Source organism: Nipponia nippon, unplaced genomic scaffold (genome assembly GCF_047370975.1).
Source record: "Nipponia nippon isolate SJK-2023a ecotype South Korea unplaced genomic scaffold, ASM4737097v1 scaffold_6, whole genome shotgun sequence".
NCBI lineage: Eukaryota > Metazoa > Chordata > Aves > Pelecaniformes > Threskiornithidae > Nipponia > Nipponia nippon.
In genome coordinates this window covers 31,098,129-31,153,878 of record NW_028262380.1, presented here as the reverse complement: position 1 = coordinate 31,153,878, position 55,750 = coordinate 31,098,129, and the positions used below count along the sequence as shown (strand labels likewise).

Below are 55,750 nucleotides of genomic sequence, written 5' to 3'. Positions count from 1 at the left end.
CTCGCACAGCCCAGCAACCACAAACCAGGTGTGAATTGTTACTTCTGGATTCCTGTTGTACCAGTCTACATATCTTCATATGTATATGAGCCTTTGAGGCTCCTTTTTCCTCCTCTGCACTGTGGATAACTAACTGCTCATCCAATTAATGTGGGAAGAGAAATTAGGAACCATTCTACTTCAAAACAACACTTCGTTTCCACTCCATCTAGCATTAGCTTAGCCTACCTCTGTAGAGAGCCGTAATGCCTTTCTAACCACGCTTACTTAAAGTACCTTGCAGTGCTGGTTTAACATCTCAGGCGTTCCACGTGCAGTTTGAGATTCCTGTAATGACGTGTATTGGATTGTTACTTGGCAGGTGAAAATTATTTTGCAATTGTAACCTGTTTACTATGTTATATTGTCAGAAGTAAAATATCATTTAAGTGTATTGTAGCCATCTGTCTTCACTGACTCTGGCATCCTCAGACTGTATCCTTAGGTTCAGACTCTGTATGTTATGATTTATTTCAAAGCAGTACTGTGGGAGTCCGCTTCAGGCAGTCGCTGGGCTATCCTGCCAGAGCAAATTGTCACTGTAATTGGGGGTCAATCTGACTTGCTGAGGTCAGCAACATTTGAGGTGGATCAGCATTTGACTAGAAGTAGTTTGCTGAAGTTACTGTAAATGAATCTATGGAAGCATAGAAGTTGTAAACTGGGATGTGTATGTATGAACTAGGGGTTAAAGAGTGGAGTTTTGTCCCAGAATAGCTGTGCTATGTGAAAATGCTCTTAAAATATCAGTAACTGAAAACAGAAGCAATTTCTTTCAATGTAAGAAGTGAGTATTTCTGAAAAAAAGACTTGTGTGGCTTTCTGGGAGAACACAAAGAAAACTGAAGAGGCTTGGAGAAGAGTCTGATGTTACTAATACTAGCAGTCCCAATAATAACACAATGAAAATAGGAACCATAACAAAATGCATGTAAAGGTGCCATTTGTAAGGAAACATTTTCAAAGCTGGCAAGCTCTGCCAAGCCATCCTGCATCTTGCAGGTCAGGCAGGAGACCCTTGCAATAGATGATCCGAAATCCTTCTGCACCTGAGCCTGGGAACAAAGGCAGAACAAGAACATACCCACTAGTGTTTGCACACTGGACTGGACTGTCGTGGAGCGACCAAGTGGGACTTGTTAAGATCTTATAATAAATGGATGCCAGACTGAGTGGAGAGTTGGCCTTTGAGGCACGTGCTTTAGCCATCATTTTTCCTAGAGTGTATGTACAGACATTGACTTTTCTTTTTCTAGGTGGAAAAATGCCTTGATTCATTTTGTTTGTGCACCTTGGCTGTATTAAGCACCAGAAATTTCACATTGAAAGATATGAGAGCTAACCAAGGGGTTTATGCACCACTCTGCAGAGATGTTGCTTTTCTGCCCTTTTCCTTCTCATCTTGAGCCTACAGTCAGCCCACTCTAGCTCTCATCTGTATTAATTCAATGGATTAGCCTTTAACAATTATCAGGAGCAAAGAAAAAAGGATTTAATAAACATAATAAAAGGATTTTCAAAATCTTTAGTACAAGGATGGGAATGCTTGTTCTCCACAGCTGTGGCAATTGGACGGAATATTCACTTGTCTTCTGTGTAAGCCAAGAACTGACAAAAGGAAAGTCTGTGAAGCAGGTCCTTGCTCCTACAGGCTGCTTTCCCTCGGACTGCTCCATGGGATTGATCACTGTAGAGACAACTAATACGTAATTCAAGAAGAGGTCAGAGGTGATTTAAAAAAACAAAACACACCAAAACACCAACAGCTCCCACATGTCATGTAACTGTCATGTATCCCAAGAGCTGGCCGGTATAATTGGCTTGAAGAATGACAGAACAAGACAATGAAAAACCATCTTCTGATGGCTACAGCACCGGGCTTCTGGCATACTGCCCTGAAACCCAACAGAGCCTAGAGCTCCTTCTAGGTAATCCTGGAAATGAAATGCAATTGAGTGGTGTTGGCTCATTTGTGAGCAAAGCCCGGTCCTGCTTTCCCTTTTGTTTGCTGAAATGTGTAACGTGCACATGGGACTTGTTCTGTATGTTCAAGCAAATGCATCTTTCCATGGTTTGGTGGCTTCTTGCACTTCTTGTCGTTCGGCCACAGTCTGTAGGTTAAAGTTGTGTTTGCAAGCTTGGCTTTAAGTAAGGACAATGTATCTTCAAGCTCAGGGTGGGAGAGGTTTCTGGTCCATCACCGTGAATGTGAGCACTTGCCTTAGACCAGCCATGGAGGGGGGCTGAATCCATCATGCAGCTGTCCAAACTCTGCCCCAAGCCATGGTTGATAGAACTACTGATTTGCTAAGGAATTATATAGCAATATATAGCTTTCAAAATTGTATTTGCCTTCTAAAAGAGTCTTGGAAAAGATATCTATCCATTTAATTTGCTGCAAAATATTTTTTGTCTCTGTCAGGATACAGTAAGGCAGATGCAAAAAATTAAGGTACTGGATAAATGAAATTGATTGTCTTCCTGCTCATGTACTGCTAGTCACAGTTTGAACTAAGTTTTGATTTTGGAGGAAATTTCTATCCTTATTTACATCACAGTTTCTGCTAAGGCCAGAGGTGTGTATTTTTAAACACATTATACCTGGGAAGGATGTAATGAAACAGGTTAAATTTGCAGGAGAAGAAAAGAACAAAAGTCAAATACGTGCTCTAGTTGTAAATTGGAAGGACTTGGTAGAGTGCTATTTAGTCTCAGGTAGAGATTTCCAGGATATTATTTTTATTTTAACTATGTTTCAAAGAACAAAAAAAATTCTGGCTTTTTTAGATTTGAAGTACATGGGGAACGCAGAAACGCACTGAATCAAAGGTATCCCCTCTTTTTCCAAAGGAGGAAATCAGAGCTTTGTATTAAAATCTGTTGTCATAGAAATGAAGTAGTACTGTAATTAGAATTTGTTGTGCAATCTAGATACACTAGAAGTTTGTGCATAGTCCTTTTGTATTGTCTATGTATGCTATTTTCATGGACCATGTATGTTGGGGGGCAGTTTTTTGCTTTACTGTCTTTTTTCAGCAAACCATCTGCAGCTGTTTTTTCCTATTATCAGCAGCTTGAATTGGACTATAAAAATTCCCACAGTTGGCAGTTGTCTATACATACATATTCAATGCAATACATAGATTATGTTTATAGTAAGGTGAAAGTATATCCTCATATATCATCAGTAAAGAAGCTGTGTGGGGTTCTTCTAACATGTTTGCATAAGCTGTTATTTTATAAAATTTGTATGGATGTTCTCTATACTATATAGACAGTATATATACAGTGTATATATATACAGTGCCCAAATACCATATGCATGCCTTTTTGAAAATAATCTTAATTTTTCAGATCTAGTGAACTCCTGTGGATGCATGTGTATAAAATACAATTTATGCTAAACCAAGATATAGTTAATAGACCATCATATATAACTTGAAGCATGGCATGCTTAAACCTGAATAGCCTCTTTTCAGAGCTAAAGACAATAGATTTTTTTTCAGTTATTAATTTTAAGCCAACACATGGTTTGGAAGCATGTGCTGGTATAATGTTTGCAGGTTGTCTGCACAATTACACCCTTTCTAAAACACACTCTTAAAAAAAATGGCCTCAAGTGCTATGGCTTGAGTCTCAAAGGCGTGTACATAAAGATCCTTCCTGGGCTAGGAAGGTACATGCGACTTCCAGTTTCCTAATATCCTCAGAAAGAGTGAGATAAACTGCTACCCCAGAGACAGGAATCATGTGAAACCAAGGCTTTTTTATGAGAGGCAGGACAGACCCTGGAAGAGAAAAATTCCGTTTTCTTCACTGTGAATCAGTCTCTAAAGGCTATTACCCCTTGAGGAAGGTGAGTGAACCTCTTAACACTGTGTTGCCATTAACAGGTACTTTATTGTCATCTCTTATGTCATGAAATGAGGACTACAGAGGCTGGAAATGCAGATTCCTTTCTCTCGTAATTCCTACTCAAAGAATATGAGCTGCAGTTTCAGGTTTTTTAGGCAAATCCACTATAAGAGCCAGAGCAAGAGAAAAGTTACATTCAGGATCCATTAATGTGCCCCCAAAGATAACAGTGCCACTGAAAAAGAGAAAACTAAAGAAAGCCAAATAATTTTTTTCCGATGAGGCCTTTAAAGAGGCACTTGAAGAAATAGACTTAAGGAGTCTAATTCTTTTACAATGTGCCTCTAGAAGTAGAAGGTGCCTCTTGAGACTTGTATAATTTAGAAAATTAGTCTTGCCATTAAAATATCCTACAGGATCATGCCTGGAATAACAATCAGGAGAGACTGATTGATTAGTGCTATAGCTACTATACTTGCTATGTATATGTAAAGTCCACAGGTGTCTTTAGATAAGACAACCCTAGAGAAAACTATATTAATAGATCCAGCCCACCTGATGGTTTTGTGGTGTATTTGTGTCTTGTGTGCATGTGTGTTTTGGGAAGACATGAGCTGTCTCTTTTGTTAGTGTTGCTGTTGTTTCACTGCCTGCTTCTGTCACACTATATCCTCCTGTAGTCACCCTCCTGTAGTCGTCACCCTCCTGTGGTCCTCCCCAAGGTATGTCAGAAGTTCGACCACAACGTGCACCAGTGACTTGTCCTCCTGCTCAGCTGGGGACTAGCACTGCCAAACCTAGGGAGATGCAACAGCTGTGATCACGCTTGCTGCACCATGGCATGCAACAGGAGGAGAACCTGTGTGGGTGCCTCCCCACTCCTACAGCTTTCCATCTTTTGCATGCTCGGCTGCACTGAAAAGGATGATGACAGTAAGGGTTTCTGTAACATGTATGGTTTTCAGGGACATCATACCCAGTTGCCTACAACATGTCCTCAGATTGTCCTGTTTGTGCTTTTAATGCAGACCTTTCAGCTAACTGCCTTCAGTAAGGGAATATTAATAGATGATCGTTAAACCAGATGCAGTGCAAGGTACTGCACAAGAGAAGCTTGTGTATTACATATAGTACTTGTTATTGTGCTGCAGTTACTGTTCAAGCTTACGACTTTAGTCCCGCCCATCTCCCCAAGTTAGATATGTATCTCAGCTGTGTCCTGAACCCACACTGGAGGGAAAGCTAAACCTGCACCAGTCCTTCATTTCTGCTGCCTGAGGGCTGTAACCTGAGTGAGGCCTGGGCAGGGAGACTCAACCAGGCTCAGGGTCCCACAGCCAGGACCAGGAATCCAGTGCTCAGTGGGCTAAAGACAGCCTTGCACAGTTCACATGTCAAAATCCCAAGATCTACCTGGGGAAACTCTCCCAACAGCTAGCTGCACCTTTTTACTCAGCCAATGCTAATAAGAGCTCTAGGATTTGACCTTAGGATAGTGATTACATAGCAGTTAATTTTAAAAAAGTATTAAAAAACCCCGCTGAAGTAAAGCTAACAGTTCCATGGACGTGCTTGAGTGTGTTCATTACGCAAAACCAATTTTACCCAGGGCCAGAAGGACACTGAGCAGGCTGTGCTACAGTGAGCTGTGATGATGAGGCTTTCTGAGCTCCAGGGCAAGGCTGGAGAAGTGAGGAAGCATTACAGGAACTTCAATTATTTTGCATGTAATGCTGTAATTAGTATTCATGTAATTAGTAAAAGCTTACACTGCAGAGCTATTGAAGCATGGCGTGTGATGAGGGGTGAGCAGTGACAGGAGTGACAAAGGTCCCCATGTGAAGGCTGTGCACTGCTGGGGCAGCTGGTCCTGCTTCTGGGCTCCTGCCACGAAGGGCACCGTGGGCTGCTCTTCTGGCATCCCACAGTGGTGCCCCCACCCTGCAAAATGCTCCTGGTGCAGGCATAGCATAAGGGAAAGCACAGAAGCAGCTCTGCCAGGCTGGGCAACTGGAAAGCCAGAAGTAAAACAGGTCCCCCCTGGGACATCTGAACAGGCAGGCAGCTGGGTAGAACAGAAACACAGGCTTTGGGAGAAAGCTTTCTGAACTTGAACACTTTACTGCTGGTGTGACGGAGTGTAGATCTTTTATGTTTTACTTGTTTGCTGGAGGTAAGTTTATTAGAAGTGACACAGTGTGAACATGGGAGTGCAACAACAACAGAGAAGGAAAAGCTGCAAGGCAAACAGTTCAGGGCAACATTCATACTCTGGTATGATCCGAACTCTGTTTTCTCCCTTGTCATCTTTCTGATTTTTGTTATTCAGCAGGCTGAGGGACATGTTCTGCCCTTAGCTGTAGCAGGGGGAAAAAAAGTCACCAAACCAAGCGTGGGCTGAGCTGAAGATGGGGGATTTGCTCGGGAGTCTCCCTGCTGTGGTTAGGGTCAGGGTTTGGGTGTAATTCAGCAGAAACTGGCTCTTTGTGTTCTGTCGTTCAAGGCACTTCATTTCACACACGAGGCACTCTTTCACTCTTTGCTTTGCTAAAAATGAAAGGAGCACCATTTGTGTCATGTTAACTATACAGGCACATGTGTGTGGGGACACTCCCAGGAGGATAATTCTACGACACTCCAGGATTATCCTCCAACCTGCAGCCCTGGTCAGGCCTTCATATCACCGACTTTTATCCTAATTGTACTACAGCCTTTGCTAAATTCTCCAAATCCAGTTGCTTTTCCAGGGAGCCTGGCCCGGGATCTCTGGGCCCTGAGCCAAAAGCTTGCTAAGAGACATCAGCCCTTCAGCGGTCTTTAGCAGTGCAGCATGAATGGCGATCTCCCCGGTTAACAGGGCTCTCGTGCCCCTGACAGCACATCAGCTGTACGCTGTTTCCAACTGCTCTGCCCCAGGAAAGCCCTCTGCTCTCTGCCTCCGGGGTCCCAGCAGCTCCTCTCCCTCTCACAAATGTCTTTTTGTCAGGCTGTCTGGTAAGGTATAGGGGCAGTTTTAGGATTTACCACTGCAGTTTTATAATTACTTTGGCAGTGTGACAGTGACCTCGCACCAAAGCCTGCAATTTTAGTGGGAATTAATATCTATTGCAGACTGCCATTGATGAAGTTTTAAGTATAGAATTCATGAGGCCTTATAAAGCATCTCAGGATGTTCAATGGAGAGTTTGCCTCTGAAACACCCTCACACATAGCACATCAAATCTTCCCTGGGCCTGTAGGGGAATGAGACTTTATTACACTTTCCTCTCTGGGTAAATCTGGAGTTCATTTCATCATCTACAATTTAGAAGATTCTTATAATCATTAAAAACATGCCTGAATATGGCATAATTTATTTACAAGTTTCAGTGTGGGTTTATATTTGTAGGATGGAAAATTCCTTATGTTCCTCTCATAAATTAAGTAGTGCCCCATTTCTATTCCTTTTTAACTGCTTGCCATCTCCAGGGCAAAGGGGGAGAGGTGTGAAAGAGAAGCCCATCAGAATCAGTTGAGGAGCAGGTATGCCTGAGCCCTTTGTCGCCTTAGGATCAAACAGCCTGTTGCTGTACGCAGCTGCATAACACTGTGTATGATTTGTGGGTGCATGCATTTAATTTGCTCTCTTACTTGGAAAGAGGAGTGCGAGGTCAAGTGATACATGCTAGATGGTGAGCTACACCAGAGCTGGTCCAAAAAGACTACAGTTTCTAAAAGGATCTGGGGGATACTTAAGGTATTAGGCATCACTTGCAGTGTCAACGCTTCTTATATATCATAGTTAGACTGCTTGAAGTAATTTATTAGTAAACTCGATCACTTGCACCAGTCATTTTAGGAGGAGCAGCATTTAAGTATTGGCTAATCTTAAAAACCTGGGTGTGAGATGCTTGTGGCACAGCGAACTGCAGGAAGATGGTTTATAGTAGTCTAGTTATCTTCAAAGCCAAATTGTACTTAACTAGCTAGAAAACAACCTACCACAAAGAAAATTTAGAAAATAACAGTTCTTAAGCCAACCTGGCATCTGTTGTCCTCCATTGAGAAAACTGTCTGAAAGAAACTTGGCCATATGAGAACCAGCTATTGGAATTAATGTGCAGATGAAATTGTTAGCTGCTGTTCTTGTTAATGATACACAACTGCTACCACCACATACACAGGATAACAAAAAAGCCATCTTAGCCAAGTGAAGAGAGATTAAATTGACCCATTCTATACTCCTAGTCATTATACTGTTAAATATTTAGCAGTTTGGTTAGGTGTCATAAAAGGGGAGAATATTAGCCTGGGGAATGATAACCTTAGTTTTGAGCTGTTCTTTAGTGTCCTGCAGGTCCAGCTCCAACAACTTAAATCATTAAAAATGTAAACGGATTATTGTTAAAATTTAAATGTATTGTTGATATTATGAAATAAAGGAATTCAAAGCAGGATTAAAACGGTTATTACTTCTATTTAGATCCATTATTAGTACTACTAAATCCTACAAACAGCCATATTGACAGTCACTTCAGTGTTTGTGCTACCACACCTGCTTTGTAAATCTTCTCCTAACTAAGCAAGGTAAAGCACGTGTACCTTTCCTTTCCTTGGAAGTTAACCAAAACCCAGCATGAAGCCTTGCAAGGGCTAATTCTTGCTTGCAGCATATCATTTTGTGACATTCGGTTAGAAAAGAGAGGGAAAGCAAGGTTTGCTGGAGAACAAGGAAAGCTGTCCTAGCAACATGGAGTTACTCACCTTTAAGTGTCTTTTGTCAGCACAATGTAAGTGGTGTAGGTTGATGCTCTTCAGTGTCCCCATTTACATGCTCATCAACATGAAGTAACTACTGCAGTACCAAAGTACCAGAAAATACCTCTGCTGCATAGTCAGAGCTGACGCATGTCGGTCTTGTACTGGTGACCAGTAGAAGCATTTCATTTCTTAGCAGAGAGAGGGAGAGGGCCTCACCTTGCAACGTCATCTGCCTCTGCTTTGTTATTCCGACAGCAGTTCCCAAATGCGTGTTTTCGAACTCAAATGGCTATTTAACAGCAAAGTTACTCCTCTAACCACAGAGATGCTGCATCTTTATGCCTAATTTCTACTGCCAGTGTAAAACCCAGATTGCATGTACCTTTGCTGTTCACTTCCAGTTTGTTTTAATTGACCCTCTGCAGTTCAGAGCATTGGCCCCTATTGCTGGCATGACACCAGCTGGTGTCCTTGGAAATGATCTGGTCTAAAAGTGCAAGATTACAGGGCGGTATTAATAAAAAAAGCTTTTGCTTTGACAATGAACTGCATTTGGATCTGGTATAAAGGTGTAAAAACAAATATTGGAGTATCCACACTTACTCCATGCATAAATTTAGAGCAATGGGTCAAGTTTTTTTTATTATAATCTTTTTCTTTTCAATAGTATTTTTTCTTTTCAATAATAATGCAGCCTCCTTGAAGTCAGAGACTTTCACACCCTGCTGTTGTAAACATTGTTACCTAAAAACTGGTTTGACTCAAAGCCACAGTTTTCTCAATGTCTTAAACATTTATCAGTTATTTCAACATATGTAACTCAGTAAGGACGGACAAAGTGCTGAGGTTTTCCAACATGCACCTGATTTTGGAGGGAACAGCAGGGAAACCTGTAAAATTAATTCAAGTTCCCAAACTTTTGCAAAAGACAAGAATGTTCTCCCTCATTTTCTTCCTTCCCAAAAATGATCCATATTTCTTAAAATTCATTTGCTTTTTAGCAAAAAGAAATCTTGGTTTTAATGTTTTAGCAATAAAAAAACTCAACAGGCACATTATTTTTTGAAAGCTCACTGAACTGTTTCCTTATGACTATATTAAGAATATGAAAGAAAACAGCTTTTTGTTTGTAATAAGTTTGTGGGGTGATTCTCCAGACTCAAATAAAGAGATCATACTTCTATAACAAGAAGTATCAGCACACATCATCCTACCCCCAGTTTTCAACTTTTTCTCCCCAAAGGTATTACTCACGTATCTGAAAATACTACTGAAGTCGAAAAGCTCAATTTAAAAAAGCTCCATTTAGAGCCCTAGTGCACATCACAAGCCTACGGACTTCACTTTTTAAATGTCTTGAACACAACATTATATTCCAGATCCTTGGGTTTGGACTGTTAATGTCCCACTGTCTCCCTGTGCACACGAGGAATGTTCAGCAGCGTCCTGCATTCAGGAAGGAGAGCCACAGTGGCAGAGGTTGCAGCCCTTATAAAAGGCATTTCAAAGATTTAGATCTGCCCAGAGAAGCGATGTCAACTCATGCTTGACTTTTAGGATCAGCTGAGTTCATGGGCATTATTTCTTAAACTTTTCTTTTTTTTTTTTTTGTGGGATGGAGATGATGTATAAGTAACCTGACCTCGCGGAGAGAGTGGTTAGGCATTGGAACAGACTGCCGAGGGAAGTGGTGCAATCACAGTCCCTGGAAGTATTCAAAAACCGTGTGGATGTGGTGCTTAGGGACATGGTTTAGAGGTGCACCAGGCAGTTAGGTTAACGGTTGGACTTGATGATCTCAGAGGTCCTTTCCAACCTTAAAAATTCTATGATTCTATGATTCTGTAATCACCCCACATGTCTGCAGTAGCAAAAGAAGAAAGATGTGCTTTTACATTGTTACTATAAGATCAAGAAATGCTCATGAGTAATTAGAGATGGTGAGAAAGTGATAGACTTGTTAGAAAACCTAACCTAATTTTTCAGATTCCTGGGTACACTTATTTCTAAGACTGTTCTTTTTCTAAACAAAGTTGTCTTTAGACAGTGAAAATGCCTATGTAGGATGTGTTATAATTCAGGATAATTATGTAATGCCTACAGTAGGATGTATTATAATTCAGGATGAATCAGGACCTGTAAACTGAAACAGATAAAGAGGCTGCACAAATCTCTTAAAGCTACTATCTACAATGTATGGGAAATGCTTTGCAGCTACAGAAGACTGTAGCTGGGGACATATCAAGGGATCATACATAGCTGGGGACGTATCAAGGAATCCCAAAGAGAACGTTTATATGTTTGGGACTGCAGAAAGGGATGCTGCCAAAGTAGGGGAAAAAGTGGGAATAAAAAAAAAAAATCTAAGTAAGGAAACTTTATTCTCAAAGAATGAATGTATCATAAAAAAGTATTCCTAGTGTTAGGTATGCTGCCCATTGCACAGATATAACATACATATTGCAGTTGCTTTATGACAGTTATCAATACATAGATTTTAAAAAAGGAAAAAAGAATAAGAGTTTGAGTCATCCACAGTATATGGAATTAAGCCCATTTGAGCAGTAAGACTTTCTACGTGTCCTTCAGCTAGGAAAGGTTGTAAGTCTGTCTAAAGTGCAGAAGCACTTACAGTTTTTCAGAACTTTAATCTGGAAACGTGCAATGTGATATGAATCAATTAAAGATGTCTGGAGTGTGTAATTTTTTGTGGAAGATAATATCCCAACTGCCACTTCTGAATCAAACTTAAAAAATATAGAAAAAGTAGCACTTCAATCCCAAAATAGGCCAAAAGATTAAGATTGACAGTCATTAAATCATGCCTTCTTAAAGGGGAAAATTGCAAATGACAGTGATCAGTTGTTCTGCAGAGGCAGCCAGGGCACATTAATCACTTGATGTTACTTTGAGTTTCTCATAAGTGCCACCTGCCCTTCAAACCCTCTTGGAAGCAGCAAAGAGAAGGGTCCACTCCACTTTCCCGCATAGGAGCCTCCTGACTGTGTACAGAGCCTTGTACCAGTGGAAGGAAGGAGCTTCTCATCCCTTGTCTCTTTTTTGCCTGCCTGTTAGCTATAGCTACCTAACGTAGAGTGTGTGTCATGGTTTGTGTCTTCTCTTTTTGTCGGCTTGGAGAAGGGTATGTGCTTGCACATTTTGAAAGAAGAGCCAAGGAATGCAAACCTGACATGGCTGTCCTTGTTGGCCTTTGATGGGTAATTTCTAGCTTCATTTTCCGTATTTGAGAAGAGTAAGTAATGCGTACTCTGTTTACCTTCCTTCTTGGGGGAGACCAGGAGTAATTAACCTTTTAAAGTATCTGTTGCTGTAAAAGTACTATCCTGTACAAACGTGTTTGTGCATGGGACTGGAAAACTCACACAAAATTTCAGAAGAACGTAGTCCAGAAAAGGAAGCAGGGCATGGCAGTGTGTCCTTACTCTTTCTTTGAGTGTGTTTGGGTTAAAACAGCACTGCTACTTAAGTAACATATTGTTAATAAAGCTTATAAAACTGATGAATGTGTAACCATGATTCCTTTATAAAGGGCTGCTCTTAGTCTTCCCTCAAATACGCACCATCATCATTACCCAAAGCCTGTTCCCCATGCTTGGCCGCTCTTTGTAAGCTGATCCCAACTTTCTTCTGCTTCAGATGGAGTTTAAAGAATTACATCTCCGTTGGAAAGAGAGAAGGAATTAACCTGCAACTTCCCACAAGGGCCCGCTGCCAGCTTGCAGGGTGGAGGAAAAGCAGAGCCTTGCCACTGAGTTACGGGTGAGTGGGTGGAAGTCTGCAAATGTCTGAGGCATATGGCCCCGTACTGCTCCAGTGCATGGGATGAGCACACAGGAGACGGGAGACCGGTTGACTTTCTGCAGTGCATCCTCCTTTGGGGCTTGAACACCAGCCTATGGGTAGACAGCCCTGTAAATATCTCTTGAGCTGCTTCAGCCAGTGCATTAGTATTGTTTGAGTCTTAAGTGTATTTGTAATCTTTTAATTAAAAGATCAGATTTACAAATGAACAAGAGTTTAATGACAACAGATAGTTGCCTGGGCAATTAGACTAGGGAATATTTCCATGCAGCTTCTGTGGCATTTCACTGATACTTTTGTCAGTGAAAAACAATACTTTTAATTTCAGCTTGACAAGTTCAGGGTGTTATCACGTTATCTCATTCTGCACATGGCGATGACTGTGTAACTAAAGGCTGGTTTCATAACAGAGGGCAGTTCACCGTGTAGCCGTCCTTGCCCTCGGCTATCTGCCCAACACCTTGGTGAGCTTTGAGTCACCTGCTGCAAATTCCAGCCCAAGACATCAGAGCTGGTGCTGGCCACTAAGAAAAGTCAGTGCTGGTGCTCCTTTGCCTTGCTGCATCAGCTCAAAAATTTCTGTGGCTGTTTGGGAGAAAGATGAAAAAAAATCTATATGCAGCATAGAATATCGTATATGCAATATTCTATGTACAAAATTCTACAAAGCCTCTATTGTACAAAAAAAGAAGTGTACAAAAACTCTATGCAGCATAAAATATTGTATATGCATATGGAGAAAAACTCTACATAGATTATTGTGTATTGAGCTCAGCCCTGAGCCACCAAGCATTAAGATTTTCTGGAGCAAAATTTCAGCTACTGTAAATTCAGATAACTCCACTGATACCTCTCCTCAGCATAACTGTGTGGATCATGCCAACAGAGCACCCGAACAATTTTTCTCATTTAAGTATTTTCAAAAGTCAGAAGCTGTCTCTAGACTCGGAGTGTTCATCACAAGGGACTAACACCAGGAGCTGTCAGGTCATATTTGTCTAGTGAAATGTCTAGTGAAATGTTAGCTCTCCAACCCTGACATACACTGAAATGGTAGCTTTAAAATAAAAATTTCCAGAACAGAATAAGTTAACGACTGATTAGGCCTCATCATCTGTTATATCAGTTTAAAGTTAGTGTAGCTCCATTATTTTGCTGCTTCACCTGTGTCAAACCAGAGTAACAGAGCAGTAGATGCTCTTTCACCAGGGACTGACTGACTGGTAAACTGGTGCACATATTCTATGTCTGTCTTCTTAGAAATTCAACTGTTCAAGTGGAAATTGTATTTCGGTTAAAAAGTCTATTACTATATTATTGTGCAATAAATATATTTTCATTAATTGCGATTCTCAGTCTCTTTCTTTCACTCTTATTGCCTTTTCTTTGGTGACATTTTTTCTTGTCATGGAAAGGTCATGACATTTCAAGGTGTTCACTTCCTGAAGCATGACTCCTCGAAGTAATGAGATTCAGCTGATCTGTCAGTAAAAATCTGCCACGAGTGAAAACAAGCCCAGCAAAAGCAAAGCTCAGAAGCATTGACTCGTGGTCACTCCCGACGGGGCTGGTGGCTGCCCATGTTCACTGTGTTATTACAAGATTGCCCAGAAAGGACAAAAGGAACATGATTATATGTCACTGAGTGCTGTTATTATTTGAACCTCTGTTTTCAAGCATCCTGTTAATTTACATAGTGATTCAAACTCAGAAAAACTTTGCTTTGTTTTAACCTTAAACAGTGTTGCATCAAAAATTGTAGTAAAGAGATTTTCGGTTCCTTAGCAAGTATAAATAGATTTCAGACTACATATGTTATTTTGAACTTTCCTGACTGAAATTTTTAGGCCTTTTTATGGGTGGTTGTTACTCAGGAGAGCAACACTGAGGACTTTAATCTCAAAAAGGTAGGTCTTTTTAATGCTGGTATCTCCAGAATATAAAACCATAGCACAGTAATTTAAAAGTAGATTTGGGCCTGATTAAAAAAGTTGGTTGTTTTCTGCCCCAATTTTCTTATTGCAGAAAAATTGCATAGGGTTTCCATTTTGATTTAGCAGTGCTTTGCATTCACTTTTCACCTGGGAAAGACTACATCACATTATTCTGCAAAACCATGCTCAGCCCAGGGCAAGTCTGAACTAACCTTTACATCTCCAATTTGTGCCAATGTATGCAGAAGTGGTAAACCATCTTCTGGAGAGAGAAGTGTGCCCTAGCCCTTTTAACCCCTACACAGCCTGCTATCTAGTAATATTTGTTAAATAATCCTTGCTGAGAAATTCATTGTGTCTTCTCAAGAAGAGACACAGTTCAACCTAGTGTAAATTATAGCCCATTATATAGTATATTTTACAGTATTGTGTATTGTAGCCTGCTTCCCTTCTAGCTGCTGTGCTTTAGGCTGATAATTTTTCTTTTGATAAGTTCCTGTCAGTGTGTAGCTCATTTGAAAAGAAATAAATCTGTATTTTTAAGCATGCAGTGCTTGATTTAATTTGTTATTTTGTCTTGGAGCTCCCAATGTCATAGTTTGATTGGAGTCATTCTGACATCCTTGCTTTCTGCAGTCTTTATTTCGGATATTCACCAACAGAAACAAATAATAACTTTTAACAAATCTCATGTCACCAGTGAAATTGTTTTTTTACATGGATTATATGTGTATTTGAGGAGTTCTTTTGTCTGAGAAGACAGCAATATAAAAGCAGAAGTTAAAGAATTTAGGAAGGAAAATCTCATTAGCGGAGATTGGATTTATTTTTCCTTGAAGTACAGGATACTGTCATGCTCTTCCTGACAGCTATATCTTTTCTGTCCTAAATTTCTAAGTGTATTTAAAAAAAAAAAAAGAGAAAAACATACCTTTCTCCTGGCTGTTATTTTTGTAATTTTTAACCTATTAAAATATGTTTATCTGCTTTATGCTTCTTTATTCCTTAGCTTTGCCAGATAGCAGGTCTTGATTTTTAGGTGATTGCGTGGTGCTTTTCATAACCTCAAATCCAGTCCTCTACCTGGGACGAGCTTCTGCTGGAAGACCGCTGCCTGCAGCCTTGATTAACCTGCCATGAGTCTCTCCTACTACTTCTGCCCATCCCGGGTTCAGTTTTCAATAAACTAACCAGCAGTAGCTTCTCCCATGTATTTAAATAGAAAGGAGGGTGACTTAAGCACAGCATGTGTGCAACATCCACCAGTGGAGCACAAAAAGATGTGATTTTCATGAGTTGGTTACACATCTGAGAAGTAAAGCGGGTGGCAGACAGCATCTCCGTAGATTGGACTCAGCCTGGCAGACTAATAGAGCTGACGAAAAAAGCTGGAACCTGGCACATTACATCACTCTTACTTGGCTGAACACATGCTTTCCGATGCTAATTGTTTCCCTGTGACACACCTGCACGGCAACCAGAAGGCATAAATGCAAATTGGAGGGTACGGTACTGACACTGTTCTTCTTCCATAGCGTGACTCCTGCAAGCATCCGGATGTTCTCTGCCAGAAATGTATGCACAACTCGCATTGATGAGATGGAAAGGAAACAATGAAATAATCGTAAATTTTTCTACTGTCTTTATAAGATATATTTAAACTGGCTAGGCTTCTCTTAACCTAATTAAATTAGAAGAAAATAATGGAAGGTATGAGAGTATGAAAGGTCTGTTGAAGGATTTCCTTCTGTGTGCGTGTGTGTGTCTGCGTATTATATGCACACACATACAGCTATATTATGTTCACACAAAACAAACCAGTAAGCCATTTTTTTGTACTTTTACTCTCAGTTGTTCATATAAAATGTCTCTAAAAGTCTGAAAATAAAAATTCTCTCCAAATGATTTTGTCTTTTTCCATCTATTATTGATTTTGTTTCATTTTGGCAAGGTATGAAGTTAACAACACCTGCTTTTCTTTGATTTTCTTAGCACTCGTGTCAAAATATATTTGTTTCTGTACAAGAATAATCAATTTTGCCATAGCTTTAAGAATAGAAAGTTTTAATTATTCTTCCAAATACAGCCAGTCTTCAGTGCAAGTATGTTCCACTAATAAATCACTTATTTAGAGTAATGATATCAGTAAAATACTTTCTTTAAAAGAAAACTACTCACCTAAGTACACATTCCTGCAAAAACATAGTTCTGTGCTCCTAACTCAAACATTGTAAAATCTTCTAAGCAAGAACTGATTTTTTTAAGCTGAGTATTTGCACGAAAACTGATACCTTTAGGTTTGTGTCCTTTTTACAGCCTTTATGAGCTCACTTCCATAACAAGAAGTAAGAATCCAGGGCTGTCACGTGAGATATGAAGTGCAATGGTAATGCAGATGGTTTGGTTTTATTTGCTGCTATGGGCAGAACTGTCACTCCTAGTAGTAGTAATAGCCTGTATTATTCAGCATTTGCAAATGTTTCTTCCTGCTAAGTAGCATTTTTCATAAGGAAAGTGACGACTTGTTTTTCCAGGAGGAACCCATGTAACCCACCAGATACTACAAGCAGACAGATTTTTAATGAGAGGATTTGTAACGTGCCGTTCATGTAGCTTTCGTTTGGACATTTGGTCTGCAGAGTCATTCTTACTACTCATACACTGTAAGTAGTTACGTATATATCTGTCCGTACATTCATGCAGATGCCGAAGTATCAGCTAATTATACAGAGAAAGTGTCACTTGTTTCTTCCAAAATGTGAGAACTTCTGTAAGGAGTTAACCTAGCAGCTCTGTCAGTCCAGCCAGTCACAGTGGTCAGATGCTATTGAGTAGAGCCAGACATACGGCCACAGCTTCTCAATGTCAACAAGTGTGGGATGTCTCAAGTGGGTTGGGGTTTTGTTCTCCTGAATGAAAGAAGAATGAATTGATTTGAAGTTTATTACTACATCTTCCCAATCTGTGCCATGTGTAGTATATAACCTAAAGAAATATTAAAAATTAATAGTGTGGTACAGCAAAGAAAGCAATAACTAAGGATGGGGTTGCTGCTATGCTGTACTTGACAGACATATATATATATATATATATATATTTATATATATAAAATGAAAGAATGATACCCGACCCAAGAATCTTCCCATACATTAAAATAGTTTTGAACTTAAATAAAGTAGTTTTACCTCAAATACCATGTCCAGGGCACACTGTTAGTGAACAAATCAGCTCAGCGGGCTGCCTCAAACTTTCCCAGGTCTGTCTTGCTCTACTCCATGTAGCTTCTCTTTCTATTCAAAGATTACTCTTAAATTTTGGACTCCTTGTAAATTCATGGCTTCCCAGTGCACCATGGTTCTGAATAACACTGGGATCTGAGCACTAAGCTCACAAGGCATTCGACATAGGATTAGGTTCACAAGTCTTGAGTCTTTAAAGACAAGTGTATGTTCCTGGCGGGTGGACGCCAGCAGCATATAGGACTGGAATGAGCTGCGGGGATCAGCATGTTCAATGTACAAGCAATCATGAATACACAGCATTTTGCAGAACTTAAGTGGATCTGAAGTGATGTTAGTGACAGCCTGAAGGTCAAAATCTGGCAAAGGGTGGTCAAGGAACGGTGAGCTGATCATCAGTGACATATTTGAACAGTCTCTACAGAAAGAGATCATTTAAGATTAAAACAATAAAAAATTTGGTGCGTATAAAGGTCTTAGTCATTTCTAAGTTGCTGGTTATCATTATAAAATCATTGAAAAGTTCATATGGCAGATCATGCTGTCTGGGATTAGATAGGTTAAGACAGATTACAAAACTCTGCTTATGATACTTATTAATTTTCAAGACATTGCTATGTAGGCTTATGACTGCAGTGCAGTTGATCTCAAGAGAAGTCAATAGAAGGATTTGCCTTCCCAAGTCCAACTTTGCAGAGAAAAATGTATTATCTAATAAACTTCAGAGTTAGTGCTGGCAATCTCATAGACTCCAAAACTCTAAAACTAAGCACTAAATTTATTGAGTTTCGAGATTTGGAGGGCAGGACTAAAGACTCTACCGATGATTTTTGGCATTCTTCTGCATTTGGTGGTTGGTATAATAAAAAAATGTAGCAGGCTCTGTCCAGAAATAATATCCTGTCAGGTAAGCTGCATTGCTGATTAACCCACAGTAAGAGCAGCTTTGTGGTGGTGGAGGAAAAATGAAGGGATTGCTAGAATTGATTTTTATTTACCATTATTTTGACATGAGAAAATCTATTAATTATTAATCTCTTGCCTGCTCTATTAATAAATATGATTTCTAAGTAAAATTCATGTGTACTGAGTGCTCTGGTCTTAGGAGGACAGTGAACAGATAAGCAGGCCAATAAGTGGACCGCTGGGATCCCATTGCTTAACACTTTAGACAGAGAATCTCTGAACAATTCAGGCTGGAAGAAACTCAGGGGGTTTTAGTCCATTTTTCCAAATTATTTCCCTACGGTCTTTCCCTTCAGACTACCAAGCAAATGCTTACATATTGCATCTATGCAAAGAAATTTCCTGCAGTGAGCATTAGTTGTACCTCACCAGCAAACTGGGAGGAAACCTATGGTGATTTTGAGAGTGTTCTCAGCTACAATTAAAAAATAAAGGGAAACATTCAAAAGTGTTTACATCCATTCATCATCTTTTGTTTTTTCAAAGAAATATCAGAGTTTAGACAACATATAAAATTCAGCCCTGGATTGTAAATTTTCTGAAGCCAATGGGAGTTCAAACCTTTCAGCAAAATATATTGGAGATTTATAAGCAAAATTTCCAGGAAGCCTTCATTCCTGCTGGATTTATGTGCATATCGTGAATATATTAAACTAAACCATTGCTAGGTCACAGCATTAGTTTGTCTCTCTTTAAAAGAGGAATGGTCCCATTGTAAAACCAACGCAGCTCACAGCCGTGTGGAAGGCAAGATGACATTTTCTGTCAGTAGTCACCCACCTGCACTTCTTTTCTTTCTCGCTTAAGGCCTTTTTAGTTATAAACCCTGTAGATTCTGAAAGCAATATTGAGTTGTTATTATTTTATTAATTATGTGTCAACAACCAACAGGGTGCTCGAAATGCTGTTTCCCCAGGTACATCTAATCATGTGGTTTTTAAAACAATCATGATAGTTGTTGATGTGCTTTGGTGTGTATTAGAGAACACTGAGATGGAAGTATCGTGAAAATTAGCTTTTTTTCAAACAATTTATGTGAATATACCTCTTACACAGTAATGATAGTAGATGATTATTGCTTTTCTTTCAATTATTATTCAATTGAATAATATTGAGGTTGACTGAATAATATTGAATTATTATTATGGATTATTGCTTTTCTTTAGCTTTTTTGGTACGATCATCAGGACTTCATAAAACAAATCTTTTTTTTTCAAGTCCCATGTTTTTATAGAATTAATGAGGAATGTCAGTAAAAAAATTGTAAAACGGTGTAAATGGGGTGGGAAATATTTGTTGCCTGTGACCAGTTCCATCACTAAAACAAATGGAAGTCCACGAAAATTACACACATCTACTGAGTGTATTTCTTATGAAATCTGCTTACTCCAAAGATGGAGATTAAATATGATGAACTAGGCAAGGGATGTCTAATGGAACACAGAGCTTTTTATTTCCACGGGACTGATTCAGAAACATCTCAGGATATAATAAATGAGATGTGCAGTCATGGCTTCCAGGTCTTATTCTAAGAATTAGTTAAAAGTAATTCTTCAACTTTTTTCACATTGTTCTTACCTTCATATATGTTTATAGACCTATATTGTATCCCTCTCTAAGTTTTAGCTTTCCACACTGAAGAGTCCCAGTCTTGTCAAACTTACCTTGCACTGAACTTATTACAATTCTCTGTATTTTCATCTGGAAGGAACGATGGGATCATAATTGCAGTAATCCACATGTGGAAGCACTAGGGGCTTGTGCAAAGGCTGAGTAATGGTTTTTATCTTGAGGTTTTTCTCTTTTTTTTTTTTTTTTTTTTTGCTATGTCTTTATAATTATAATAGTAGTAATAGTACTTATTTCCTAGTGATTCATAACATCCAATGTCACTTTTTTTAACTTCACTGGGACATGAGATGGTGCCCATGTAGAAACACCCATGGTGATTCTGGTATCTCTTTTCTACTTGATGGTAGCTGGTGTACTGCCTATTGCTGCATAGGTACAATAAGGGTTATTTTTCTCTACATGCATTACTTTTCACATAGGAACATTGATCTTTCTGCTGAGACTACAAACAATGCAGAGATGAAATTCAGAGATGTCCTGTTCTACCTCTAAGGATTCCTTGCAAGCTAAAGGAATGAGGACTTGTGCATTTGTGCCCGTTCTGTGTGTCTGTGAACAGGAGACTTCAGCCTCACTGTACGCAGTGAGCCAAATTCAGCTCTAATTTAAACATGTACCCACTGTTTTGGAAAGATTACTATGTTTTCACTGAATTTGGTCACTGTCATCTGTTGATCAAATGTTCTTTAGTCATTAAAGAGCTCAGCCATCTCTCTTTTACACAAGGACCTTTTACACAAAACATTCTGGGACTTTTGAAGAGAGCCCTGAACGTTAGCTGCAATCACTCCCCTCACTGTTCCCTAGTGGAGCCTCTCTCGCCCCAGGGGCTGGTGTTTCTGTGCTCATTTCCAGTAGTTCAGACAAGTTCCCCTCACTAGTTCATTAGAGGCTCCTAAGGTCATTTTAATTTTACATTTACAGAGGAAATCCTGAGGCATTATCTTGGATAAAATAAGCAAAGAATATGCTGAGAAAATACAGGGCCTATCATGCCTTATATGGCTGGTTTTCTGTTGTTGTTTGTTTCCTATTTATAAGGAGATATCCCTGAAGACTTCTACTAAGTGAATATCTTTTTGGATTAAGTCAACACTAATAAAAGCCCATTCAGAGATGCTGATTCTTGAATTGAGTCTCCAGTGACTTTTCTTCATGGATCTTTTTCTGTTCTGCCACAAGTTCCTGCGGATTATTAGTCAGTAATATATAGAGAGAATACCTTGCAAAAGTGCAATATCTGAGCAGGTATTAATTGATTATTGAGACTTGCCTCCCCAAAGTTTAATTCTCTAGAACATAAACAAGTAAGAAGAAAATCCATGTATGCAACTTGTTCATTCCACAGAAGGAGGAAAGATATTAATGGACCCATCTGAAGCTGTGAGAGACATCAGTATGCTTGCACCCACTGACCCATCTCAAGCACTCTCCAGAAAGTTTGGAATATTTTGGTGAAGAAAGTGCAGTACGGATCAAAACTGTCTTAGTGCTTAAGTTCAGATGTAGGTGGAATGATTTCTCATCATTTTTGTTAAAGTCGTAGAAAAAACACTATGCATTGACCTCCTCACAGGCTGTGCGCGCGTGTACGCAGCGAGTGGATTCAGTGACGTACCTCCCGACCTTGCCTTCCCTGAAGACGGAGAAGATGATGGTTTCACATACTCAGCTGTTTTGATTTCCTTTCCACTAGCCATAATTAACATTTATTCAAGCAACATTAGGAAGAACATAAATATTTCAAAGCAGCTAATTACAGCATCCAAAACATCCTCCAAGCTATTCGTTTAATGAGGATGTGCTTTGTTCCTGCAATAGTGTAACATTAATTTCATCAAGCAATTAAACAAAAAAACCCCAGACACAATAGAGAAAGATGTATTATTTCTCCTGTTTACGAGAATGCTTACTTGCATTTTAGTGAGTTCCTTGTGTAAAGATGAGCATCATAAGCTATGTAAATCTGCTATAAACCGAGATTCAAGCTTGGAGAGCTTGCTTTGTCAAAATTCGCAGAGATTTCAGCAGAAATATTGTCTTTGTATAAACTTGAGTTTGGGCTTAATGCAAATATACATTTTTGCTAAAAGTTATATTGTTTTTTTCTAATATATGATAAGAAGGATTACAGTTATGCCCAAATCAGTTTACCTTACCCATATATCAGGAAATGCAAAACTACATTGCTGTTCTTAGTAAAAAGGCATAGTCTAAAATGAAATGTAGTTCATACTGGGTTGGAAGTACTGGAAGACTGTAGCCTGCTAGGATTCAGATAATGTAACTCAGGGGGCAAATAGGATTGCATATGTAATAGTCACTGCTCTTGCAGATGAAAGATTACGGAGCAATACAAGTCCAAGCATAGAGAGAAGTATTAAATGTTTTTTTCTGGTAAATCAAAGATCAGAATTTTTCTACCTGGAAATTTTTATCATCCTCTTCAAAATCTCTTTTAATGTTTTTGTGCAAGTGGACTCAGCAAAATTTTTTAGTCTGCAGTATTAAAACAGATATCACAAAAAAGCAGTTTCTGGGCTAATCAGAGCTCTTTCAACTGGAAATAAAGTTTAATTCAAGATGTATCTTTTTTTCACTATTCTTAAAACACTGCACCATTCAACGGCTGTAGAATGTTTACAGGTATTTAACTCTCCATTTATAAAATACTGTATTTTATTTCACAATCTAGTAAATATTTAACGAGAAGGTATTAATTAAAATGCATAACAAATTAAATCCTTCCTCAGGCCAAGGCTCAGGACACTGATTCATGTATTTGAATCAAGATAAATTAGGGAGATAACTTTCAGCGCTGATGACTTCCCATTTATGATAATGTCTTCTAAATAAATGTCTTCTGGTTTTAGTAACAGAAACCAGAACCAAATGCAATTCCTCAATTTGGATTGTTTTAAAACAACTCTTTTAATTAGGTAAATATAAACGCAATAATACATACAAAACACAGGCTTCTTTAATTTATGTACTGGCTTTCCATTGACACAAGGATTAACTCTGTCCCCAGTCATATTAAGGGAAACTTTGCTACCAAATCTGATTGATAGAGAAGATCCTTCTATTGCTATAAGAATTTTATAGCATCTTAGCGTGCTGCTTGGCAAAGCTTTCAAAATTTTGATGGCCTGTCAAAGTGTTCACAGTGGCAGCACGCAGTTTGTAGCACATGCAACTGATGAGGTTAAGGGCAAAGAGCAGGCAGCAATACTATGGTTATAAATCAAAGTTATCTTTTGTTTCATGTAACACCTACCGCTCTTGTCAAGCAGTTTTACTCTACCACCCATCATTCACCCCCCAGTCAAAACCCACCAAAATGGTCAAAATGAACTGTTTTGGAAGATAACAGTCTCTAATATCACACCACTGTCTCATTGCTGGACCAAGCTGTAACATTTCCTTTGAAAGTCAGAAAAAAACAACCAAGCAAAGAGATAGGCATGAATGGGAAAAAATGGGAAATAAATTGTAAAGCTAGGCTAAATTGGAGATGCTGCCCTGAAACACTCTCCATAGCATCTCAGTGTTGGAGCTGGACCTCAGCTGGGCAGGATCTTCCTGGAGGAAACGGTGGGGGAGCAGAGACAGTCAGACATGTGCCTTTGGAGAAAGCCAGCCCCTGCTGCTGGGCCGGGCGTGAGGAGCAGGTCAGCCCCAGCACCCTGCTGGGAGTGGGCATGGCGGGGTGGCTCAGGCACCCGCAGGCTCTGGTAGCAGGTCTGGTAAGCCGGGGCTTGCTGTGTTTCAGGGCTGGCTGGACTAAGCTGCCCAAGTGTCTTTACAGATTTGGGGTCTGTGTGCTGTTGATTATCTTATAATGTAGTTGCCTTGGCTATTTACAGGCATAAATAACAAGTGGGAACAAGGTCTGCAGCTGTAGCTTAAGTAAAATGCCTTGCTAAGCACCGTATTAACATTTTAATCCCCAAATATCACCATATTACCAAGTTCTGTTTCATGGTGTGGCATTTTGGGTGTGTGTATTTAAGGCATGGGGAAAGCCAAGAATTGGTAACACTCCTGCAGTGGGGGGTCCTCCAGAAAACCCAGCGATCGGCGGGTCCCGGGGCAGACGGGTGCCCATCCTCGGAGCCCCACGTCCCAGCCACTGACGGCCTCTCCCACATGCAAGCTCCATGAGCTTTAACTCCCAGGTTCAGCTAGTTGGGGGCAAATCTGTATGAGATTTCCCCATCTTAAACCATGCCTCTTCTCCGCTCCTCACTGGTATCGGACAGTGTCTGGACGGTCCCCTTTGCCACCCCCATGTCATCACTGAACCGTCGAGCACGGCAAGGCAGAAGCAGCACCTTTTGCGCTAGTCATCACCGCCGCTGTCAGGGCTCAGGGGGTTTTACGTGTGTTTTTAAAAACATGGCTTTTTCTCAAAAAGGGGGTTTAATAAAGGGCCTGGAGCCTGCCCAGCCCCAGCAAGGGTTACACGTGGATCTGCCCCCCCGGTGGGAGTGGGGCTGAGTCGCCAGCTGCCCGGCGGAGGAGGTGAGGGCCCGGCCGCGGGTGGCCGTGGGGAAGCAGGCAGGGCGGGCAGGGCAGGCAGGGCGGGCAGGGCGGTGGACGCGCCCTCCCTGATGAGGCTGATGCTCGTCCACGTGTCAGGGAGATTTAAAAAGTTTGGGGCGGGAGCGAGGGCATGCCCAGAAGCGCGGCTGGCAGGGAGGGAGCGCCGGGGACACCGCGGGCATGGGACACCTCTGCCACCAGCAGCCCCCCGCAGCCACCCCCCAGCGCTGCCGGAGGAAGGCAGGGGACGGCGCGGCGCTGCCGGGGTCCCCGCTGCTCCTCCTCTTCCTCCTCCTCGCCTCCTCGATGTCTGCCTGCAAAGGTGAGGAGCATCCCGCTCGCAACCCCTTCCTGCACTGCCAGCCCTGCAATACTTTATTTTTTTTGGGGGGGGGGAGGTGACCCCAGCAGCCTGGCAGCCTTGGGAGGGGGCCGCGAAGCGAGGCGCTGCCTGCCTGCCGCTGCCCCGCCGCCGGGCCGGGCTGGGAGCGGACCGGACCCGATCAGCTGCGGGGCTGGGGGGGGTGCAGGGATGCGCAGGAGGTTGCAGCTGCTGGGCGCCGTTTCGGGGGTTGGTTTTGGGGTCTTCCTCGTGCACCCCGGCAGGATTACCCTGTCCTGGCAAACCCGGGCTCCAGCTGGGGAAGCGGCTTTTGTTAAAAGCGATTTCATTTTAAGTATAATTTACTCTGATTTAAAAGCGAAGAAAAGAGAAACGAGATGTATCGTGGAATTGTAGGAAAATTCAGGACCCTGTGGAAGTCACTTAGCCCAACCTGTAGCAATATTTATTTTGTGAGGAATCCCGGGGGATGGGGTTAAGTGAGAGAGGATAGAGCTGCTGAGTTGCTTTAGGCATAGAGCTTGATTATCTTGATTTAATTTGAAATGTTGTCTTACACCTGAAAGTTGCTATTTTTGTAGCAGGGAGTGCTTGTGACATGAGCACAGCTAATGGGTTTTTTAACAAAACATACTTTTTTTTTTTATTCTATTTTCTGACTCTAGATAGATGAACTAGATATACCTTGTGAAGTAACATTACAAAATAAGTTGCTGTGCAAGGAATAGTTCTGTTTTGTTTGTATCACATGTGTGTGAGTTGCTTTCATCAGGAGTTTTTGTTCTGATGTGCTGTGTTTTTTTAAATGTCAAGAATCAAAGAAATCTAAGTAGAGTATACTGAATATTCTGTTAAAAATAAGTTCTGGAGATGTGGAAGAGGGGAGGGAAGGAAAAGGAGGGTAAGGAATGGCAATGATTGTTCTTACAGAAATGATTGCCAGGAGGTTGTGTAGAGAGAGCAGTGGAGGGAGGAGAAGATTTAAGAAGCGAATCCCAGGTTGAAAAGTGACTGAAATAGTGCATCTGGCATTCTGCTGCCTTGGAAGAAGCTGAGTTTTTAGAAGTTGTCAGAATTGAAGGATAAGAGAACAAATATATCACAGACTGTCAATTTTTTTAGGAGGATTTCCTCTTATGTTCCTTTTGAATAGGATTGCTTTCCTCAATAGCATTCTCTTTTTCTCTCCCACTATGGGTATTTCGTGTATATTATGAGATAACTTACTGTTGCCCTGTGTGTGCCGTTGTGTGGAAAGGACTGAAGTCCCTAAGGGCTGCAGCACTGTTCTGGATGGGGTGATGGAGGGACACCGCTCGGCATTGGGGGGCACACAGTCCTAGGTCTGAGCACAAAACAGATGGGACTGCACATGAAATAAGTTTTGTGAATAAGTGGAGGATTAAGGAAATTTATGAGTTCATGAAATGCATCTCCTCTGTCCAAAAGTTTATGCTCCAGGGAGGGAAAAAAAAAAAGCAAGCTGTAATAGTCAGGCTTTCTTGGCTGCTTCCCTAAGCTTTGCAGGCTATTGGATTTCTTCTGCTTCCCCTGGAAAGCCATGGGAACCAAACAATGGCAGAAGCAGTGTTCAGAGACAGGCAGGAAAAGGTTTAATGGGGAAGGTGTTTTAATTTGAAGTAATGCCCAGTTCCACTCTTGGTAACAAGGCTACCAGTCCCAGGCAATACTCCAATTTGAATACACTAATTTAAGAATAGACAACAAAGTAAGAGAATTGTAGTACCTTTAATTTATTTGGTGTTTTTCCTTGAACTAAGACAAACATCCATTAAAGCAAATTTTTCATTGGAAAGCAGTTTTCTTGTTATGCGAACATCTTGGAGATTTCAAAAATATCCCACTTCTACATAGTGTGAAATTAAGCACCCCTCTAATTCTTTTTTTTGGAGAAAACAAGCATCCAAAATAATTAGTCACCTTAAGTCTGTGCAAGTACAAAATGTGGTTTTGAAATCCACCCCTTAATGCCTGGGACTAACTACTGTTGTAAGTATTGTTACTAGTGGTACAAGTAAAACAAATGGAGATGATGGGCATTCATATCCTGCTCACCTGGCCATTCTAGCTAAGTCTACCTTCACCTCTTTTTTGTTTAATTTCGTTCAATTCTCTGAAAAAAATGTGACCACAGGTAAGTATAGACTGTTTGGGAGGTTATAAAATCTCTATTAATCTGAGGTCTTTAAGAACAGTGTATAAACTGATCAGGCATGGCTCATGGCAGCAGCTTTGGGCAGGGGGACAAATTAGACAACTTCATAGTGTTTCCTGCAGTGCTAGGACTGTACAGATAAAGCACCTCCTTCCCAAGGAACAGTCTCCCTCCCAGGTGAGTTACAACACATCCCCACATCGATATGCTTGCGTGGTCTCTAGTGTAATCACAATTTAGTGATGCTCATGTCTACTATTTCCAGAGACTCTGATAATACATTATTATTAGAAATATACTGCCAGGTAAAATAACAGTGTGGAAAGGTGGATATTCTTGGTGCTGGGTCAGGAGGGACCCAGAGACAGTGAATTCCAGGTTTGTAGCCTGGGTGGGCGGAGATGGAGAAAGGAGCTGCCCGCAGGCCAAGCACAGCATTGCTGCAGCATTATGCAATTAATAACACATTCAGTCTTCTAAGGGACTGAGCTTTTCCACATCATATACGCCAGACAGAGGAAACAAAGCTAGTTATATATGACTGTTTGTCACCTCAAAAATGCTACTTTCATGTCACAGGTATTATTCATATGCAAGCATACACTACATAGCACGTGTTTAATTGTTTAACTGTAACATAAAACAAAGCAAGAGGTAGGATCCAGATTCTCAACTTGCGATGCATGCACTGGAGGCAAGCTGAGTTCTCAGAAAGCTCGAGGTTGTAGGTGCTGGAATGTGTTTTCCTGAGCAGGTTTTAGCATTTGAGAGCTGCCACACAAATTTTCTTGCCTGCTACTTATCGCTGAGAACAGACTAATGCCAGCCTGACCCCTGGTGAAAGTGGAGTAACTTCCACACTCTTTATTGCTAAGAGATGTGAGCATCCGTATCTGCTGTGAACTTGTGAAGAAGCCTCTTGCTGTGTTGCTGACACACAGCAGGCAGAAACTACTGGACAATGATAAGTGTGCTAGGTATCATACTGTGTTCAGAGTTTTTATTTAAATCACTGACATGGTTTACTTGTAAAAACGACCTTTGCTGTACAGTATTGCTAAGCATGGTTTGTGCTTCCAGGTGCACCGATGCCAACCCAAGCACTCAAGGCAGATCAGGATTTGCAGCTGTGGAAAGAGGTAAGTATCATCTGCACGCTGCCATATGGTATACTCCATTTCTTCTGCGCCCATCCTTCCTACGGTCACACCTCACTCTGCAGTATTTCTCTTGCATGGAGTTCAGGTGCTTCTTCATCCAGTCCTGCTTCTCCTGTACATCTCTTATCCTGACCTCAGTGAAGAGGTGAAACATCTTATTTTCCAGATTTTCTGAACAGTGGCTCCAGGAGGATGTTAAGGCTGGGTGTTGAGATGTCGTTTGGGGGAAAAGGCTGTCTTGGCTCACTGGAGAGCTATGTTTGATAACAGTTGTCATATAACTGTCAATGACCAGACAGTCACTGTCCCTGGAAGAAACACAGTGTCCCATCTGGTATTTTTATAGTCTGTACACGATGTGCAGTAATTGCTTCAATTCATCCAGTCTTACCTCTTGCTTCTTCTGTTCTGCACACCGGGCTGGGACGCTGTATTTAGTCCTATTCTAGCCTCTCAATTTACTAGGTAAAGGATAATGTACTGTGTCAATTAGCCCCTCTAACACTTTGGTACTGATCGCTATCATAACTTCCACTCTCATCTTTGAAATGAACAACATTTCTTTTGGCTCTAGGATGTGACACGTGTGTTAACACGGGCTCTTCCCTGCCCTTTTGGAACAGATGGAGAAGCAGGGCATAACACGCAGGGAGGGTTTAGCCTGCAACTGGCATGCCCTGGCGTGGCTGTAACCTTCAAGTATTCTGTTGACGTTTAATTTTGTAGCTTCTGATAACATTAGAAAGCAAGTGACTCACCAGGGTACAGATGCGGAGTAAATGTCTTCCTATCGACGCCATGACAGGAGACGCTTCCCTCGCTGTCAGCTCCCCTTAGTTTGTTTTGGAAGTGTTGACTCAAACACTAACGTATTTCTAAGCTGGCACTTGAGCAAGCCCTGGTGACATTTACCTCCTGGGAAAAAGTGGTCTCTTGGGAAGAAAGGTCCTGATAGCTTTAAGGAGCTCATGAAAATGAGTTATTCACATTCTGGATTGAAAAATGCTGTTTTATACATTTCTGCATCTATTGCTAAGATTTGCTATTTGTAACACAGGATTTGTCCCTATGGGAACTGGAGGCAAAGGCAAAGATCCTGTTGATTTCAGCAAATGAAAAAGTAGGCAGAAGATACTAAATTCTATGTGTAAAATTACATAATATAAGCAATATAAAACTTATTATTGTAGCAAGAATAATGCAGGACTGGAGAGGGTGTAAGGAAAGAGAATCAGATGCATAGCTATATACCTAAACCAACCTGATTAGATTAGTTCACCAGCGTTTCTTGGAACAAAAAGAATCAGTTCTTCCCTGTTTGTTGCTTTATTAGTGGATCGTTCAGGAGAAGCCCTGCCCTTAAATTAACCCAATATTTTCCAGAAATGACTCACAGTTTATAAATATGAGAACTTTGTAACTAAGTATTGTGTTCCTTTACTTGTCTCTCACATCCTTTTTTTTTCTTTGTTATTTAACCAACCCCAAACAACTCGCAAGCTCCCACCCTCAGGCCGCATTTCTGAGATAGCAGAGAAAATTACTGAGAAGATGCTTCAAGGATGATGATAGAAACTATTAAATTTTTATTTTTTAAAAAGGAATTAACAGAAACTGTGTCTTCCCCTCAGCCCTTGCTTTGTCCATGCAGGTTTTAGCTGAGAGATACCGTGTCTTGCATTGTGTTGAACACAAAGCAGTCTCTGGCTTATCCTGCTACTGAATTATGGTAGTTCTTTAATAGTCACCTCCAACTACAAAAGAAGCAAATAAACCAATAAAAAAGAACAAAAAATCTCTCAACAAGAAGAAACAGCAAATTTGTAACATAGGCTTCCAAAATAACTTCAGCTTAGTTTATCATCTCCTTAACTGCTGCTTTCTCCCTCTACGTTTTCTTACTCTGAAAGTAGTGAAGCTGAACTAATGTACCCAGAGACAAACAATGCAAGATGAAGGGAAAAGAGAATGGGGAGGATGTGTTACCAACAAAAACTACTTGAAAGGGGAATTCTGTAAGCTATTAGCTTTCCCACTGTTTCTGCTAATGTTTTCTTGTAGATTGTCTCTAGAGAAATGAATCATCTCTTGTCTCGAAGTACTCAGATATGCATTATTTGTTTATTGTTTTTTTCATTTGATGTTTTCATTGCTAAAGAGTGCTGTTTAGGGCTTTTTACCTATAATAAAATCATTAGACCCATTGTATTGCCCACTCTATCTAAAAAAACCCATTTTTTTGTGCAGTCTATGAACTAGATGATTGGCAAAGCTTTTGGCATCTAGCTAAACAGTATTAAATATTCAATGGAAGAAATGGTGCCTACCAATACAGGTTACTATTGATACAATTTTAAAGTTATACAATGAAAAGTTAAGCCTCTGTTTTTCATTGTTATTAAACTGTGCAGCTTCAGTTGGACTACTGGAGATTTTTTCTTTTCCTTACAGAATACTTTGAGCTTTCAGCACTGGTAATATTATTTCCATGAATTCAAATGTCCTTTATTCCCTTTCTTCTCCCTCCCCAATTAATAGCTCCGCTAAAAATGATTCAGTAGTATGGGATACTTTCATCATGGAAAAGAGACAAGAGAAAGAGCATGTGATCAATTGTCTACACAAGATCATGAACAGAAGGGAGACCATGAGTAGGAATCACTTATTCATTACCTCTTCCAAGACAAGATCGTGATAGCAGTGAATGAAGCTAGCTTTGAAAAGACTGATTAAGAGAAAGAGAAGTGGTATTTCACGCAGTGTTTAGGAAACCCTTACCACAGGACACTGTGGATGCTAAAAGTTTACAATGGTTCAGAGAGAGATTGATCAAATTCAGAGCACAGAAATCCACTGCGGTTGGAGAGCATGGGTTTTACTAGACCACTGGTCTCTTCTTAGGCTCTTCCTTGGGTGTCAGTGTATGGCCATTTTTGGAGACAGATGCAGAGCTAAACTGACATTTGTTTTGATCCAGATGAAATGGCTGGTGGGGATTGGGGCTTCTTGGTTCAGTTTCTGGATTTTTTTGTTTTGTGTCTACATGTGTAACTTTCCATTCTGTGCTGACATGTCCAAGTTCAACAGCAATGACTTCTTCCACACTGCTCTTTGAGTTTAGGTCCCCTGAAATATATTGAGTATATTTCTTACTAGCATTGAGATTTGGGAACCACCTCCTTTAAACAAAATCTTGTCAGGCTCCTCATTTGCAAAGAAATCAGTGCAAAACTTGGATATTGGCTGCTTGGTGACTCACACAAATTGACTGACATGCTAAGATGTGCTGGCACATATCATAGTCACTCAAGAGATGCATGTGCCATACATCTACTGGGATGCTGGAATCCAATTGGAAGAGTGGTGTTTGAGGACTGCTCTTTGAATCACTTGCTTTAGTTTTGTCATTTTCTTTGCAGTTTTGTATAATCCAAAGATATCACAGAAGAAATGTAAGTTCATAGTCCATATCCCAGATGTTTAAAATCATAATTTAAAATATGACTTAGTCTGAGAAGGCTACAAATAGGAGGGACGTGAGTGGAGTAAGAGAATAAATGACCCAGATATGCATGTGTTTATTGTGATCAAGCAAGTAGAAATTTGCTTATCTGGTTAAGGGCCTCTTTTTCCCTTGAACACAAGGGAATTCATGAATGTACCTGTAAGAATTCCTTGTGGTGGGCAAGCTTGCCATACCTTTGGCTGCACTGAACTGTTTTTGAAAATATACTTATTTCACTTCTTTTTATTAATCTGACTTCTTAAAATAAGACTGTGTGAACTTTTACAGATAGACGATGCATGTTCCGCCTACCTGTCCACAGATTCTCAGCCTCAGGTGAGTCAGAGATTACTTTATTATTTTGATACTATTGGTTACATGCAGTAGGATTGGAAATATAATACCTGAGTTCATGTTTTCTTTGCTTTAGGCATCCAGTGTGCTGGAAGAGCTTTGTTTTCTGGTCATGGGTTTTCTCCAGAAACCACAGGTAACACACATGAAAGACTACTTAGCATTTCTGAAGGCTAATCTCTGTGTGCCAGTGTCTAAATGAATTCTGAGGACCCAGCATCTGAAGTGTCACTTGGTGCTGGAAGTAATACTATCAGTTCTTACTCTGAAATGCTATGTGCCCTAACCCAACACCTATTAAAGACAACAGGGAGACTCCAGTGTTTGGAAAATAAACTCCAGGCTGGATACAAGGTTTCAAGTGTTTTTATTGCTCTAGAATAGAAAAATTATGAGCTCTCAATGAAGAAAGAAATTTACTTATGAGAGGCTAGGGATATACAAAGGAGCATCCGCTAAACCCATCTACTTTTCTAGTGGTGAGTAATCAATGCTCTCTACAGAGTTTGAAAAGAGTAGTTACGTTGATAAGCAAAGACATGTAATATATCTGTCAAGAAAGACGATATTCCAACCCGGTACTGAAAAGTTTATAATGTAATCAAAATCTCCCATTGCTCTTATTTTTTAACAAATAAAAGCTTCTCTACCGATTATTATTCCTACAGGGTTCAGATGAAAAAGACAACACCAAAAGGGTAAGATTTCTATGTATGTTTTATGATCACACTAAAATTGTCAAGAAAATCATAACAGCCTTACCCTGTTTTGTAGTAAAACCCCACTTTTAATTTTTTTGAACAGTTCTTATTTCATTATTCTAAGACTCATGACTCAGGCAACCCAGACATCACGGTAAGTGGCATAGCACCTCCTTGTGAGTACCTGTGCGCTTGTACGTAAAAACAAGGTAATGTTCCTTTTTGCAGTGTTCTCTCCAACTGTATAGCAAGCTCAGAACTGGCAGTTTTGTGTTTAAGATATAGAATGTGTTTAATAACATGGGAGAGGATCATCAGTACTGTCCAAGCGTGCAAAAAAATGACCAAACACTCATAGAATCCCAACTGCATCTTAATCTTGTACTTACAACATCTAAGAGTAAGATCAAATACTTGTTTCTGATACTGGAAGATAACGTATGCAGTGAAACAATGTGGATTTATAGAAGCTGAGAAAGTGACAATAAATATCAGGAACTCTTAATGAATTTTTATTAATAATTAAATTGTATGTATTTATTTGTGCATGTCATAAATATGTATCAGGCAAAATGGTATTTAAGTCTCCCTCAGACTTCAGATTATATTTTAAATGAAAAATATTTTAAAAATAGCTTAGTATTGTTGCTATAAAAATATTCTCATAAGCCAAACTACATGCGATCCACTCTTGCTTTTAAAGTGCAAAGATAATCTGTTATTTCTGTACATCTATGGTTTTTTTTCTGTGCACGATAGGATTTTGAGAAAGTCAAACACATTTTCTTGTTTCTTAACAAGCATTCTTATATGTTAATGTCCATTTTTGCCTTGTTCTTTACATTTCCTGAGAAAAATGTGGTAGAAAGCGGTATTGATGATATTGGGGTCAGTGTTTCATGGTAGAGCTGCTCTGGAGGTTTTAATGGTAATCAGGGCACAATGAAATGAGCTATTTCTGCTGCTGCCCCTGCTTAAGGGGTTACTGCATCCCCTTTTGTCCCCACCCTGAATAGCTTTGCCCCTGCCTGCCCCCAGAGATTACTCCTTTCTCGCTTCTGGTTTAGCTGTTCAGGTGACTATTTTCTAGCCCAGTTCTCCGAGATACTAACTTAAGTGAGATCCATCATTCTTTGGCTTTATTAACCCCTCTCCACTGACTGCAAGACAGAGCCCAAGTGGCCAGCTGGGCCGCCCTTTAACTCCTCCGCTACATGTCAGACCTCTACTTTTGTAGCTTTATGATGCCACATTGCCTACCTTAGGCAGACAGCGCAAAATTGGCACCAAGTAGGCAAGTTCATTTTACATATTAAGTACATTAACACTTTGCTAACTCTAGTTATTCCATATATTATAATCCTCTTTGTAGTATTACTTTTCTAAGAAGTATTGTATCAAAAATGCATTATTTTTTAAACTACATTTACATGAGTTGAAGCTTTAAATTGGTTGATGGAACATAGATTTTTTTCTATTTCATTTCTCACTGTGGACCTCTCTCCACAGCCCACATGGCTGTGTCTTGCCAGGGGGGCACTTAGGCTGCACACAAATGCCACCGTGCTTAACCAGGCTGTCTGCAAACATAAAGTCTTGTTGAACACAAGGAATTTCACGATTGGAGCTTATCTTTTAGAAAGCGTGACCAGTGCCATGGTTACAAATTTTCCTTGAGAATGGCTCCCTCCTGCACACTGTTTTCTAGCAAAAAAAACCCTCCAATTTCTCTTGCTGCGATATAAGTTATTTTGAAGCAAAATTAACTTTTCAGTACAATGGAGATTGAAGCTGCTAACTTCCATAGTAGATAATTGCAGAAATGTTAGTAGGAGTACTGCATGGAAATATTCCCTGTACCACTCACAGAGGCTGATGAAAATCTGACTAATTGCATTTGCCTGGGCAAGAAGTCTGTAACCAGTTCTGAACTTTCAATGCGTAAAGGTGAGGACGCATAGCTTTTCCCTCCATCGCTCTGTAAGTCACATTCATAGCGTAAATATAAATGTCGGTACCTGTTTGTTGTCAAGACAGAATGTTAAAAAAGTAAGTTTCTCAATTAACATCTTCAGTCCTTTTTTGGTGCATGTTTGGTCCATAAGCCAATACTGCGGGAAGAGACTTTTTTTTGCATCATAAGGTCTGGATTTCATTGTTGCTCATGTGTCTGTGTTCGTGTCCTCTCAGTCATCTGTCCTGCATCCTTTGCTGCAACTTGTTCCCCAGCTTAATGAGAGAAGACTGAAGAGATACAAAGTGGACGTATGTAATCTTAAACTCTGCATGCTTGCATTCTCACACTTTGTGATTCATTAGCTCTTCTAAAAATGTCCTTGTAGACTTTTCTGTTCATAACATTTTTATTTTCAAGATTTAATATCACAGTAGTGTATTTTCATTAGAAATGTGAGGTTTTTATATTCTTAAATTAGTGAAAAATAATCCTGCTGATATTTAACATCTAAAACAAAAAAACGCTGAAGGAATATATGCCTAACACAGAACAGTGGTAGAACACAAAGCCTATGTATCAAAATGGATCTGTTAGTTCTTTTATAAAAAGAAAAATACTTTAACTTTTATCTGTACTGTTATATTTCAGTTGAGTTATAATTTCTAGGGGAAGTCTTTTATTCCCCCATTTGGAATTCAAACCATATCTACTCCTTAAATGTGTATTATTTATGACTTAGCACTAAGAATTTCCAAGTAATTTATAGGTAATTTACCGTTTAACTTAAGGTGCAGAAAAGAAAGTTCTCTGGAATTAATTTTCCATAGAAAAATAGTGTATTTTGGAACAAAAGTTTCACATAGAAATAGCTCCATTGTTTCCAAAATATCATAAAATTTGGGTATATTTGGTGCAAATGCCATTTCAAATTTCAAAAATCAAAAAACGATACAGATATGTCCATCCCTTTAATGGAGCTATGGAGAGAAAAGTGAAGTCTGATATATAAGAATCTTCCTCTATAAGAATACCGAAGATTCCTGCATAATAAAGTATAACAAAATCAAAGACCTGGATTCTTCCTGTTTTACATTGACTTCAGCTTGGTTATTCCTTAGATTTGTTGTTATGATTCCTTGTATTCACTGATACGCAAGTCAAATTAGGTGTATGAATGTGATACTTAAAACTCGGAGAGTAGCATCCCTATAAGTAGGACTTTTCCTTTATTAATCCAGATAAAGGCTGTGTTGTTAACTCCCAAATTTTCAATGAACTCTTAATCCTATGATTATGTATGTCAGCTTTCATCTAGTCATGGTTGTGGCTGGTAATACTATCTACCCCTCTCTTCGGATCACTGCATAATCCCAACTATATGCCCTGAATCACATTTTTCTTATCCAGTGAGAACCTGGCCACCTATAAGAACTTACAGTTGGTACATCTTCTCATGGACTAAAATTTTTATGAAAATTTTAACCCACTACACATCTGAACGAAAAATACAGGGTACAATTTACCTTCTGTGATGACATTGACGTGAACTGTATTTATACTATTGGACATATATACTGAAAAAGAATATTCTTGGAATTGCTCTTGGTGCTTTTAAATTAACATACATGTCAACCAAGACAAAGAATGGGAAGGAAAGCATAAATGCAAGAACACAAAATTGCTGTAAGTGAAAACAAACTGACTTTTATACCTAATGAAGTCCTTTTGCTAGAATACTTTAATATCTTGAATTTACTTCCATTGGGGTTGATGGCATAATTAATGGAAATAGAATACATTAATTAACAGACAATAACCTAACATTGGTAACATATTTGGCATATTCCAACATATTTCAGCCTCTTCATGGCAGTCTTATTTTTAGTGGGCTCAAAAAAACCCCAAACTATAAGGATATTTTTCAAGGTAATAATACCAAACTCTACAAAGTGTATCAGTCAGATCACGTGCCTTTATATATATATATTTAGAGAGACACTATACTTATAAGAAGTCACAAATGAAATTTAATAAATTGTTTCTGTTTAAGAGCTGTCAAGCCATCATGTGACAATTTAAAGACTTATTTTTTACATCAAAGAAATGTCAAAGTCCATACTCTACAAATCCTTAGGAAAAAATTAAGTGTGCTAGCTATCCCATATAAAGCATAAACATACACTCATATAAAAAGACTTTTTTTAGGATAGTGTTTGGAAATATTTCTTCCAAAGGAAGAAAAAAAAACCAAAAAAACAAAAAAAAAAACAGACAAAAAAATGCTATAGTGTTTGGGAATGAGCCCAGAGCAGGCTGATATAACTTTGTGGCAAAAGGCAAACTTTTTATCAAGCTTCTTTTTGCAAGGTACCGTATTTTCATCAGATTTTTAAGGTAGAAATGAATGAATGATGATGAGTATTATGCATTTTCTTAGTCGTCTTTTTCAAGTGGCTAAGTTTTAAAAGATCTATCTCCTATTATTTATATTATTGTACTCTTAACTAGTGGTACATGGAAATAGCAACAGTTAGAATTCCAACCATTCTGCACTGTGATAACTAGTCTTTCATTTGCAATCATGATGTTACGCATTATGAAGTAATGAGATGGCCAATGCTTACAGAATACAGCCATTTTAAAATATTCATATAAATCTAAGGAAACAATGAAAACAGCTCTAAATGGAATTGCATTTTATAGAAAGGAACTTTTTGTGATTTCCTGTTCTCAATTCCTGCTGTGAATACCAGTCACCTTGTTAAAGGTGTTATTTACTCCTGTACAGTGCATACACACCAGACGTTTACAAAGTGCTAGCGTCTTCTGGAATCAGGTTCCTTTGCAGACTCTTTTGGTTTTGGTATTTTTGCGTGCACCTTATTTACTTTAATGTCATAACAAATCTTTGAAATTCATCCATATTATGCTTATCATATTTGTTCATATGGCAGAATTCAGCATATTTTAGTATGAGAGTTTAAAATCCTCACTAAATGTTATTGCTGAGGGCCATACCAGTTCATAAAAAATTAAGAAAATACTGAAATAATCTGCCATCAATAATAAAAGTAGTGCAGTTATTCTCTGAATGTGAGAAAACTATAAATCTATCTTTCCAAGGGCTGATGGGGAGATGGCATAGGTAAACTTTGAAGCCAGTAGAGGATCAGAGCAACCCTGCCCAAGATGTGCAGAGGAACTCCCATGGAGCAGGAAGCCCCCATGTTCCTGTGGGCTGCCCACCTTTGGCTGGACTATCTGACTCCAGTGTCACAGAATGTGTTTCAGGAAGGGTTAGCTTGCTGCTATTTTTTTTTTTTTTCCTAATACTGGAAAGAAAACCAGAACCTGCTCTACATGAGCACACCCACCTCTCTCCCTGACCAGACAAAGAATTGAAAAGGTGAATGGGTGAAGGAGGAAACATACTTTATTAAATTTATTCTTTCTTCCCAGTCTGGACTGACACCAGATTTTGTTATGAATTTGATTCCTCTTGAGCTCCATCTTGGCTGTGATAATATGATCTAAGAAGAAGCAAGAGCACTTTGTTGGCAAGTCAATCTAAGAGACTGAACTAGATAACTTTTAGAGGGCAGGCACTAAACTCCAAATTACCCTACTTCTTCATGAATACATATGTTTCTGTATACATATATACATGCAGGTTTGTGAATATACATGCATGTACACTACAGCATGTATTAGTTATTTTTTTTTTAACATCTCCAAACCCTTGGAAGTTTAGAAGGCAAGGGTCACAATGAAGACAGATTTTAGCTTCAGTTGTTTTCTAATACCAACCTTCTGACATGAAATCAGACAAGGAAACTACATAGTCTTCTTCAAGAGGTGTCTTGTTTTAAGTAGAGAATGGCATATTAACATGTTAAAAGTTCATAAAATAAATCACAGTTCCATATTGGTAGTTGTGGTCTTGATTCCTTTTATGTTCTAGATCAATTTCTTTAACTTGCAACAGCTGCCTATTCAATTTCTGGTTTTGTTCACATATTGGACAGAAAAAGGATGGAATATAAATATCATAGGACACTCCAATGGCAATGAACAAGACTCCATTAACAGATAATTTTTTAGCCTTTTTTTTAAAATATAAACTATAGTATTGAATGGATTATAGATCTGAGACGGGTATTTCAAACCAGGTGATGCTACAATGAGGTGGACAATGTAAATAAAAATAATCCAGATGTTTTATGTACAGCAAAGAAACTGGGTACAATGGTATACCTGATGAACTGAAGTCAAAATTAAAAGCAAGACTCAAAAACGATGTGTAGTTTAAACCCTACTTCCTTTGAAAGCTTTCCTGAATTGAAGCTTCTCCTGTGTTTGGCAATGATGGGGGCCATCCTGTTTTACACGATTCATACAGCGTTGGAATAGAGCATGAAGAGCATGATGTCTTTCTATGACAGCTCAGGTTACGATCATTACCCAAGAGAACACATGACCCCAGTTTTTAATTGAGAAATACCATCATTGCCAAAAAAATTCCATTTAAATTTTATGTTCTGGTAAGCACAACATTCGAACTATTTTCTTTCTCAACTGGCCTATCTCCCCACCTTCAGGACAGACACCTCACTGATATATCTGGTATTAACATAAGCAGTGAAAATACTGTGATTAAGCTTATGTGTTCTCTAATCATGAAGGTCTCATTAAAGCAACTGGATACTCCATGCTTTGTACTTGTTACATTTAAACGTAATTTCTTCATCGTTCACTCCCTCCTTGCTGTATGGATCAGGAGACAGTTGTTTCTCAATGTGTGCAGCACGGACATGACAGAATGTCATAAGCACTGGTCTTTTCTCTGGGAGTTAATCCGAGAAGGGCGATCGTGATACATCTCTGGGAACAGTCTGGGATCTCATTCCTGGGAGGAGCCCAAGTATTTCTGATATTTAAGCTTTGGATTGTTGTCCTTCTGCGAGGTGCAAAGACCAACTCTACTTTGTCCATAGAGACTCCACTACCATGAAGACACTTTGATTGTATCTGGGTAATGAAACCTGGAAAGTCAAAGGCAAAGGCTGCTCGTCATTACTAGTACCATTCTAAGGCAATCTGAACTGAGCCAAAACTTGAGGTGGAATTTGGCCATCATTCATTTGTTTTTCTACATGACAACATGAACTTCTTATTACTGACAGGGAGAAATATACAGGAAGCATGCCTTAAGGCATGTATAGTAGTACTGAAGAAATACTTCTAATAAGTACATAAACAACCTCTCTATATGGATTCATTTATGAGAGTAGATATGATTTAAAATACTTTTTTTTCAGGAAGCACTTCAAGGACCTGGAGGGATTCAAAGTAGAGGCTATTTTTTCTACAGGGTATGGTTTGTTCGGCTTTTTTCCTTTTCATTTTGTGATGAGTGGTATAAACCAAGAAGTAGAGAAACCAGTGAATTACTGTAAGAATTACTGTGATTGGGCAAACTTTTTTCAGTAAGAGCATGCCGCTGTATAGGACTACTCAAGATCTGCTCCAGACATTTTATTTGATTAAAATAAAGACTTAGTAGGATGTTTTTGTACACATCTTAATGTTTGTATATACATGATACCATGCTATGTCTTAATAAGTCATTGGTTATTATGTATATAATTCTCAGAGAAAGTTCTAGAAAGTATGTCACCTTGGACAATCCTTCTAAAGCACTATTCAATATGGCATGTTTGCATGCGATATAAATACAATGTCATGCTTACATACTGTACCAAAGCAGATATTGGGCCTGACCTTCCTGTTTCCCTTGTGTTTTGACCAGTAAGGTTAGAAACTAGAAACAGAAATTCTCATGAGAGTGAAGCTACTCTGTTCATCGTTGATGCCATAGAGCCTTTTTACTCCATTTTTGCAAACTGAGCAAGTTAAAGATGGCTAGTCAAACTTAATAATAATTCTCTTGATTTTGGTTTATCTTTTTTTTTTTTACATTGAAATAAGAAAGTGGCTAATGAAAAGAAGGCAAATTTGTATAGTCATATTTCTTAGGTATCAGGATCGGATCTTTAGAGTTCTTATGACAGGCCAAAGTTATGAGTAATATTAACATCAATGCATCCATGATGCCAGAATGAAAAGCAAATTTTTAGTAAGCTCAGCAAGAGATTTTGTATCAGCTTTAGTAGACATTGTATGAAGTTCCTTTGTAGTGCAAAATATTTCTGAAATGACCATGGTGAAAAGGGAGAAACTCTTTGCCTATGTCAAAGAACACAGTCTAAAAATAAAATAATTGAGTGACCTATGTTTCTTTGTTAATTACAACAAACACTTATAATGCAATAATAACAACAATCTGGAAGAACATCTTAAGAAAATTAAAAAAAGAATGAGGGATAATGGTCTCTTAGAGTGACTTCTTGTGGCTTTGTCCCTCTTATAAAATCATACAGGATGGGCATAATTCATTCCTCAATCTGTATACAGTAAATTTTACTGTATAATTTTCCTCCAGGGGTGGATATACATTAAATAATAACTGGTCTCAGGTTTATCTTTAGTGATGATCCTGCTGACAGAACTGAGAAATTTCCCAATTTCTATGCATACCAAGTTGGGTGGGACTTTGATACTAAAACCAGTCAGTTTTATAGAGTCCTTATTGGATATTTGTCTTTCAGCCACGTAACGGAAGGAGATCAGTGGATTTTCGTTAAGGAGGTATTTATTTAATGCTTTTAATCACAATCTATATTTAAATTAGTTTATTTTTATACAAATAAGGCACAGTGTTTATGTTGAGAAGTAGTATCAGAAAGCCTTTAACTGTTTTGTCAACTTAGCTTTCTGCAGGCAAGCTTCTCCCAGATGTGTTAAATTCACATATCTTCAGGTGAAGTGAATAGAAGCTGTAGATACTCATTTCCTAGAACTGAGAACTCAGAGCTGTTTCAGGCAGCAAGAAATGGAAAATATCCCAGATCTGTAAACAGTTTGGAAAGTTTACAATGATGATACGTGTATGTCAGGAAGAACTGATACAACTACCTGTCAAATACATACTGACGTCCTGGGGGTAATCTCCCTGTTCTTACACAGAAAAAAACCTCACACTGAAACTAAGTACAGGCTTCAGGATTTAATTTCAAATCATTCAGTTCTTTGGAGAGGTATAAAAAAGTTTCCCTATGCCAATATTGTAATGCTCTGTTTTCTAATATATCTCACATCTCTACCATATTTTAAGTATTTAGTGTCATATAATACCAACAGCTAAAGCTTTTTCTTATTTTTCAGGATTTTAGATTCCTGAACTAGAAGTAATGCTGCAGGAATGCTGAGTACATGGACATACTCTTTTCCTTACAAAAATTATTCATTACTAATGTACAATTAAAAATCACTAGAATGTAAATGTTCTTAAATTAGATTCCATTAAGGATTCAAATGTTTCTTTACTTTGATGATTATATTAAAAGCATATTAAAATTATTTGTTTCGTAGTGTTATGATGTTTACAATGTGTGTAATGCAACTGTAAAAAAGTCAGTGTGTGCATGCAACAGACATTGCCTCTAACAACACTGTTATGTACATTTATTTTCCCTTATAAATAAAGGCGCACAGAGAGTAGTTTTAATGAGAATGTTTGCAATGCAGACTATTGCATTTTTTTCAGAATATATTGTAAGTGATCTGTGCAGTATTTAAAATCACAGCTTATCTAGGCAGGCGAAACAAAAGGTGTGATTTGCTTTTCAAAGATAATCTCTATTCCCTTAAGAAAAGGAAATTGAACAAGTTGCATGTTTTGAAGAAATATCTTGACTTTAACTTAACTGCAATACAAGGGCATCTTTTTTTTTTTAGCTATTAAGAACACAGATGCAGTATGGCTCTCATTCAGAAGACTTAATTGCATTATTTACATTCTTCCAGTTAGGATTTGCTTGAAAACTCAACTGGTTTTCATGTAGACTTAAAGAAACTGTACTCAAAAGAACAAGTTGCAACCTTCCTAGCTTCTCTCTCTGAGTTTGTTTTCACACCAGAGTTGTGCTGAAATATGATGTTCGGGTTGTAATTATGTTGAAAATAACTAATCATGCAGTGTAGAAGAGGATTATTGTTTTTAACATTGTATTGGCTGGTCATGGTTCGAACAGGCCTCAGCATTACTACTCCTGCTTCTGCAAGCTTGGGTGAGCAGCTGAACTTCAGAAGGTAGCTGGGAAAACGGATGGCCTCAGTGGTGGACACCAGCTTAAAAAATCCTTTTCCTCTTCTTACCCACTTGTTTTTACTCTACAGTTTGCTGTGTCTCCAGTAGAACTGGTACAATTATTTGTGAGTTGAGGATCCAGTTACATATGACCCCCGGTCAGAACTAATGTGTGACCTTCTGCCACAAAATGCTTATTATGTTGTATTGTGTTGTATCGTATTGTATGGCATTGTATTAAATCAGATTGTTTGTTTACGTTTTTCCCACAACTGCCCTACACTGCACGTGCGACAGCTTCCACTCAAGCAGGCAGTGGGATGAGCAGGCCACGGCTGAAGGGCAAGGCAGGGAAGCAGGCCTGCCTCCTTCAGTCACGCCCAGCACCAAACCATGGCCTAAAGCGGCCCAGACCGAAAGTGCCCCGCGTTTGATGTTTTGTTTGTCTGGATTTTGTTTATTTTTGTTTGTTTTCTGTTTTTTTTTCCTTCTGAAACATTTTTAAACAGCCTCAGTTTTGTCAGCAGCAACCAACGACCGATGGGGCAAATGGCCAGGGCCCACCGCCGCCTCGCTGCCCGCTCGCCTCATGCCACCACCATTAGAACCAGTGACCCTGCCCCAACAGCCACCGCCATCCCGCCACCGTCAGGTCAGACTAGTGGCCTCCGTGAGGAGAGGCAGTGCCCTGAGGGGGAGCCGTGCAGGTGGGCGCAGAGGGTGACCCCGGCCCCGAGCTGTCCTGCTGGGGCAGCAGCAAGAGCGATGAGGGAGCTGGGGCGGGGACACCAAGGAGATTGGGGGAGGCTGCAGGTGGGCAGCGGTTGGGGCTGAGAGAGGTGCTGGGTGCTGCGAGGGGGCCGAGAATGGTGCTGGCTGCTGCGAGAGCCCTGTCGTGCTGCCTGAGGCAACCGCCATGCCTGCTGGGTGGAGAGAGAAGGGCAAGGTGGCAGGGAGGGCAGGAGCAAAGCCGGCCACCAGGGAGGGCCCCCTCGGCGCGGCCAGGCCTGTCACAGGGCCCCACAGGGCCTGCAGGGCCCCGCAGAGAGAGCCGGTGTCGCTGCCCCGGGCCTGTGTAGCCTTCCCAGCCCCTGCGGGGGTCCCAAGACAGGGCAAATAGGAGAGCAGTTTATGTGGGTTTTCTTGTGCGAATACATCAGGAAACTCTGAGTTTTTAACGGTTAAGAATTAAACGTCATTACAATCCTGTAAGAATAATGAAATACTGCACTTTGATAGCTGGACGGTTGTAGGTGTAGCATATTTTAAAAACATAATTGAGAATTTGTTTCATGTCATTCGCCAGAAAAGACAGAACGGCAAATTAAATTTACCAGAATTGTTATTTACACTTAAGGGTTGAAGTTATCCAGCCTGTAGGTTCCCAAACTTGATCTATGGATTACCCCTGGCAAAGCTGGTGGTAATTAGCATTATCATCGGCAGCAGTGAGAAGTGTCATGAGAAGTTTTTTCACTTGGGATTGTGGCCTGCCAGTAGAGTAATACTGCTTCAGCAGTCTAGCTTCATACTCCAAAACCAGTTTCCGCTGGATCACTTTTGCCATTGCCTGGCTCCTTTGCCCTTGCACCATCAAATATCTTCTGAATGTTTTTACGCACTTTTTGATTTATTTCATCTGTGCATATTACTGCGACCTTGAACTAATCACTTAACACCAACTTTTTAAACATTATTTAACTCAATTTCTTAAAAAATTGTTAAAGGTTTGCTAGCTTCTGATCTTCTCTTCTCTGAGACTGGAGTTCAGATTTATCAGAGAGAAATCCCCGGTTCTGTTATGCTTACTGTGATCTAGGATTCTTGATACAATTTTTTTTTGCTTTTACATTTTGTAGATGTAACAGCACCTAGAAAATGTCCAGTCTACAACTGGTTACACAAACCCATCAGGTGTTACAAACATTAAATAGAAATAGTATAAAATACACCATTTAAGTAAAATACTATGGAAAGATTTTATGTAGGACCTAAATTTACAGAAAAAACACAAAATGTCAAAATCTTCCCTGGCAAAAACTGACCAGAGCTTATCTTCTAAGGTGCCTACATTCCAATTCTGTTTCACTAGTCCTTTTTGTTGCGTGCTTTTGAAATAATTTGTCCAGTTATGATGATGATTTTTATTATGTTCTTTAATGCCTCATGATTCTTCGTAATCCTTCTGCGATGGAGAAGGATTTGCATTCTCTGAAGTGGGGAAATCTGACTTAAGTCAGGAAATCATATGCTAAAGCACTTGTGTGGAGGCCAAAGAGCCTGTGAATCATTTGTTTTTCTTCAGTGGTTCCCTTGGAGGAGTAGTCCTCTTAGTTCTGTGGATTTTTTTTGATACGCTGGCTGTACCTAAGTCAAAATTCTTCTTTGGTGAAGGGTTGAAGACTTGCAGTAAGATTGACTGTAAGAATATTTTATGTAAGTAAACCCTGGGGAATTACACTACAGCAAAATCTTCATTTGGGTTTTTCCTATTCCAGACCCATTGGTGACTGTCTAATTCATTAGATTATATATGAAGCTTCTCTTTTATTTTTTCCCATGGATTATATCAATTACTTTTCAATCAAAGGAGAAAACATCACTTGTTCTTAATTCTTTATCTATGTTTTCCTATGTGGATAAAGTTAAAGTAAGTTTGCTGGTATATTTGAAAGACTTGGTGATGAAATAACCATATCCTTAGAGGTAGAATGTTACAGAAAATAATTTTCCAAATATAATAACTAACTATTTACAATGGAGTTGTCATTTCTAGTCCAAAATCTGGATATTGGAGCTTTGCAGAAGAAATCAGTTAAAGTATTCAGGTATGAAATCTCTGCTTTATCTTAGCAATAAGGCACTAGATGTTTGCAAAGCCAGAGTGCTCCACTAGTAGCCAATATTGGTAGCTGTACCCTTGCCTGCAGTTTGCTGAGCCCGTGCATTAGGACTGTGGCAGGAACTGCCATAACTGTTGCCACTTCCTTTCCACTCCAAACTCAGCAAAGTCTTGCTTCCTCACTCATGCCAGAAGAAACTGGCAGAGGTAAGAGTCTTCTTGCAAATCCACTGTACTTAACTTTCTTGTGAGCAATAGCATAATTCTATTTACTCTCTTTGTGGATTTCCCAAGTGTGTTTTCACCTGAAATGCAAAGCACTTCTTTTACCTTTGTGAAATTTGTTGAAGCATGCGTAGCATTTGAATTAGAATTTGTTTCATTACGCTCATGCTAAATTCTGTACATGAGATCTGTTGAATAAAAATGAGGCAGCCACTGGTGGGAAAGGCAAATGTAGTACTCATGGGCATGGTAGTAATCCAGTGGAAATCCTGGATGCTTCCTCAGGTAGAATTTTTGTAATGTACTTTTTACTCACTTGATGCTGTATTATTATGGAATTATGAATATCATTAAATATTTCTGATATATAATTATCTATGCAGAGATTTCTTTGTGAAGGTTTTCAAACAAGTTGTTATTTCAGGGCCAAAAATACCACACTTTTTGATTAACAACCTGTTGCAAAATCTGCTTTACTACTTCTAATCCATGAGAGGTCCCCTAACGTGTTGCTGTTCTACCATGCCAACACCAGTCCAGTTACAGTAAACAGATTCTTTTAATGTGACAATTTCAGTAGAAATGTAATCTTATAAATAGCATGCAGTTCCTTTATCTCAACCATTTAATTAAAATTACCACAAATGTAGACTTAACACCTGCAGAAGTCCTGTCTTATAAACATGGTGTATGAACTAGCTTATGTTGACACATTAATATTAATCATTCATTTAAAATAAAAAGGTTTTTTTTTCTTCTGATTCTAGGCATGCTTTTACACGTTTATTCACATTGTCAATACCTTATTCTTAGTAGTAACATAAAAATACTGATACAAAAATCTTGCCTGTATAAAGCTTTATTTCTTTAAGTGCGTTTAAGTAAGTGATGTATAGTTTTGAGTTTCTGAAGTAGGTTTCCATATATGTTTTAGACAATTTTTTGCTCATATTTTGGAGACTGATTATTTTATCTATGCTTACACTTTGAGTTTTCTTTCTCTTTTATTTTCTTGCTGTTTTCTGTTCAGAAGTGAAAAATGACAAACGAAAATTCATGCTAGAGAATGGTCCATGAAGGTATTTCAGCCTCTAAGTAATGGTTTCTTTTTGTTACATCCTTAATATATGCCAAAATGAAAAAGGGCTGGTTTTGGTTTAAAAAAGGGCACACAAGACTGATTTGTTGATTTAGTTCTGTTTCATAATATTAAAACAGGATCCAAATGAAGATACTGAATGGAATGACATACTGAGAGATTTTGGAATTCTTCTACCAAAAGATGACATTGAAAAAATGTTTTTATACTTGCAGAAAGAAGCAGAAGGCAAGTAAAATTAAAAATATATACCATTAGTATAAGAAAATTTGAAAAGCTGAGGTATTTTCAATAATGCGTTTTGTAACTTAAATATTGTACAATAATTATATTTTTATTTTAATTATTTTCACTTGTTTATTTTAGAAAGAATTCTGAATTAAATATCCAACACACTTAGCGACAAACATTATGGCATATAACATGTACAGATAACTCATTTTCATCATTTCATAAAGGAACCAGTCAGTATAAGCAAGATTCACATTCTGAAAAATTGGTAGAAATCCACTGCTGTATTTCTGTATTTTCCTGTATACTTATAGTTAAATAAATTTCATTTTTTTCTCTCTCTTACCCAGAGCTATACAAAAGTTAACTAATTTCCGAACATCTTTTTCTTTCATTAGTTCCATGTCTGTGTAATACTTTTCATACAATTAAAATGTTTGAAGACACTTTGGAGAACAAAAGGTGACTTAATTTTTTGTTTGTTGTTTCTGGTGAAACCGTATGAAAGAATGAATCTTGAAGAATTAAAGGAAGCTGAAAATTACTTTGATGAAGCTGATAGGAAAGCTATTGAAATGTACATGTATAGTAAGGTATTTCTATCCAGATTGACAGCGCACATGTCACTATCGTACATGTGCATGCTCCTGAAACATAAATGCAGAATCTTTTGAACAGTAATGTCTACTGACTGACACAACTGCCTTCTTTCACCTTCCACTCCTCTGCCAGCAGATAGACAGCACTCACGTTACTGTCCTACATCTTCCTGATTGCCACGGCAAAGAGAGGCAGTTTACACTATATTTTACTTTGACATTTTGTTAGAACAAAATTATTCCCCTTTTGAAATACTTAATTGAGTCTCAAAGCTGGATATTTAAGAGAAAAAGAATAGAAGGGGCCACAGTGGGAAACACTGTTACACATTCTCAGTTCGCCTGATGATAGACTGTGCTACTGTGTGTTTAGAGGTGTGGCACGTTTGAAGTGTTGTATACTCAACATTTATCTGTTACGCAAGTAGGGTTCCTTCTCTGCCTTATTAAACTGTACCTCTCACTCTGTCACTCTGAAGATACTTTCTGCCAGTCTTCAGGAGTTAGAGCAATGCTGATCAATATCCAAAGAAAGGAGAAGTTCTGTATCCCATTTTCTCTCATCTCTTCTGGATAGCAATTTCTGTGGGTTTCAAGTTGGGAGGAAATCGACAGTCAGTCGCGGGTATCCCTTTTCTATCATGTTGCACAAGAACATTAGGAAAAATAGGCTCCCAACATACATGGCCCCAACTTTGTAAAAGGTACTGAGTTTGTGCATACAGAGTGTGTGCCACCTACATTAGGATGGCACATCATTAAAGAAGAAAATTGTATGTCAATGAAGGAATCAAACTGTTTAATATTTTTAATTGATAATTAAGTAATTAATCTGAGTTTTACAAGCGAAATACATCTCTGCCGTTTGGATAGCACTCATTTCTGGTACAGTATGCTTTCTAAATACATTATTGAAATAAAAATGCAACATAAAATTCATTATGAGTTACAATTTCACTACATCATACACTGCAGTTTCTGTGTTGGAATGATGGTAGTTGATAAACTTGTGTGTTTTTGAAAGATGATTATCAAGTCAGCTGTGGACCCCTAATACAGGACTATTGTGTTTATTTTGCTTCTTATGCAAGATTAATTTTAATGGCTTCTCTAATTCTTACTTCATGAAAATATTCGTTTGAAGTTTATATAGAAGGAAGGCTCAGGGGAGATCTAATCAATGTCTATAAATATCTGAAGGGAAGGTAAAAAGCAGACAGAGGCAGGGTGTTTCCAGTGGTGCCCAGTGACAGGATGAGAGGCAGTGGGCACAAACTGAAACACAGGAGGTTCCTTCTGAACATCAGGAAACACTTTTTTACTGTGAGGGTGACCAAGGACTGGCACAGGTTGCCCAGGGAGGCTGGGGAGTCTGCATCCTCGGAGAGGGTCGGAAGCCATCTGAACATGTTCCTGGGCAGCCTGCTCAAGGCTGACCCTGCTTGAGCAGGGGGGTCGAGTCAGATGACCTCCAGAGGTCCCTTCCAACCCCAGCCATGCTGTGATTGTGTAATTCTGTGACATACCATGTCCTCTTCTTAGGCATAACTGTGACACAACCTTATTCAAAGATTTAATAAGAGTACACAAATCACTTTACTTACAATACCATGCACAGTCAATATGCTTTATGAATTCAGGTTCACAAAATTTCAGCAGCTTTTATGGAGACTTAGTAATTTTAGCTATGCTGGACATTCACGTGTATATTTTTGTAGGTATTTTACAAAGTACTCTGCTGAGTTCTGCAGAGCTTTGTACTGTAACTAAGAAAAATGAGATACAGAATAAAAATGCTAATATGATCAAAACATTTCCTCTGTCTAGATTCTACCTGTACTTACTGCTTTTGCATTGTTAAAATGACTAAAAGAATTCTAGTGCTAACTCTGTGCTATATTCTCCTAGGAAGATAATAATTCACATAATTATGTGGAAGTTGTGAACCTAAATTATCATGCATTGTAGCTAGAGTATAATAACAGTGCACATATATGATTTAATCTTTTTTGAAAAAGCCACTTCTATAGTGGCTTTCAGTTAGTAAAATTAATAGCTGTTTTTAGTTCAACAGCGTTCAGTGAGGCATTTTCCTTTTCTACCTTGCAAGTATCTTTATAGATGAAGACTGCCATCTACTGTTTTTACATTCCAATTTTCATGGATTATTTTTAAATTGTCTCATAAATATTAGTATAAGTACTGGTAATTCTTCCTCAAACTAATCTCATTTTCAGAAACAGAGAAACAATTAGTACCTGCTTTAATTTTTTCTTGTGTTGTCTCAAATGAAAAACCCTTTTGCAACATGTTTGTTACTCAAGTTTCCCAAATCTGATACTGAGGAACATAAAACTAAGAAAATGTATTTTAGTGTTATCTTATTGAGTAAGATTAGGATAGAAGCCTTTCTAGCTCTGAAATTACATTAGAAGACCTTGAGCCAAAGGGTTACTCAATGCATTTTTTTAAAGTAATTGAGAGAAAAGCACTAGATATTATTTTAAAAATGCATTTAAAATGTTCCAAGTGCTTATTTTTGTTATTACTGTTTAATTAGGCAGCAATGCTTGCAAGAATGGAAATGTCTTCAGAGGATACAAAAGTATGGGGAGCTAAGGGAAATTTGTGGAGAGCAGTATGTAAAGGAAGTTACAAATGCTCCAGAGGATGTTTGGGTTATAATTCATCTTTATCGGTCAAGGTAATTACTTCTTTGTTTAAGATGTTGAATACTTCAATACAGAGAATTGAACTGGTAATTAAGAAACAATACCAAGAAAAACGAAATACAGTAGACTAACGAAATAGCAATTGTTTGGAAGCAATGGAATCATAGAGCATGGAACCTCCTTGATTTGTTAATTCACTTGGTGAGGGTTAATCATTTGACTTTTGTTCAATCATATGAAAAATTTCTTTTGCTATGTATGCTCATCACCATGTACTGAACCTCATTGATATTTCTGAATTTCACTGAGGAAGTGGTGTCCACTGTCTGTGCTAATGGAAGTTCATTTGCAGACTCTTCTCTCAGCAGGAGTGCTCTAACAGGTTTATTCTACCTTTATTTCCCCTTTGACTTGAACAAATCAAAAGCCCAATAGGAAAAGTCTCAGTTATGAAAAGTGAGGAAAGCTAGGGAATTTGTCAGTTTATCAATTCCCCAATAAATTCTCTAATGGTAGCAGAAGTTGTGACAGGATCCACCAGAAATGTCAAAGGACTCCCACGATTAGTTCACCATATATTAGCAACTCTATTAAATGTTCTTCAAAAGCACTGAGAATTACTATGGAACGTTTAATGCATTTTTTAGATTCAGACCAGCTTTCTCTTCTCCTTCTTTTTAAGCCTGTTGGGAGGAGGAAGCTTCTTTGATTCATCTCAATTGTCAGAGTATTATTTCCAGGAGCAACAAGAATAGGTCAATCAAATTACATGTTACGGTCTAGACAAGTGGTCTGTGCAGTGGGTGGGGAACTGGCTGACAGCCCACACCCAGAGGATGGTGGTAAATAGCTCCTTTTCAAACTGGCAACCCATCACAGGTGGGGTCTTCCAGGGATCGATATTGGGCCCAACTCTGTTTAATATCTTCATAAGTGATCTGGATGATGGGATCAAGCGCACCCTGATGAAGTTTGCTGATGATACCAAACTGAGTGGGGAAGTGGACACTTCAGAAGGGAGAGCCACCCTGCAGGAAGACCTGGATAGGCTGGAAGAGTGGGATAACAAGAACCTTATGAAGTTCAACAAGAACAAGTGTAAGGTCTTGCACCTGGGAAAAAATAATCCAGGAGTGCAGCACAGGCTGGGATCTACCTGGCTGGGGAGCAGCTGTGTGGAAAGGGACCTGGGGGTCCTGGGGGTCAACAAGCTCAATAGGAGTGAACAGTGTGCTGCTGCGGCAAAGCAAGCCAACAGGATGCTGGGTTGCATCAACAAGGGCACCACCAGCAGAGACAAAGAAGTCATTATCCCACTCTACTCAGCACTTGTCAGGCCACACCTGGAATACTGTGCTCAGTTTTGGTCCCCGCTATGCAAAAAAGATGTGGACAGGCTGGAGATGGTCCAGGGAAGGGCCACAAAGATGATCAAAGGACTGGGAAGCCTGCCATATGAGGAAAGGCTGAGAGAACTGGGTTTGTTCAGCCTTGAGAAAAGAAGGCTTAGGGGAGACCTTATCACCATGATCCAGTATTGAAACGGCAGCTACAAAGAAGATGGAGACTCCCTTTTTACAAGGAGTCCCATGGAAAAGAGGAGGGGTAATGGGTACAAGTTACTTCTGGGGAGATTCTGACTGGACATAAGAGGAAAATTTTTCACAATGAGAACAATCAGCCATTGGAATAATCTTCCCAGGGAAGTGGTGGATTTCCCAACGTAGGACACGTTTAAGGTTCAGCTGGACAGGGTGCTGGGGCATCTCGTCTAGACCATGCTTTTGCCAAGAAAGGTTGGACCAGATGTTCCTCGATGTCCCTTCCAACCTGGTATTCGATGATTCTATGATTCTGTTAAATGAAATTGTTCAAATTGCAATAATATAAATTTACAGATCCGAAGAAAGAAAATAGCAGCTTTTCATTGTTTTTGTTTACTGGGGAACCAATTCTGTACTTTATCATTGCATAAATACGATCCTGTGAGGAAACTCAAAATTCCTTAGGAATGAATATGAGATCTCCAAAGTCCCTAATGGCCTGCAACAAAACTGCCTCACCTGTCTGTGGCCAGGAGAGGGTGCTGCTGGAACCCTGCGAGGGTCCTTCGGCTACATCAGCTGCTTTAACTTCAGTCAGCGTGCTGGTGTTGGCTGGGGTAGAGTTAGTTTTCTTCATAGTAGCTAGTATGGGGCTGTGTTTTGGATTTGTGCTGGAAAGCGTAGATAACACGGGGATGCTTTTGTTATTGCCGAGCAGTGCTTACACAGAGTCAAGGCCTTTTCTGCTCCTCACACCACCCCACCAGTGAGTGGGCTGGGGGTGCACAAGAAGTTGGGAGGGGGCACAGCTGGGACAGCTGACCCCAACTGACCAAAGGGATATTCCATACCGTATGATGTCATGCTCAGCGTATAGAGTGGGTGGGAAGAAGAAGCAAGGGGAGGACGTTCGGAGTGGTGGCGTTTGTCTTCCCAAGTAACCATTACACGTGATGGAGCCCTGCTTTCCTGGAGGTGGCTGAACGCCTGCCTGCCGATGGGAAGCAGTGAATGAATTCCTTGTTTTGTTTTGCTTGCGTGTGCGGCTTTTGCTTTCCCTATTAAACTGTCTTTAACTCAACCCACGAGTTTTCCCACTTTTACCCTTCTGATCCTCTCCCCCATCCCACCAGGGAGAGTGAGCGAGCAGCTGTGTGGTGCTTAGTTGCTGGCTGGGGTTAAGCCACGAGAGTCAGCTACAACAAAGATTCTAACTTCTGAAAGGTTAACAGGCTGGAGGGGAACAAAAAGCCCCATTCCTTTGGTTTTTTTTGTTTGGTTTTTTGTTTGGTTTTTTTGTTTGTTTGTTTTGTTTGGTTTTTTTTTTTAAACTGAGGTTTGTATGGTGATTGCATTGCAAATAAGAGCTATGAAAGTAATATGGTAGGTGGTAATATGACTATACAAAGGTTTCCCTGACATGACTTAGATTTTACCAAAAGAATGAAGAAGTAATTAAATGTTAAACTGAAAGCCAGCTCAAATAAATTAAAGTAAAATGTATATTATAGATTAAAAAATCTCATTTAAACTCTATAATAAATGGACAAAATGAGCTTTAAAATCTTGGTGGAGTCTGGTAGCTTTACTGATATATTTTATAGATTGTGCCTATTATGTATGCACTGAAAATTTTTACTTGGACAGCTCTTTACATCACAATGATCTTAGAAGCAGCTAAATAAAATTTGTGGTGCAATTCTTAGACCAAATTAAAGTAGAAGCAGACTATAGGAAAAGGTACGTTTATTCTTCAAAGGCTTTGTTTTTAATAACTTTAGTTATTTTACAAATGAATTACACTGGAAGTGTCATCATACTTCCTTATTCTTTTCTAGCATCCCAATGTGTTTACTGGTTAATGAACATCTCAGCCTGCGAGCCAGAAAGTTTCCAGAAGTCAAGTTTCTCAAAGCCATTGTAAACAGCTGCATTCAGAATTACTATGACAGATATTTACGCACAATACTTGTATATAAAACTGGTGAAATAAAAGGCGGGTTCATTGGAGCAGCTGAATGTGGGGGAATATATCTTAAAGTAGAAGGTATGAGAAATATTTTAAAATAATTCACGTTATAGAAAATTTTATGTTGTTTGTAATCATTAGAGCTAAAGAAAGACCACTGCTTAAAGGTGAAAAAGGGTTTTGAATATTTTTGTAGAAAAAAGTCTACAAAAAGCAAACAATTTATGTAATTCTGTGGCAAGAATATTGGATAAGCATGGATATTTTGCAATTTCATGGTCAGATATTTTACTGAGATAAAGTTGGGTTGCCACAAGGATGGCTCTGGTTTTGGTTGTTGTTGAGGCAGAGCTTGATCTTTTTAATAAAAGTCCTTTTCCTCTTAAGTGAGAATTTATTGCAATTATGAGAATAAATTGTCATTTGTTTCTACAGAGCTTGAATGGAAACTAGCAGAAGTTGGAGCAATAGAAACCGACTTAGAAGAAAACCCCCAAAAGGACATTATGAATATGGTGAAACTGTCAGTGAGAAATATTTCTGCTCATGAAGACACCAGTACAAAAAGCAGTGATGTGAGGAAACCACCTATTACTTGAAAAAATTTTAATGCAGATCATCTGTTCTGACATAAATTAGCTCAAATACAGTTTTTTACTCCTTTGGTAAGCCTGAAACAACAAAAAAAACACTAAAACCAAAAAGAGCTTTTGTTTCTCTTGTATATTTTTTTTGTTTTGATTTGTGGGAGAAAATTGATGTAGTAGATCAAAGCCATATTTCCCTTTGGATACAATGAGATGGCTGTCATTGACACCAAGAGTCTGGATTCTCCTTTTCATACAAGCTCTGCTTAAATGGAATGGGAAGCGGGGGGGAGGGTATTAGCTGGTGGGCTCCGATCTATACTTTCTTCCTCCTTTTATCCAGCATGGGTGCAAGATTCTCCTTTAATTCCCAGTGAAACAACTATAGTGGAACTCTGCTCTGCTAAGGACCTTCTCAGTTCCCCCCCACTGAAAAGCTGACCCAAAGACAATGATGTCCATAGCAATATAAAATCAGGATTTGGCCCTGAATCCATCAACTAACAGTTCTGTTTGTTTGACAGGAGTTCAAGAATCTTCTCCAGTGTCAAGGACAGTTTTCCTACAATTTTATAATACTGACGGTTGGATCAGTTGTTCCTTCCTAACAAAAATAAGTATATCCTTTACAAAACAGTTTACAGTACAACTGCAGATAAGCAAAACTACATGAGTGAATGAAGAGACCATGCTCCCGATTCAGCATTTTTATTTATTATGAGTAGTGAATAAAATTGTATAGTACTAGTGTTATTTTTCCAGTGACTGATCATAAAAAAAAAAATCTCAATGTGCTAATGAAGAT

The 55,750-nt window shown here is 39.1% G+C and overlaps 2 protein-coding genes across 2 annotated transcripts; both read left to right on the top strand.

The window, feature by feature from the left end:
• Positions 1 to 24,952: 24,952 nt before the first annotated feature.
• Positions 24,953 to 41,672, top strand: NMU (neuromedin U). The gene is made up of 9 exons (XM_009474299.1): positions 24,953 to 25,094; positions 28,372 to 28,430; positions 32,245 to 32,292; positions 32,387 to 32,446; positions 32,979 to 33,008; positions 33,115 to 33,165; positions 35,202 to 35,276; positions 40,287 to 40,340; positions 41,637 to 41,672. Exons 1-9 carry the CDS (start codon positions 24,953 to 24,955, stop codon positions 41,670 to 41,672), a joined length of 555 nt encoding a protein of 184 aa, XP_009472574.1.
• A 1,436-nt stretch (positions 41,673 to 43,108) lies between these two features.
• On the top strand, positions 43,109 to 54,957 carry PDCL2 (phosducin like 2). The gene is made up of 7 exons (XM_087736575.1): positions 43,109 to 43,157; positions 43,687 to 43,829; positions 47,463 to 47,569; positions 48,065 to 48,157; positions 50,734 to 50,877; positions 54,228 to 54,436; positions 54,794 to 54,957. The coding sequence occupies exons 1-7, from the start codon at positions 43,109 to 43,111 to the stop codon at positions 54,955 to 54,957; spliced, it is 909 nt and encodes a 302-aa protein (XP_087592701.1).
• The last annotated feature ends 793 nt before the right edge of the window (positions 54,958 to 55,750 follow it).

Coding starts and splice junctions, on each gene's coding strand:
- NMU (XM_009474299.1), top strand. CDS start 24,953: ATGGGACACCTCTGCCACCAGCAGCCCCCCGCAGCCACCCCCCAGCGC. Junction 32,293..32,386: donor CCACAGATTCTCAGCCTCAG/GTGAGTCAGAGA, acceptor TCTTTGCTTTAG/GCATCCAGTGTGCTGGAAGA. Junction 33,166..35,201: donor CAGGCAACCCAGACATCACG/GTAAGTGGCATA, acceptor GTGTCCTCTCAG/TCATCTGTCCTGCATCCTTT.
- PDCL2 (XM_087736575.1), top strand. CDS start 43,109: ATGGTTCGAACAGGCCTCAGCATTACTACTCCTGCTTCTGCAAGCTTG. Junction 48,158..50,733: donor AAAGCTATTGAAATGTACAT/GTATAGTAAGGT, acceptor CTGTTTAATTAG/GCAGCAATGCTTGCAAGAAT. Junction 54,437..54,793: donor AATATATCTTAAAGTAGAAG/GTATGAGAAATA, acceptor TTGTTTCTACAG/AGCTTGAATGGAAACTAGCA.